This window comes from Panonychus citri, unplaced genomic scaffold (assembly GCF_014898815.1).
Source record: "Panonychus citri isolate SS breed McGregor unplaced genomic scaffold, ASM1489881v1 Contig00017, whole genome shotgun sequence".
In the NCBI taxonomy this organism is placed as follows: domain Eukaryota; kingdom Metazoa; phylum Arthropoda; class Arachnida; order Trombidiformes; family Tetranychidae; genus Panonychus; species Panonychus citri.
Window position 1 is genome coordinate 1 of NW_026515422.1, and position 72089 is coordinate 72089.

Here is a 72089-nt window from a genome sequence, read left to right on the forward strand (position 1 = left end):
CCTGACAATAATACTTAAATCAAAAATTGAAATAAGTGACCAAAATTTCAAGACGATTTGACTTTTTGATTCGCATTGAGTGTTAATTGATTTATAATTTTTTCTTTACAACTGGAAATATTAATTCAATACCAAAATATTAATAGATTATTTTGAATCTCTTCAATTGAACAAATTAATTAACATGATAAAATTTTTATTTTCAATGTCAACAGTTAATTGTCTTTAATTTCCTTTTAATTGGTACATTTTCCACGTATGGAATGTCTCAAATCTTATAAATAAATAAATAAAATTGACAAATAACTTATTCTCAGAGGTTCTTTTAAGATTTCACTTGATCAGGCTTTAGTGAAATAAGAACGAGAAGTAAGTTGACTAGAGGAAAGCGCTGTGGTATCCAATTCCAACGTGTGGCCGTTGATGGAATGTAACTTTAGGCTTAGAGAAAAGTGCACAAATATTTTCTTGATAAATCGCCAAAATAACAGCGATAATAACGGCAAAAACCATTAAAACCACAGCGAAAAGCGATTCATTGCAATGGATTGCATTGAATGCGACGGAAATAAAGCTGGAAAGCAGATCTTTTTTCTTAGCAGGAATCAAATTCTCAACTTCAATAGGCTTTGGAATAATTTCTATCTTACTCCATGGCTTTATCTCACCAACCACTTCTTTGATTTTTTCTTTCTCCAGGCCAAACTTTTCAGCAAATTGACTTAAATCATCTCTCTCGGTGTCGTAGATAAACGGCTCTTCTTGTCCATCCCAAGTGAGATAAACAATGTACTTTCGCAATGTCCGTTCCATGTTTGATGCACATTCTCGAAGCTCCTTATGATATTCCAAAATTAAATGATTTATTTCGGGATATTTGCCGATGTTCACAGAGTTTAAGGTAAATCTATAAATATCATTCCTAATGAAAAAGAAATAAAAAATAAATAAATAAGTAAGTGAGGTTCAATCAATAAATTACGAAGATAATTACTACGCACTCTAATGGGTTTTCATTGGCGAATTTGAAGAAATCGTTTATATTATAATCCATGTTGTCTAACACAATCACAAAATCTTAACAAAATAATAATAATAAGTCACAAAACAAAACGACAAAATTTGATACGGTGACTTGCACGATTCAATCAAAACTGATGAGAAAAATTCCAATGACTAATATTATAGAAAGAGAAAAACGACTGTGGCGACACTCGTGAGAATTATCCGCAACCAGATCTTTTTGCTGTTCGATCTCTTCCTGACTTCGTCTTTGGTATTTTCTGATGCTTTGAATAAAAACGCCGAACTCAGTCAATTGAGCCTTACCCAATATTCCTACTCGATTTCATCATACTTACTCAAGGTCATGTACTTTGTTACAGTTAACAATTAGATGTTCTCATCCGGAGAAAATCATTTTCTAGGAAAAAAAAAGAAAAAAAATCAGGATCAATTACCTGAGCTCCAAATCTTTATTAAGGTAATAATCAGCTGATGGCGATTCCCCCAAACTAATTTAAATTACACTTTGATAAACAAGATTGTTGGGTTCACATAGAAAATAATTACAATTGTTGATAAATATTCTCATGCTCATTTAATTGAATTGTTGTCATAAATCCAGTTGAATTAACCTTTTCTACTCAATGTTTTAGTCGGTTTCATATCGATGGACAGGTCAGTGGGGTTGATGCTCAATCTTGACAATAATAATATTAGTTTTCTAACCGATAATTTCTGTTAATCTGATTACATGTTTAGCTCTGATTAATGATCAGATTGTTGTAAAAAAGAAAGCTATTAAGCTATTAAGCTAATAGTTTTGAATGGTTGATATAAAAATCAGATAATGAAAATTCAATTTGGTAAAATTGTTTTTCCACAATTAATCATATTCATTAGTGTTTAGATTCACCAATCTAACTAATTGTGAACCTTTTTGAACACATTCACCCGCTTTCAACATGATCTTTTCCACTTTCGATTTAGCCTTTGCTTTAATTATATATTCCATTTTCATGGCCACCATAACAACCAACGAGGTTCCAGGTTCAACTGTATCGCCTTCGGAGACCAAAATTTTCTCGATAACACCAGGCATTGGAGCGACAATACCATCAGCTCCATTGGAGGATTCCATTGATCCGGTTGACCGATAATAAGGTTTAGTTCCAAACTCGAAATTGTAACCATCTTTATCCGAAGTGAACAAAGTAGCTTTAGTTAATCCATCTTGATTGACTCCTAATGAGTTGGTCAATGAACTGTAATCAGCCTCAAGTGTAGCAAAAGGTGACCCATTAAGTGAATCTGAGTATTCATCTGGTTCATGTTGCTTGACCCCAGTAGAGTATTTTTCATAACTGTATGGAAGAGTTAATGTTTTTTGTGAGGTCATCGTTTGGTGTAACCTTTGAGAATCGGGCACTAGTGGACTGATAATTGGACAAAGATGAAATCGACAATGATTCAGCTGATGAGGCAAATACACCGATGGCAGAGGTAAGAGACAAAAGGACGAAAAGAAGCAGAAAAAAGTCAAAAAGAGCCAAAGTTAACCGCCCGTTTCAAAGTCACAAAAAGTTTTATTCTCAATTTTTGGCGAAATATTCACAATAATAACACTTAAATCAAAACAATTCATAATAATCACCAAGATAATTTAATTTTTTCATTTTTGATGCGCGAATTTTGAATGGCAATTTTCAGATAATTTTTTTGTCAATTTCAACTGAAACTCCATTTTTTCATCGATATACTGACCTGAACATTTAGAATCGTAAACATTGGATGTAAGTGAAAAGAATGAAATTTTGAACGTGATTTTTGCCCTCCAGTTTACCTTTTTCCCATCAATCACAGTCTCCGATAGAGATGATCTTAATCAACTTTAAAAATAATTCAGTTTTAGTAAATAAAGTTGACTTCTGTTCATTGATCATGACATCGGTGTCAACTTGACCAGAAGCAAGCAAATTCTAGGTGCTAAACAATCAAGGAAATTTTCATTTGCTTTCGAACCGATAAATTGAATTCGCTTAACGATGCCCAACGAAGTTCAATTAAAGCTCAACTTCGACCTGAAACTCAAACAACCACAAGTTTTGCGATCATTGGATCATAATGAACGGGAATTTCATCACCACTTCGAACTTCCATTTCGAACCCTACATTCTAACAATGTTCAGGTAACTTAATTTGTCCACGTTTACCATAAATTTCCAATGATTTCATCAATTAATTAATTAAATTACCAGATTCTTGATTCCAAAAGAAATAGCGCCAAGCTCAAATCACCACTAATTCTTCAAATTTTTACTTTTTTCTGTTGTTATCCTAAAAAGAATTCACTTCATCAATAGACTAAAATTTTCTTATTCATATTCATTGAAAGAAATTATCGTAAATGTGCTAATCGAAACACTTATAGTTCCCTTTCGGCTTTAGGTCTGAGGACAAAAACGCCAAAAGGAAAAAGTTGTTTTTCCAAAACGTTGATTCCTTAGCAACACCTTTGGATCTTCAGTTGTTATGAATTCTGTTTACATCAACTTGTTGCTTTGGTTTTCTTTTTATTTCTTATCAAATCTTAGATTTAGATTATGATTTAGATACGAAAGTTAATCTGATGATCAGATCTGAATTCACCTTGTTCCAAAATGTATTTAAATCATTTGTTCCTCTTCAACAATTTACGGAATAATTTACTAACCCAAGGGAAAAGTGTAATCAGAATAATCAACAAATCTAAACCTTTGGTAATTTCCAAACAATCAAATGTTTCTTGTGCCTTTTCCTCATTTAATCATCATCGGGTTTCACCATTGGCGATAAAATTTCCAATTCAATCAAGATTAATTCACACTAATTCAGGTAAGTCATTTAAACAATTTAATTGGTTCTATTGTGTTTCATTGTTTTCTTTTTTTCACTCAATAGGTTTATGGTCTGGGAAATTGGTTTCTTTCAATTTATCTGATATCGGTGAGGGTATTTCCGAGGTTGTGGTCAAGGAATGGTTTATAAAAACTGGTGATGAAGTTAATCAGTTTGATTCAATTTGTGAAGTTCAATCAGATAAAGCAAGTGTTACAATTACAAGTCGCTATGATGGAGTAATTGAAAAAATATATTACGAGATTGATGAGATCGCAAAGGTTGGAAAGCCGCTTGTTGATATTAGGCTTAAAGAAGATGGTAAAGAAGGATTAGTTCAATCAAATCAAGTTGATCAAGTTGCTGATTTAGAGGCTAATCAAATATGTGACTCTCAGCCTACCAGTGTATTGGATTGGAAAGGTGACAAAGTGTTGACCACACCAGCGGTCAGAAGAATCGCCTCTGAGAACAATATTAAATTGAGTGATGTTAAAGGCTCGGGAAGAGATGGTCGGATACTCAAAGAGGATCTTCTCAAATTCATTGAGACATCGAAAAATGTAACATCTATTAAGGTGGAAAGTGAAACATTCGTAAAGCCTCAGCCTCAGTCTCAGTCTTTTGAAAAAGTCCCGACAAAATTTGTAACAACGGAGACAATTAAGTCTCCGTTAGTGGACAAAAGTGTTCCCTTCACTGCCATTCAACGAGCTATGTTTAAATCGATGACACAATCATTGGCGATTCCACATTTTGGTCTAAGTGATGAGGTTAATTTAACTAATCTGTTGAACATTTTACCTAAACTTCGGGAACAAGCATTAGCAAAAGAAATCAAATTAACTTTCATGCCCATTTTCATCAAAGCTTTATCGATAGCTCTCAGTGATTTTCCACTAATCAATTCATCAATTGATGAGAAAAATGAGAAAATAATTTTAAAATCTTCTCACAATATTGGATTTGCTATGGACACTAAGGATGGTTTAATTGTTCCGAATATAAAACATGTCGAAAATTTATCAATCATTGAAATCGCTCAAGAAATGAAGAGACTTCAAATCGATGGTGCCAACAATAAATTACGAAGAGAGGATTTAACTGATGGAACGATAACTTTATCAAACATTGGATCAGTAAGTTGTTAATCATCAGCTGATTGTAGATGAAAATTAACTAAAGATAATTAATTTATTTTCTTAATTCTTTTTTCTTTTCCCTCAAAACCAATAGATCGGTGGTCTTTTTGGTATCCCAGTAATTCCTCCTTCACAAGTCGTTATTGGTGCCATTGGACAGATGAAAAGTGTTCCTATTTTCAACGAAAAAGATGAAATTATCAAAGGAAATTTTGTTAATATTCTATGGTCAGCTGATCATCGAACCATCGACGGGGCCACTTTATGTAGATTCTCATCAGTTTGGAAATCGCTTCTTCAAGATCCAATTAAGATGCTCACCCAACTAAAATAATGTGACAATGGAGACAAAAACAAACGATTACTGTTACAGAGACATTGCCAAATTTATTGACTATTTTGACATTATTTGTTTACTATGAAACTTGATTAACTTTCCACTGAATGTTGAATAATTAAAATTAATTCTAATTGTTAATTTTATCAATCAAAATTCTCAAAGTACAATAGTGAAAACAGAGATGGCGATAGAAGAACGAATCATGTGACTAATCATGTGTTTTTCTTTGATGAATTGAAACGTTTTGTTTTCGTTTTAATTTTGTTAATTTTCTAAAATTTTCTACTAATTGTGTTTGTCTAATTAATCGATCAACTGTCTAACAATGGGTATTTTAGAAAGAATTTCTGAAATCGAAAAGGAAATCGCTCGAACACAAAAGAATAAAGGTTCGTATTTTGATTGACAATCAATTGGACAATTTGATTACTCTTTGTAACCTTAATGTTAATCTATTCTTTTATTTTAATTTAGCTACTGAATATCATTTGGGTCTTCTCAAAGCTAAATTAGCCAAGTATCGATCTCAACTATTGGAGCCAACAGGTAAAGGTGCAGCTAAAGGTGATGGATTTGATGTTATGAAATCAGGAGATGCTCGTGTAGCATTAATTGGGTTCCCGTCAGTTGGAAAGGTAATGAACATTTTTCATTCGTTTTTTTTTCTAACATAAGTGAACTTGTCTACAAGCAATTGGATTAATTTACTGTTTTAATCTCTTATTTAGTCAACATTGTTAAACACTGTAACTGAAACTAAAAGTGAATGTGCTGCTTATGAGTTTACAACTCTAACATGTATTCCCGGTGTAATTCAATACAATGGTGCTAATATTCAACTTCTAGATTTACCTGGAATCATTGAAGGAGCTGCTCAAGGTTTGTATTACTCTTTCTCCCTCTCACTCTCTCTCTCTCTCTTTAATCTCTAAATAATGACAATAATTTTAAATAAATTGTTACAATTACAGGAAAGGGAAGAGGTAGACAAGTTATCGCTGTCGCTAGAACTGCTGATTTGGTTATCATTATGTTGGATGCTACAAAGAGTGAAATCCAACGACAATTACTTGAGAAAGAATTGGAATCAGTTGGAATTAGGCTTAACAGGAGACGACCAAATATTTACTTTAAGGTAATTTGATAAATTGTTGATTAAAATGTCTCTTCAAATATTCAAACAATTGATTTGATTTCTTTTTAAATAGGAAAAAAAATCTGGTGGAATTTCATTCAACGCAACATGTAATCTGACGAAACTTGACGAAAAATTGGTTTACGGAATTTTACATGAATACAGTAAGTTGCTAATTCAATTGAAGAATTAAACTTTGTATTCCTGAACGAAATCTATTCTCATTCATATTCTCATTATTTAGAAATGTTCCATGCTGAAGTTCTGCTTCGTGAAGACTCCTCAACGGACGATCTAATCGATGTTATCAGTAAAAATAGAGTTTATCTTCCATGTTTATATGTGTACAACAAAATCGATCAAATTTCCATTGAAGAAGTGGACAAATTGGCCCATCGACCCTTCAGTGTAGTTGTTAGTTGCAATATGAAACTTAATTTAGATTATTTCCTCGAAAGGCTTTGGCTTCATCTCGCCCTGATTCGAGTTTACACCAAAAAACCTGGAAGTAAGACAATTTGCAATTACAAAGCACAATCAATTTTAATTTCTATTCTAATCATGTTCTCCCCTTGTAATCTTTCAGATGCACCCGATTTTAATGATGCACTAATCTTAAGAAGAGGAGCTTCAATTGAGCACGTTTGTCATGCTATTCATCGTTCGATAGCCGAAAGTTTCAGATATGCTCTTGTATGGGTAAGTAAATAACCAAGAATTTCATAGTTCGACATAACTAATTTTCTTTTCGATTTTTCATCTTATATTTTGCTTTAGGGAACAAGCACAAAATACAGTCCGCAAAGAGTTGGTCTCTCCCATATTGTTCACCATGAAGATGTTGTTCAAGTTATTAAGAAAGTTTGAAAGTTTTCCCATTAAATTGACATCTAAAAACTTTTGGAATACTGTCAAATAATTTATTAAATCATTTTGAATATTATTTAAATGCCATCTAATTACTGATTTATCTGTCATGAAAAACCGATGGACAAAAATGGATCATATTGAATTTCCATCAATATAAAACAAATAAGCAGAGAATTGTAAATGATTAATTTTCTTTATTCAGTTCAGTACTTTGATTAGATTCATCATCTTGAGAATCATCATCTTCATCATCATCATGTAAACTTAAGCCTAATTCCTTCAGCAAATTTGGATTTATGGCCATACTGTATCGTTGTTTAAGGACTTCGATCTGTTCTCGCTTTTTCCTTTTGAAAAATCCAACCTAAATATAAGAATATGGTTTGTTAATTGTTGATCATTAAACATCGTTCTAATGGTGTCTTTGATTACCTTGATTAAAGCTATAATGATCAATAGTAGAAACAGTAAACCTGTAAATGAACATGAAATGATAATCCAAAGAGCAACAGCTTCTTTGTAGGGTAATTGTTTCAGTTGAATATCTGAATTAGTTAATTTTGACCATTGATTATTTCCTTTGACCATTTGATCAAAAAATGCGGTTTTTGCTTCAACTGAATAATTGAAAACTTTAACATTCGATCCAAATGATTTCTCCAATTTCTCCAAATTAACTGCAACAATCATCTTAATTGTTAGTCCCTTCTCTCCGGTTCCAATGTTGCCAAGTTTACACTCGATTTCCTTACACTTTGTCGTTGAACAATCCTACGATTAACGATCGAAATTAGATAATTTGATCAAATTATTCAAGTATTTAGAACTCACCAAATTGATCTGTGAATCTAGAATTTTATTTTCATTTCTTAAATTGTCTCGTTTTTGTCTTGCTAACGAAATTTGATCACTTGACTTGAGAGCTTCGGATGTTGCACTACTTTCGGATGGTGGATACTCATTCTCATCATTTGGACTGTGTTCTAATCCCAGAGGTTTACAAGATATCGGCGTTAAATCATGAACCTGGTGTAAACAATACGATTAACATGTGAAGCAAATATTAGCGATTATACTGATTATTACCTCAAATTTAGGCTCGTAGATGAAATCGGAACCGGATGAAGAAACCGGTAGACTGAAAGTAACTCTTGGACTGCGGATGGAACTGTAATTACTTTTTCGAATTAAGAACAATAGAGCGAATTTCTTGTGCTTTACTGATCGAGTTTCTGGATGTTCGAAGAATATTGGATCACTTATTATTCTAGAAAAGAGAACAAAAAGAGAAATGAATAAAATTAAGATAATTTAAATTCGTAACTGTGACTTACCCATCAATAGTTAACGAAGCGACTCTTTCAATTGGAATAGATAACGATTGTTTAATTGATCCATTGACAGTTGATCTTAAATCACTTCGAGTTGTAAAGATACAAGTGAAGTTAATTCGTTGTTGATCATAAATTATTGAAGATTTCAAGTTAAATGGGATTAAAAACTCATTCGAGCCTGGACCAAGCGGATTACCAACATCTCGATTGATTATTAAAGTTGTATCGTTGAAAATATCATAAGAATTGATCTGAGTTTTCAAAGGAGGTTCAACAATTAACTCTAATTTTGACGAATGAGCGTTTTCCCCATAATTGTAAAGAGAAACAATCAATTTAACTGAATCATGAAAACCTTCAATTACTGATTGTAATGAGCCTAATTCATCAACTAATTTAATAGACAATGAAACATCAGAAGTACATATACCATCAGGACCACAACCAGTTTCGAAAGTAATTTGATCTTTTATTTGTGACCCAATCAAATGTGGACAAGTTGAACAAAAGTCAATCGATTCGTCGTACAGTGAATAGTTCAAAGTGACCTCCATTGGCGTTAATTTATCACGAACATCTTTCTGCAATAAGAATAAGAAAATAATTAATGATGAATAATAACAATTCCAATAATTCATATCAAATCTCACATTGATCATTAATTGAATAGGATTTTCACAAAACTCTCTATGAGAGCTAATTGTTATCCGTTTAGAAAATGATCTAAATTTTGAATTGTTCTGAATGAAATATGCCCTCGGTGTTTCATCGGGTCGTAATAACGTGTCAATATCCAATATCAAGTTAATTGTGTGATAACCATTGAGATAATTTCCTCTCAAAATCATACAATAAGTCAAATTGAAACAAGGAACCAAATCCTTTGAGTTGATATTTTTACAATTTTTTCTGTTCACATCAATTGAAATGACATCAAATTTGAGATCTACTTTCAGAGATCCAATTGGTTTTGATCTGAATTTCATGAAAAAATAAGAAAATCTAATGAAAATCTAATTGTTATTGGAAAATCCTTCTAATTGTCAAACCTCAGGACAACGGCCGAATCAGATAATGGAGATCCAATCAGTAAATCGGGATAATTGTTTCCATCCATGTCGAAAGCTTTTGAAAGACTGAAGCCAAATCCTTTTAATGGTTTAGATGATTTAAGTTTATTATTAGGATCACAAGCTGAGATTTTCTGCAATTTAAATAGTTAGAAAATTGAATTATTGACAATTTATTAATTCTTAGATTACCTGAGAATATTTCTCTGTTAATCCAGATCTACTTCCATGATAGATATAAATGGCTCCACACTCATCTTCAAATGGAGCTCCGATAACAACATCTAATCATTAAGGTAATCGAAATTAAATCTTTTACTAAGCAATTAGATTGTGTTCACCTTTATATCCATCGAAATTAATGTCACCAAGTTGTGCCATCGATGAACCAAATCGGGATTTGGGATTACTATCTCCATATTTGAAAACTGGATTAGCAAAAGTCTGTTTATCATAATTTAACAATTAAGATTGACGATGAGTTTGAGTAATAAAATTGAAAGATTATTATTATTATCATGATAAAGTTACCTCGCCATTGCTCAGGTAAATGTAACATCTTCCAATGTCACCTCGACGATGATTGTTGGGAGAGTAAAGAGGAGCTCCAACAATTAGATCATCAAATGAATCACCATTAATATCGACAATTAATACTGAATATCCAAAATATTCCCCGGTATCTATTCCTCTTAATCGTTGAACTCCAGGAATCGATGATGATGATTTACTTGATCCAAATTGTAGATTGTCAAACTTGAAATAGCAAACCTAATTGTATCCAAATGAAATACAGAGGATAGTTTAATTTACTTAATTATCAGAAAACCGATGATAATTTACCAATCCAGTGTGTCCATCTCTTGGTGCTCCACTCGCAACGTACAACTTTTTATCCCTGAAAAAGTGACCAGTGGCCAAAGAATAACCAAAATATGAATCTGATGGTGAATCGATATGATTTATCCGAATTGATGATGAATCTTCAAGCTTATTGTATACTACAATGGCTCCTCGCCACCCTGAAAATCCAGGAGCTCCAATAATCCATCGATTATAATCCTAACAAGAATTGAATATTATCGATCAAGCAAATTGATTCTCATTTGAATAATTTACCTCAATGAAAAGAGTTGAGAATCCAAACATCCCATGAGAAAAGTAATAAAAGTTTCCAGAAATTTGAGCCACTGAGCCAAATAGTAACAATTAATTTCCTCACAACTAATTACATTCAACTTTATATACTTACGATTCTCAAATGGTATCATGATTTTATCATATTTTGCTTCTGATTGTTCAGCTAATTTGATTGTATAACAAGCACCATTTGGATAATCAGAATTAGTTTGAACGCTTTTAGTTTTAAGGTGAGAACAAGCAATTGCTGATGATGATTTAGATTTACTTGCGAGTGAAGACCCAAGATGCATATTGGCAATTGAATCTAACAGTTAAATGAACGAGTAACAATTAGCTGATTATCAATCATTGATTTAGTTTAAGTTCTTACCTGTTGGCTCATCGATTTGGGTACATTGAGCTTTCGAGTTGTTAACAATTAACTGACAATCAAAAACAGCTCCGATTCGTTTTGATGGTGATCTAATTGAATTTGCTTTTGGTGCTCCGATTAAAATTCTGAAGAAAACAATTAGTTAATTTACTTGCATTTGATTGGTTTAATCAACTTACCTTGAATACTTATTTTGATGAATTACAACTGAAGCACCAAAATCAATGTTAATTGTTTCACTTTTTAATTGTGGTTGCAAAATGATTGGATAGTCTGTATCAATATTAAATGATTCACTTAAATCCAGCACAATTAAGACTACAAGAGAACTAATTAATTTTCCAAATAATTGTAGCATTTTTTTATTGTTCATTTAGATTTAATTATAATGATTCTCATCATAGTTTCTAAATAATTAAAAATCTTATATTTCGAGTTGATATTTTCATCTATCCAGAGGAAGTTAACAGGAAACAGGAAACTCGCAATCAGAATATTAACCTGAATAGTTTTATCTATCACTAAATTAAACTGCAAAGTTAACCAATCAATCGCTAATCAACTTATCTATTGATCAATTTTTCACATTCGAGTGATATTTTAATTATATCTTTCCAATTAACTCCAATATAAGTTAGTCAACAGAAAGAAGAAGATGAAAAAAAAGAGAATCCGATCAGTTCGAAACAAGTGAATTAAATCAAATTCCATAAATTAATTATCATCTTAATCAATCGAAATCAAGAAGAAAAAAAAAGAAAAGAAATTAAATCAACAATTAAAAAGAATCGATTTTTTTCTGGTTTTCTGGTTGGAAATCGATCCATCGATGGTCATATGATTTTCTGTTGATTGATAAACATTTTCAACTCAACTTGTTTTGAATTTAAATCTTTTTGTTTTCCATCAATTCTTTTGAAATTAATTAACAATTTACTGATCAGTGGAATCTCCTGACGTTAATTAACTACAAATGGTAAGTTTGAGACAAGTTTCTTTTCGTAAAATGGTTTTTAATTGTTCTAATTTATTTATTCTTAGGCTGTTCCATGTTTATCAATGTTTTATAGACAAAGCTTGATGCCAGGTCTCAATGCGTTAATGTCTTTACAATCTCGTAACATTTACTATGATAGGAATACATGTCGACCTCATTCACATCCTGAGGTGCTTAAGAGATACTTTCGACTTCGATGGGGTGGATGGATTCGTGCTAGACCGGGTTTTAAGCGGCACTTGTGGAAGAAACCGTTTTGGCTTCGATCATGGGCCATTCAACATGTTTTCGTTAAGGACAAGGAAAGGGAAATGCTGGAGAAAATGATCTCTGCAGATTATAAGAGAAGTCGATATTTTATCGATGATATTTATGAACCTTACCATCGACGAACCGATATCGATATTTGTCCACCCGGTCAAAGAAAAGTTTGTAAAAGTTACATAAGATCAATTGAATCTCTCAATTGAATTGGATATTAGAAATGTATATATTATATATACTTAGTGTTTAATGGAGTTAAAAATTACAAACAAAATTTACTTTGCATTTGTATAATTGTTAATTGGTTGGTAAAATCTTCAAAAATAGAATAATAATTAATGTTATTTAGGTTATCCCACGAAATTGTGTTATCAACGAATCGGCGATTAACTTTCCATCTCTGTCCTTTATTCTTAAACGTCCAGTTGGAAATCGAGTCTCTTCTGTCCCATCCGAATGAATTGTCTTTACGGTTCCATCTAGATATTCTCTTCTTTTAAATTCTTTTGTTCGAATTTCTCTTTCACCGTTTGAAAGTTCAATTATTTCAGTTCCATCAACTGAAATTCTGATAATTGTTCCATCGGGTGTTATCGTCTCCTCTGATCCATCAGCTCTAATCACTCGTTGAGTACCATTGGGATAGAATATTGTTTTAGTGCCATTAGTGGAGACTCGTTCAATTTGACCACTAAAAAGAAAAGAAAAACATAGCAAAGATTAAATCAAATTGATTAGACCAAATTGTAACAATAATCAAAGGGAATTGGCGAATAAAATTATTACCTGGGAAATTCAACAACTCGTGTTCCATCAGAATGAGTGATCTGTCTGACTCCAGAGGCGTAATTGTAAATCTATTTGGAAGAATTTGAAAATTTTCGATTAGTAATCATCTTGATTGTAATTTCGACAGTTTCGATTACTCTTACAATTGTATCATCACTTGTCTTCATAATTTGATCGCCATTATCAAGTGTCAGGTGAGTTCCCGTTTGAAGTTGTTGAATCTGAGAGTATAATGAGGTTTCTGGTGATGTGATCACTTTTGCACTTGATGAAGGTAAATTTAATTTGATTCCTTGGTTTGAATTTTCTTTAGTCAATAATTTGGTTTCAATTGTTTCTAATTTGTTGGTCAATGAAAAGAGATGTTTCTTAATCTCACTCATTTCTGAGAATATCTTTTCCGGTGAAAACTTTTCAACGCTCGGTGATTCTCGAGATTTATAATCAGCGATATTCTGTTGACATTTGACAGTTAACTCTTTGAGACGATCTTCGAGTGTTTCAATCTTCTGTTTAAGAGATAATGTATAACTGCTAATTCGAGGAGTAGATAGAAGATCAATCTCAGCTTCTTCTTTATTGGAACTCGATTTACCCAATGTAAAGGTTCCGGTTCTTGTTATCTTTTTATTCAGCAAAGGTTTCGATAGAATTTTATTTCTAATTGGCTGTTTTCTCAGTAATTCTGTTTCCTCGTAATCATCTTCCCAACTTTCTTCGTCTGATTGCTCCTCAGAAACACGTTGTTGAAGTTCTTGTTGTTTCACTTGAATGTTTTTCAATAATCGCTCCAGGGCTTCGACTCGAGGCTCGTCGTTTTCAAAGTTCACTCGTTTCTCCTTAAGGTTCATACTACTCAATTTCTTACAATTCTTATCCTGTTGACAAGAAGAAAATTTATATAAAAGTTAACAATTAATAGTTGAAAGAGAAGATAAAAGTTCGATACATACTTTTGAAAGGAATTCATGAGATATAATATGATTTGATTGTTCCCGTTGAATTGGTTCGATCTCATTGGAATATCGAGAGATGATTGGATTTGATTGTCTTTTCCTGAAGTTGGTCTGCTATTTATGATTCCATTTGTCTGAATTTTCTTTGGTTGAATTGAAACTCCATTCAATTCTGAAACATATCGTTTACTATTATTATTAACCTGAGGTGCTGGTTTAATAGTCACTTTTTTCCGATTATTGTCATTGCGAATATTATTATTGCTCTTGGTTTGATCACTTTTCTTTGAACAATGTCTCTCATTGAGACAGTTCACTTTTTCTGCTTCGTCCATAAATTGTTGTTCCAATTTTTTTCGGCAACAATGTCGACGCTCTCGTTTCGGTGTATCTGGTTTAGGAGCAAATCTAACCAGTCCAGAACCTTTTCTAAGAAAAGGTTTCTTTGGTTTCTCTGTATCTTCCATACCTAAATTAGCTGGACTATCATCTCGCTGAAGAGCATATTCCACAAGCTCGTCAAATGTTTTCACTTTTTTACCATCAATAGCTGGTAGAATTGGAGTGTCATCCAAAGAAATACTCCAAAAATGAGTTCCATCCAATGAACTGATCGAATCTTGGCTTTGACTTCACACAGATAGAAAGAGAAAGAGAGAAACAATTAATCAAATCATCGAAAATTGTATTCAACTAAAACATTAACAGAAAAAAAAGAGAATCAAAAAACTCATACTTACTCATATGCAACAGAAGCAGAATTATTATAAGAAGATTCCTCTGGAATTGATTGTAATAGATGATTCGCAATTCGATCAGTCATCACAACAAGGGAACAATCAACTAATTGTCAATGACAGTGAGATAACATATGAGATACAATAGAAGTGGAAATGTTTAATTAAACTGAGCAACCAAAGAGTAACCAAAACAAAAGTAGTTAATGTTTGGCTCCAAAATTGAAAACAAAACCGACCAATCAGAGAAGAGAAAATTATGGCGGCAAAAATTAAAAGAATAAAATTCGACCGTTTAATTTTTGTTTTCTCAATACATTTAATTTAATTGATTTCTTTTTCTTTTTTATACAAAATTTATGAATTTCAGATTGTTTACATTCTATCTTGGTTTATATAAACAGGGTTTCAATGTGATATCAGGTAAATTGGAGATTTCTTGTTTGAGTAAATTTTTCTTTTTCACTGCATTGATGAAAACGAAAAAATTATTTGGTGGTAAATATTCACGTTCAATTATCTGGAATCCAAAAGATTTCAGTTTCCCTTCAAATTTTTCAATCTTCAAATCTTCAAATCTCGATGAAACCTCAGCAATCATCAGCATTCCATGTTTTTTTAACAATCTATTCGCTTCTACCATCAAATCTTTTATATTGGTTGCCATTAATGATAAACTGTAAACAGCAATGTCAACGGATGAATTATCTAAAGGTACGTTGACCATATTAGCAGCGATAATATCTTTATGGTGAGAAATTATATCAAAGGAATGAACTTTAGCCTTTTTGTTAAGTTTCACCTTAATTGTTGGATATTGTCCACAGCCAAGATCAGCAATGATCCATTTTTTATCCCAATCTGGACCAGCAAATGATTCAATCTTTTGGATTATATGATCAACCGGTTTAACAGGCCACTTACAGGCAATCTCATCGTAGGCCTCATGGTATTGCTTGAATTTTGTAACATCATTCATGAAATCAAAACCTTTGTCACTCGGTTTTGAGTAAATGAATTCATTCATTTTTCGGAATCTTGAATATTCCATTTGTTTTTTACATCTTTCAGCTAACAATTTACTACGTGTAACTTTCTCCTTCTTTTTAAACATAATAATTATATAACCGAAAACTAATCACAATTTAATTAATAACAAAACCAACAAACAGATAACACAAATGTAAACAAAACTGTTGTTCAAAATTATTTACATGTGAAAATTTTTTGTCAACAATTTGGGAAAACAAGAGTTGAAGCGCCAAATACAAAAAAGATTTTCCAGATTGAACTTCAATCATTGAAGGATAAAGATGAAGATGATGAAAATATTTAGATTTAACAAAAATTGTTTTTAGTTTTGCAGGGGGATCTAAACAAAGAGTAATAGCTTATCACTAATTTGTTAAGTTGTCAGATCATTTGCGACATGTGGAACTTGCGGTCAATTTATTTAAATGCAACGCAATTATGGAACAATGAATTGTCTTTACGGTTCCGTCTATTGTCTTCTTTTAAATTTTTTGTTCGAATTTCTCTTTCACCGTTTGAAAGTTCAACTATTTCAGTTCCATCCACTGAAATTCTGATAATTGTTCCATCGGGTGTTATCGTCTCCTCTGATCCATCAGCTCTAATTAAAGAGAAAAGAGATGTTTCTTAATCTCACTCATTTCTGAGAATATCTTTTCCGTTGAAAACTTGAGATGTCGGTGCTGAAATGAAAATTTAACGATTTGAAAGACTTATCTTTGCTGGGAAAAAGTGACCTGAAGTTTCAACTTCGAACTCGATTTTCTTAAAGACTACTTATTAGATCAGAAAATAATATATTTGGACTTGATATTTGTGGCCTTACAAATACTCAAAGTCTCAACTCTCAACTAAAAACACTAATTGTTTGCAAATTGTCCTTTGTCAGAAATATTCTAATCATTACTCTTCTCTTATTAAATGAGTTCTCTAACTTATTTTTATTCTTTTTTTGACCAAAAAGTTTTCGAAAAGTATATCGAATACTTGAAAATAAATGTCCCCAAACTTGACGAATCATCAGTTGTTCAAAAAAGTTTCAATCATTTTAATTTTAATCAAATTGGAAAGATAATTACAATTACTTTATCATTGGGTAACTTATAATACAATTAATGGATTGAAATATTTTTCAGAATAAATTACTAATTCTAATTTAGTGATCAACACTCGTTCTATCATCAGAATATTTTGTCATCTTTTGATTAGCGAAAATCGCTCTTGATCCATGTCTATTGATTGATGAACTATGAGCTTCGGCGTTAATCGATGAATCTTCAAGATGCTTACGATTATTATTTTGATTACTATTATTCTGATTAGTTGAACATGAGCAGCATAATTTTTCTAGAGTAGTTAATAAATTACGATTAAAGAACAGGTAAATCCAAGGATTAACGCAACTATTAAGGTTCGGAAGTAGCATCGCAATTGTAATTAATGGACCTGAAAAGAAAAACAAAAAATTAGTTCAATATATCAAAACAATTGTTACAAATTCAACAGTTAATCGAATACAATTAAAGAATCGTCCAATTTCACCTTCTAATAATATGAAAATCTATGTTAATGAGATCATTAATTATTCACAGTTAGTTAATTGTTGTTGTGTATCGTTAATGGAATCACTTGAAATTCATCATTAGACATGCGTTTGTTACTCTTAAATTGTTTACAATTTAGCTCCACTAATATACAGTAAATCAATTGAGAAATAAGAAAAATAATAAGTACAAGAAAACAACAACAATCAGTTGATTGTTAAGAAATGAAATAAAAATAAATAGTCAAGTTAACAATAAAATCAAAACAATGATAAGTTGATTGTTAAGATTTTTCAACTAAACTGAACATAAGAAGCTTGAAAATTTATCGGAATACCCTCTGAATACACCCAGAATTAAGTTCAACAATCATTTTATTTGACCAGGATTAAAATCATGTAACTAAATTGTTGAAAAATTTTAACAATCAATCAACAGAAAACAAAACTTTCCATCATTATAATTGCAAAGAAAACCATTAAATTGCTGTGAATGAATCACTGATACTAACAAATCGTTATCCTGATTAATATGTATACAGAATCAAATTAATTTTAAATTGCGAAATGATTAAATTCAGTAACAATAATAAGCTACAAATCACAATTTGAAATCACATCATTAGAACAGATTATTATGTATATATATTAATTGCTTCACATGTTTATCACCATCAGTAACAATTAAATTGAATTTCATACATCCATCTAATTGTTATAACAATGTTTTCCTCTTAATTGTCATGATATAAACATTATCTAGTTATTAATTGTGTTGCTAAGTTAAATGAGTCGTAAGAGTTGATCACTTGATGACATTAAATTAACTAGTGTCTATCATGATTAAGTTGAAATCAATAATAACAATTGTGCCCATTAATAAAACTAGATTATCTCATCTAGACAATCAAGTGTAACCAGTTAATTCACAATTTGATTAACCATTATCATCATCAGTATAACAATTATTATCATTTGATTTATTCCATGCATACAAATACAAGTTGACCTAATAAACTAATCTCAGATTGATTGTCAAACTAATACTTAATTATAATAACAATCAATGAGTTAACTGAATCAATTGAAAAACTACACAACTCAGCAATTATTTTTTCGTGATTTTCTCAACATTAATAGTACGAGTTTGAACAATACTCGATCGTCGTATTGAAAGATCAAGGTCACTTAGGTCGTCGAAAGGACAAAGAACGCATTTCAAGGTCATTATATTACTTTACATATTTTCCCATCGTTCAACCTCATATCTTTCATATCTTTCAAGTCTTGAATTCATAGGACTTATAGTTACCATGAAAATGCCATGAAAGAAATAGCTGAATGTTATTCACAAGATATTAACTTTCATCTTATCAAATGAATGAAGCTTTTTTTGTTGTTGATTAATTGTAAAATTAAATAGCTTGTTAAAAGTGCTATTTAATCATCAATTCAACTGTATTTGATGAAACAAACAACTAACAATTAAAACTAATTGCTCATTTAACATCCAACAGTAGACAATAATAATAAGATAATAATACCTGGAGCTTTTTTTGACAAGGGAGAAATTGATTAACTTTAAAAGTAGAAAGTTAATCAAATTTAAATTAAATCTCCAACTTATCCAAGGGATAATGATTATGTTTAAAGTTCATTAGAAAGTTTCGAGAACTCGAAAAAGTAATAAAGAAAAAAAAGTTCTATTCTGAATAAAAAAAAAATCGATTCGGTGATTTGTAAATATTTATCATGATATTACAAAGAAGGGCCATTTACATACACCCACAGAATTAGCCGATGGATTTCATGGATCGAATTGAACTATTCAAGATTTACCATGAATAATAATATTCGTACTTACTAAGTATCAATAACCTTTCTTTTCGTGCTCAATGAAACTTCAATTTACAATATAAAGTTAACGATAATCATAAGAATATCAAATTAGCTCAATTGTTTATCGTTTTCTACTGGGATATCATAAGTTCATATTCATTTTTCCCAAGTTGAAAACTTTTTACTTTTACATTTTATAGAAATTATCGATTATTCAAGATTCGATTCAAATTAATATCTTTTGATTAACATGTCATATAACCTTGAAAAAGGAAATGACAGAGAACTTAATTTGTATATATCATAGATTAATCAAAATTCCAAATGTAATTCTGATGTTTCTCTCTCTCTCTCTCTCTCTCTCTCTCTCTCTCTCTCTCTCTCTCTCTCTCTATTTATCAGACAGTTTCAGTTACATTCGATATGAACAGTTCTAGATAACAACAATGTGATCATATAAGATGAAAGTATGAAAGGTATCGCATTGTTCATGGACAAAGAGACAGGGAGAGAGAAAGAGAAAGAGAAAGAAAGAGAGAAATAAAAACGATTTGAAACGGTAAAAATTTCGAAGAAAAAAAAACTTATTATTATAATAATAAGCATTCAAAACCAATTTGAAACTGATTTAACTGATATAACGAATGAAAGAATGGTGAAGAAAAGATTTTCCCTGCATCACCAAGGAAGACATTCAGGATTATTCAGCATATATAGAGAATTGAGAGATAGACCGAAGATTCTGGGAAAAAGAACAGAATTTGAAAAAGAAATAGAAGAAGGAAAAAAAAAGAAATACCAACCCACGAGGTAGGGATGAGAAAACTAAAGCAAGAAAAGAGATATTCAAAAATGAATAGTTGCTTGTTTTATGTATATACTTTTTTGTTACTTCTTCGCAAGGATCAATCTGTTGTATGGAATCTGAATCGAAATAGAAAATAAAAATGATATAGAGAATCATGATAATCTTAATAGTGATGGTTACGAAGTTAAAAGACGACGATGGTAGAGATGAAGATGATCATTCAGCTCGAAAGAAACAATGAATTTAAGTTTTTCCACTCTGAGAGCAATCATGTTTTCGTTATTCTCTTTTTCTCCATCTTCTTCTTTTCTTTATTATCATTATCATGATTCCCAGAATCGAACATAATAATAATAGAATAATTCTTTGAATCAATTTGTTAAAGTAGAAAGTTGATTGTCCAAACTTTCCTTGTTTCCGAAAACTTTTCAACCCAATAACCTTTAATGATATTTGACCCTTCAATTGATACTTTGTTAGTTATTTGGTAGTAATTGTATTCCAATTCAATTGTTGTTAAAATCAACAGATTCAATGACAATTCATTATTGTTGATCGATTCAAATTCAACTATTAAATGAATTACTATTAAACAATTACTCTATCATGTAAATGATCACTTTAATTTCAGTTAATTTGATGATTTTTTTTTTCATCTCATTGAAACTTGAATATTTTTCCTCTGATTTCATTGAAATTGGAATATAATGAAAACCTTGATATTTACCCTGCGGCAACTATTACAAGACTGGGATTTAGAATGTAATTGATAAATTGAGAAATATGAATTGTTGGGAGATGGAAAAAAAAATCTATCGATTTGAATATCAAGTTAATTGAGAAGCCATTAGATTAATGATAAACTTGTCAATTCGTCAAATAATGTAACATGATGATGACAAGTTTTTACCAGTTTATTAGCACATTAATAAGCTGATAGGAGAAAATGTTTGTCATTGACTTTTCATTCATGATCAAAGAATCAAATTAATGAACTCTCATCAGGAATCTCATCAATTCAATTGATTCATTTGCTCCCGATGATTTTCAACCATCAGTTAATTAACATGATTCATATTATCCCTTTATCTTTATCCATCAATCTAGAAACTTTTTCTTTCTTCATTGTTGATATTATTTTCCTATTCAATCAATAATAAAGAGAAAATATCAAAGTTTTATCAATTCCATCAACTAACAATCAGATATTTTCAAATTGCATGAGATATTTTTTTCTCAGGTGATAATTCATATTGATTATCATGGTAAAAGCTAAGTGGTTATAACTGTAAATGTAATAAGTCACGAAGATGAATGAGATAAATGGAGTAAGATAAATGATTCTGATTCCAAGGTATTAATGAAGGGGAAAATATTTAATTCTCTTGTTCAATTAGTTAATTGTTTACTTTGGTATAAATGAGTAAATTATAATGAAGGTAATGTTTGTGTCTCGCCCTCTTGTTGATTACTTTTAATGGGATATTAAAATGTTAACCATTTTATCAATTATTAATGTTAATTTTTTGCTATTCAGTTGAATTGATTTCCATAATTTTAATTTGATTGAAATTGATTGTATTTCAATATTATATATAAACTATTTCATTCATTTATTTTGTTTACACTCTCTGAACAAAATACTCACAAATCCATCACATACACATGAATATAAGACAATCTACTTTGGAAAATGTCACTTAAACTATTCATTTAGAATAACAATTCAAAGAAAATATCATGATTTTCTCATGGTGAATATAAAAAAAAATCTGAATAAATTATTAGGGAAAAAGTTGCCTTGCATAATTTTCATGAGAATGGAAAAAATTTTCTGATAATATTGAACAATTTTCTATCTCAATGATTCATGAATAACAGGGGGAGAAATGGGAATGATAAACTTAATTAAAATGTTGATAACTTTTCTGTTATACTGATTATAAGTTAATCCTGATCTCTAATTGTTCATAATCCAGATAATATCATTCATGTTGTTTTCCTTTTTTTTTCATGATTCAGTTGACAAAAGAACAGGGGAGAAAATATTGTTCGGTGAAACTATTTCCATTAACCATGTCACTAGATGATTGTTCAATTAAACTCATATATAAACTAATCAATCTAAACTCTTGATTGTTAAACAAATCAAAGTTGATTCAAAGACAACGAGAAAAATATAAATATATATAAATAAATCGATCATGATAATAATATGAGTTTGGAGAAATGAATTGAAATTATGTTTGGTTTTCGGGACATAATTCATAAGAATGAAAATTTTCATAATTCTTTGAATTCAGCCATGAGACTATGGAGATAATCATGATTAGTATATAATATAAACATGGTTAAGTTCAGATTACAATGGAGATTGGAAACTGATTATTAAGTTGAATACAAATCAAAACTGAGGCGAGATAATATTTTTTTCATGGAAATACAAAATAATGAATATAAATGGTGGAAATTTATTGTTATTGAATTGATATCATCTGAATTATAAGCGATATTATTATTCTGAATGATTCAAACGATGACAGATTCAAGATGATCAAGATTTAAAGTTCCGTCATGTATTATTCAAATATCTTGAAATCTGTGATCATTTTCATCTGAATAACAATTCAATTCCCATCGTAATAATGATAATAAATTTAATCATTTTCACCAAATGTAACAATCAACAAATGCAGATAATTTAATAATAATTATCAGATAAAATTATCGTAAATGATAATAATCACTCTGGACAAATACAGTTAACAACATTGTCTATTGCTGTTAACATTGAGCCTCACTGATTTCATGTAAATTTATTGAACGTGATTCTTCAAATCATAATCAATTTAGCAACAATCAAATGTGATTAATAAATTAGCTATTAATCGGATTACGATTTCAAACCAATTCCTCAATCCAAGTTACTTTTTTTTTGCTCTTTACTTTTTCCTGATTTTCACAAAATCAATTTACATGATAGGAAATCTAAGGTGTAGAGATTTAGGAAACTGAGATTAATTTTTTCCTTGCTCGTTCTAACGATTAACTGATTAAGAAAATGATCGTTATCTCTCAACTGAATCAAATTAAATCGTAATGCAATTTCTTAATCTAAATTGATTAAATTTATATTTACCATTGATAGAGAATGATACTGATTTTTATTAACTTTCTATGATATTAATCAATATTATTCTAACTAATATCATGAGTCAACTTGAAACTTTTTCGAGTGTCTTTATATCAAGATAATCTTTCATCGTTATCATCATTTCCGTAGTCATTTTTATCAGAAAATGAACTATTTTTATATATTATATTCTGGTTAATATCAAATTTACCTGTCATATTATTAAATATCGACAATATCATAATATCACCTAATCAATTATTAATATAACCAAATTAGATCTCAGGGATAAACTTTATTTGAAGATAATATTTTTCTGAGTAAATTGAAAACAAATGTTATTCATAATATTATGTACACATTTATATATGAATTGTGAACCATGAGATTAGCTGATTTTCAGGTTAAAGTTCAAAATTCTTGTTTTATTTTCAGTTGTTCAATGGATAGGAACATGTTTCCTTTCAGATCGAATGGAGATAATTCTGGTTGACATAGAATTGGAATCATTATCATCATGGTTAAATTTTCTCTTACACCAGCATTCATTCAATAGAATTATGCAAATTTATCTTTCTCTTTTTTCCCCTTAAGAGACAAAAATGTAAAGTTTTTCCTCTCTCTTCACTTCTATCAAACTGAATTTCATCATCATTATTATTTACATGATATCGAATAATTTTCTTCAGAACTTTATTTATTGTTATTGAATTGACACCGGAAAAGAAATTGTAAAATAAAAGACTCGAAAAGAATGAGAAATTCTGATAAAAACAACGATTCTAGATGAACTTTAGTCTTTGATCCTTCATTTTTCATCCCATCAACCTCAGCATCTTCATCAGATCAACCTAAAGATCTGAATTGACAGTGAAACAGAAACTTCCTCATGATCTTTTCATCTCTCTCTCTTCTCATATTATTGTTATTCTCGGTCTTTGTACAATTATTCTAAGATGTTCTATCATGGGAATGATAATAAAAAGTAGAGAAAGAGAGAGAAAAAACTTCAAGTATAAACACTAGAAGACGAACTTACCCTGAAAACCTACATTTATTATCTAACCAAGAGAAACCAGAATAATATTAGAAATCAAGGTTTTCATTGTTAAAGGTGAATTGACAGGAGACACACCTTCACATGAGAAACATGATTGAAAAAAAGATAACATTTTTTTTCACATGAAATATGATCAATTCTAAATGAGAAAATCTAATGAAATACTTATCAAGACATTGCTGATAATTGACTGAACAAAGATATTATCAGAATGGAAATAAAGTTCTGACAAAGAAATGAGATATCTATGAATCTTGAACAATTCAGTATATTAGGTGGACTTGATATGTTTCACCAATTCTAGAAGTAGTAATCATTTGTCAGATAATATCAGATAAATGAGTAATTTAATTGATTATCTTCAAGTGATGATTGTGAAAATAACGGAACTTTTTTATTCACGATAATTGAATTAATAGTTTTTTTTCTGTTATCATAATAAAATTGAAGCTAAAATAAACATTTCGTATACAAAGTAACATGATTAATATGAATGCTTGATAATATGCCTTAAATAATGGAGACAATTCAAAATTGATAAAATAATTTCCAACTGATGAGACTTCATGATAATCAACATAATTGTCTTGAAAATGATGAGCATGATAAATACATTAAAATAAGATGATAATTTGATTAACATGATGAAAATAAACATGTCCAATTGTTGAATTAATAGATGACGTAGTTAATTGTAATACTATTAGTTGAACGTTAATTTCAACAATTATGTTAATATAATAAAAGTTTATGAATAATGAAAATCATGAGCAAAATTTAAAATGAAACAATTCATCGTTTTTTTTTCATGATAATTCAATGAGACATAACTGAAAGTTGATCGAGATTATCAAATTTCATCAATTAATATAAATGAACTTGAATGAAATTTATTGATACGATTCTAGATTATTTTTATGGTTCAGTTTCAACTCTTCTTGATTTACATGTATGAATTTCTTTCATGAGTTCATGAGGCTTATCGTTAAGAATTAACTCTGATATTATTAATATTCACTTTCTTTGTAGTTAGAACTTTACTTTTCTATCATTAAAGTTTTAGAATTTTATTTTCGAAGCAAAAAGATAAAAGGAAAGCTCGAAAGTGAATATTTAGGAGAGAGAGAGAGAGAGAGAGAGAGAGAGAGAGAGTTATTAGCTGAGAAAAAAGTTCTGACAGAAAAAAGTTCGATGTCTTTAGAATGACAATTTTTTGCTTACCTCATTCATGAACTTTTCTCATTGTCAACACTGATTAGAGAGTAACATACAAAATTCATGAGAGAGGTTAATTTGATTCACCTACAACTGAAAAAGTGGAAATATAATTCAGCAAAAATCTACGAGTTTGAGCAATTAAGAAGCAATTTGATTGTGGTGGGTTTTTAAATTGTTTTACTGTCAATTATTTGTTTCAATAACAATCAAATTTTCATTGTTACTTTTTTTTCTGACGAAATTGTTTCCGGCAAATTGTGATGATTAAAACTATGTGTAAATTGTTTCAATTAACAGTTATAAAATTAGAAAACAATTTACAACCTGATTCTAGTAATAGTTTGATAACAATTTAGCTTTTGTATGATTTAACGATAAGATTATGGATAAGAATCTAAAAGTTTATCAACTCACCTACTATCACAACAATTAAATCTTATTCAATTTATGTGCTAATTTGTAATCACAATTAACAAACAAACAATTCAATTGTAAGTACTATCAATATAGCGGATATTGGAAACTATTTAATTTAATTGTTTATTGATGAGAAAAAAATTGTTCTAACCAATTCGATGATCCAAAACCTAAGAAACTAATCAAGTACATGTACCGAACTGTTCAATGAATAGTAAATCATTTCAAGAATTTTGGGAATTAAAAATAAACAAGAGAAAATTTTGACAATTGAATGAACTGGAACACAAACGTTTCATGTAAATTTCCATGAAATCTGATGATTGATTTATCGTTGATATTCAAAAGGAATGAAAGAATTTTTTTATTCTCTCGAAAAGAAAAATCTAATTGAATTAATCTTCTCTTCGAGTCAAATTCGTTCTCAACTATTCATGTTTCGTTTCCCTGTTTTTGTCAGAATTTTATTTATCATTATCATAATTAGTGAAGATCATGAGAAATAATCAGGTAATTGTTTTATCTTTACCTGTTTGGTATATTCAAGAGTTAAAAGTAATCAATCAACAATTCAAAACATAACCTCAAATGAACTAATTTTATTATTAATCGCTCAACATGAACACCATTATCACCACCATGTAGAGGCCATTTTATTGCTCAAATTAATCATTTCAATGAGTAATAAACTAGAACAATGTAATTACCATTAAATGTTTGATTGACAGTTCAAGAGGGAACATGTAATTCATCATGATTATCATATTAATTAACTAATAACCACCTTTTCATTTCAAACTTTATTTCAAATTATATAGAAATAGCATTAACTGTTTAGCTTTATCATTGATCATTATCAATGAATTGTTCATTTTTAATCATGACACGAAAATCTGACTCTGTCATTTTGCTACTTAATCGTAATCATTAAACTGATTGTTCTGGTTATCCATTCATAATGTTTGATAAAGGAGACAAGAATTTCTGTTTTCTTATTCATTTTCATTATCGTCATTTTTTATAACGTAAAGAAATTGATAATCATGGTTATCATCAGATAGGAGATGATGAAGAAAAGAAAATATTGATTTTCTTTTTGCTGTTATGTAATATTAAATTCATGATAAATTAGATAACATTAGTCTGTGTAGTTTATATTAATTACATTTGAGAAAATTGGTCAACAAAAATGGGATTATAATGAAAAAAGAGTTTTTAATATTCGGGATTCTGTCAATAACAGAAACTATTATTTATCATGTTCTCATCCATGTTTCCTTGGCTTCATCCTACTTATTATATTTGTTATCCTTTGAGATTAACCTCATCTAAGCCTTTAATTGGCTTTAATAACCCAATTGATTATTTCGCCATCACTGAGTTTGATTACAGGAATAAATCATGATAAAGATAATCATTTTTATAGATTATTGAAATTTTCTGGAAAAAAAATGACCACAAGTTTCAAAAAGTTTCATTCATTGACCAGAAAAAAAAGTTCAATTGCAAAATATTAAAAATCTTACATGAGAAAGATTAATTATCCTGTCAGAAAAATGGACAGAACTTAAAAATTAAAGTTCCCAGTTTTTAATTAACTTTTCATCTTCAACGAAAATCCTTGATGAGAATCATTGTAATTAATTGACACTAATTGAGGTGATATTCGTGATTCAAAGTTACTTTTGATTGTGATATTTTGTCTTCATTGTTTTGTCAAGTTTATCATGAGAATTGTTTATCCTGGTAAACAATATCATGAACTTCAGATGAAATTTTTGATATTAACTAATAGTTCACACATTAATGTGAAATCATCTAAATTTTATCATGAAAAAAAACCAAATCGACCAAAATGACAAATTATTTCAACGTAAGGACTCACAGAATTTTCCATTTTATCCCGATGGAATATCCTGGAAAAAGGATTACTCTGGTGTCTTGTTGTTCTCATGATAAAGGATAGTATTGACGTAGATCGAGATTTCTGAATAAGTGTCACAGAGAATCATCTTTTTTTCTATCTCTTTAGGATTCGACGATAATCTCAAATGAATTAACGTGAAAGTTTATCTCATTTTCCTTGAACAATGATGTCATTAATCAAATCGAAAGCGAAAAGTTTATATTATATAGAATTCAAACTAAGAATATCGCAAGTTTTCAATTATCATGTAACATTTCATTTCTCAATAATTGACCCTTTTCACGAGTTCACGAAATGGAAAGACAAATGATGAGCTACACGTAAGAATTGAAAACCTCAAATGGGAATTATGATGAACTTTCAACTAAATTCTGTGAACAATGTAAAGAACTTATAATAGAGAAAGTGCCAATGAATCTCATGTTCAATGTCAATTTCAATCAGGATCAATGAAGAAAAATATCGAGAGAGAAAGAAGGTTAAATGGAGTCACGTGACTTCATATTCAGGGTTATAACTCGAAAGTGAAAAGCATGAAAGTTCAGGTTTGACAGTGAAAATCCAAGAGTTTGATTGGTGAATTATCACCTAATCAGTATTATATTTGTGATCAAATTCATATTAATAAGAACTTTACCCCAGGATTATCTCCATCAATTCTAATGTTTGTTTCTTTTTTTTCTGTAGAATTTCGAGACAATCATGAGTCAGACTGTGGAAAAAGAAATTCTCAAAAAAAAGAACTGAAATCTTACGAAATTTTCGAACCAATCGATGAATTATTGTTATCAATATTTGGATTCTCAATAAGAAAGTACATGTATTAGATTAAAAAATATGAAATAAACTGCAGCATTTTGCCTTCTAAACAAAACTCTGGTAACTTGATACTAATATTTACACTCGATACTCATCCATTGAGTTTACTGAATTTCATCATTTGGTAAATAGTTTTGATAATATTTGTTTGTCATAACTTTTGTTGACCTTCAAGAATCAAGAATCTATTAATATGAAAGTTTATTGGAATCACTGAGAAAATCTTGATAAGAATGGTTCATGATTAACTCTTACCTTATAGCAGAATCATTATTATTAATAGATATAGAATTACATGAAGACCCTGTATGGTTAAAATGAGAAGATTAATTAAAACCAAGAGCATAAATACATAAGTCAAACTGAATTAATGTTCCAATAATAATAGAAATTGATACAATAGTATCAACGATATTAGTTTGTATTCATCTTCTCTGAGTTTTCTGATTAAATGGTCATGTTTTAATCATAACAAATCAGGAAAAACTACAAAGGTAAGACAAAAGGTTAACCAAATAAATATCATATTCTTACCCTGGAGGTTTTTTTTTATTTGTTCACAGTTTCAATGAATCATTTATATGAACCTGATGAACTTTCTTAAGGGATTTTGGACATTGTTCAATTGTGAGCACAATCGTATTAATATTATTCTTATTATTATTATGAGTGTTATTCAAGTGTGATATTTTCACTTCTATTTATTAGTAACAAACACTTAGCATTGTCATGAAAAACTTTGCCCTCAGGGTAACATGAAAGTTTACCTTTTAAATTATTCATTAAGTTTCCATATCACTTAACGATCAGTTTTACTGAATGACAACTTTCTTATCATATAACGAGTTTATATTATTACAATTTAACGATTTTAATTAAAGTTCATTCAATCTAATATTTACTTTCATCTTCCTTCTGAAAGTTCATTTGACATTTTATTAGATGAAATTCCATCCAAGCCAATCTTCAGGGTGACTGAATAAACCAATGATTAGTTTAATAACTGGTTGATTTATGAATGAACCTAAAATTCAATGAATTTCAAGGTTCAATATATTTAATTGTGAATTTACTCGATAATTAATTTCCAACCTGAGCTTAAAGTTTATATCATCTGAAGTGTTTAGATAACAACAAACTATTAGTAGTTCATATTATTGTTCAAGAATAGAAACTGAATTTCATCATGAATCTAAATTCTAAGTCGTTTATTTGTTAGAATTCAACTCTCGTTCTCTTTTCATGGTCAGTAGTCTTGTTAATGATAAAGAGTAACTAATAATCGAAGCAATTTTTTTTTCGGTCATTGCATTAAACTTAATTAATGCGAAAACTTAATCATCCAAAAATTGGATCGAAAAACGGATTCGAACCTCTTCAAGTGTACAAACTTTAATGATGAAAAATTCTGGCGCAAATTTGGCAACAGTTTAAGTTCATTCTAGTGTAACCTCATCTTATTATCATTTCTTAATAGTTTAACATCTTAGTTCTGTGGGTAAATATTCATAGTAACAATCTAGACTTTATATTATCTAATAAAATTTATCATTCCCTGTGGAAATCTTTATTTTTTCCGATCTTATTTACTTAAACTGACCAGTGTCCAATCAATTTTATATTCGAGTTGAGGTAAAGTAGTCAATTCAGCAATAGGTTTCGTATTTACTCAAGACGATTCATTAGTATTACACAAATTTAGATGAATATGATTAGTTTATCGAAAAGTTCTGATGGACATTTATTCATAAATTTATCATTCAATTATTCAGTTGATTGATAACAAAAGTTACAATTGCTGTTTAGAATAGTGAAAAGTTCAATTGAGATGCAATTCTATTAATAGTTATTGGTAATTATATAATTAGAATTAGATTTTATTACATGTTTAATGTTTAATAACATGAAATTTTCCTCTTATTGTCTTTTATTATCTTCATAAAATTCATAACCATGAAGCTCAAAGTTGTTGTATCATCTAGATAATTGAATATGATGTAAATGAACAAATGAAATCAGATTGAGATACGATAAAGTCTAAAGATTATACATTTGATTGGATTATAAGTATTTCCTCAATTATGATAATCGTATTCATAATTCTGTTGATACAAAGTAAACAATAAGTCAGGTATTAATTCATCAGGTTAATCAGCTTTTCAATGGTTGAAATAATTTGAAAGAGATAACATGAAATTATGATCAACAATGTTATCATTATGTTGATGACGATGGATATTGATGAATATTTCAGTTGAATAAACCGGAAAACATTGTCAATGTGACAGTTTTTGATCAAATTGATTTGATTAGAAGTGAAAACTTGATAGTATCGATCGTTTCTATTATCGTCTGACGTTCCGAGAGCATAATGACATTTAATCTATGATAATTGCATGCTAGGAATTTCTTTTAGTGAAACTTTCTTAATAATAAAATTAATAAGGGATTACAGTCATCGACTGTCTACTTTCCCCTCTTTATTCATCAAATCAGATGAGAACATCATCATTGACTATCTCTATTGCCCTCAATCAATCACAATTAAACCCATTGGTCAAGAGTGTAACCTTGTAGAGATTTGAAGGACATACAATGAAGTATAAAAGCTAATGAGTGTAAAGATTAGTCAGTTCTTATTTTTCTTAGCTCTTAAGTTACCATAAGACTCGTGGCTTGTTTTTCTATACATTGTGTGTACCTCAAACTCTCCTAAAACCTCAATCACATTTTCTATTGTTTTCTATCAACCTTTTCATTAAGTTTCCCGTTTATTGTTTTTACCTTTATTCTTTCCCAATTTAAAGTTCATTGTGAGTTTCATTAAGAGTTCATTTATATTGAAGTTTCCAGTGTTCAATTAATGAGACAGTTCGCCGGTTTCTGCAGTCAGTAACTGCATAGTGATAGGCCTGAGATTTTACCCTTATTATTACTTTTCTTATTTTCTTATTGATCTTGGTTTTTGTTACCATATAACCTAACAAATGGTGGAGATGCTCGAGTCTCTGTGTCTCTAAGTGAATAATAGTGTTAAGAGCTTACAACAAATAAAAAGCTAAAGTGAAAAACACATATTCTTCATCTGAAATCGCCGATTTCAACTCAACAACAACCTCCGAATCATCATCATTCTACTCATTTTCATCTGACATCATGATGGCCGATAAACCAGAAGTAACCATTGAACAATTTGGTAAAGACGATGAAAACAAACAACATTTTCTTTCCGCTGTTGGCATACCCAAAGATCTTCAAGGACACGTTCTCACCAGGAGATATCACGAAGTGATCATCACAATGAAAACTCTATACGATGAACCGCTCAGCCTTCCACTAGATCGTAAGCTAACATTCAACCACAAATGGTACGATTGTCCAGAACAGATGAAAAAACTACGAGGAATTGGAATGACCGAAGCTAGTTTACAAGAGCTTATCCGTCTCAACTACTTCGACGATGATATTACCATGAAGTCTTTGACTTCAGAAGATTTAAGAGGTCACCTCAAGGACGGACAGATAAAACTATTCCACAATTTCAACATAGAAAACAACAAAGCCACTGGTGAATCAACGGGAAGAACTAATTCATCACCCATCATCTCACCAACTCCGATAGATACAAAAACATATCACACACCACGTATCTTCGCCCATCATCAACGTACTCCAACCAAAATGGAACGACCAACAGAGTATCAACACTCAAACGTGTCAAACAAAATGGCACAAAGCACCAACGCTCAACCTCAGATCTTCCCGATCAACACAATTCAACAGCTTTACCTACCAGCCGATCCGACAAAATTTCTACGCCCTTACAAAGAAGGAGATAACCTGCACCTATGGTTACAATCATTTGAATCAAAAATCGAGGTTTACGAATACAATGATCTCAACGCATTCAAACTATTGGCCCTTTCGCTACCAATCTTCATGTACGATGAAGTCAAACGACTTCACATGGAACAACCAAACATCACCTTCAAAGAAATTTGTAATAAACTAAGGCAGAAACACATTGGCAGACACGAACAGGTAATAGCTCTTCAGACTTTACTCCTTTGTAAATTCAAACAAGGCGATAATGTCTCATCTCATGTCGAGAAAATCAAAGCTGCCGCTGAACTTGATATCCCAGGTATTCAAGAAAAAGGTATCGTCATCATGGTAATGCATACGCTCCCAGATAATCTCAAAATCTCTGTTTCGCGCAACATGGAGTATATGACATTGGACAACCTTAAAACCGCAATGGGTAATTACAACAGCAGAAAGCTAAGCAGTCAATCAACTGCTCCTCAAGCAACCAACTCTAAACCAAGAAACGATAAAAACAGCCAAAAGAGATCAAACCCTAAAGATCGAAAGCCTTATGACGCTTCAGTAAGCTGCACATATTGTAACAGAGTTGGACATACAGTCGAAGACTGTAGAACACGAAAAAGAGATGAAGATACTCAAGACCCCAAGAAAGAAGAGATAACGATCAAAGCTTTCACAATCCCATCACAACGCTCAACCAATGACCAAGCACGTGAACAAGTCTATCAATCGAGTACTCTTTTATCAACACAACAAACATCAAATACTGAAAATACAGTATCACCGATAAACTTATCGCCACAAACATCTACTAAAACTCAAGTAGCTGCAATCAGTGATTGCATTAAAGTTCGCTCAGTTAATAGTGAAAATAATACAGATCCAACTATAGTAGTGTATCCAACCGACAGTGAAGAAGTGAAAGCAATTACAGCATTAGTCGATTCTGGTGCTGGTACTTCACTAATGTCACTATCAATGGCAAAGAAACTAAAGTTGTGGATCTACCGTACGTCTCATTTAAAGTTCCGAGGATTCAGTGAAAAGCCAGAAGTGTCAATCGGTATTTCTCAAATTTTCATCAAGGTTTATCCTCGTTATAGAGAAACGGGATTACGAATTTTCATATTCAACGACCTGAGTTACGACCTTCTCCTAGGCCAGAACTTCATCCATAGTGCTTCAGCCTCAATCATTGGCAACGAAGAAACCAGAAAATTCACGATCACACGACATGGTCAACCATTACAAACAAAAATTCGAAGCCCCGACATCAGATGCTGGGCATACCTATTCAACAACTATTTTCCTAGTGTTTACGGACCTCAAATCAACGAGCCTGAACCACCAATACAACTAAATCTCGATCAATTGAAGTTACCAACTTCAGATCAATCATCGAATATCCAGCAATCGCTCGATCAAAACTCAACAAAAGAGATATCAAAAAGAAAGATTAAGAAAGCTAATCGTAGAAATCGAATCCAAAGTTTCGTAAACGAGATTAAACGACTCAACACAACAATCAACTATGTTCAACAAGATTATCGAGTCGCAGTTCAACAGAGAAAATTAAATCAACGGAGAGATGAATTTCCAGAATCAAATAAAGAAGTGATCTCAGTGTTAATGAAAACAATCTCACCCACCCTCAACGAACAAGAAAAATCAATGATGTTAAATTTCATCAACAAATATTTAGAAGTGTTCTCAACTCATAAATACGATCTCGGAAAGATCACAAGTGATGTAGTGCCAATCAAAATCGACATTGGACTCAACCCTATTCCACAGTGCAACCCTTATCGTCTTGGACCTAAAATGCGTGAAGTTATGGACGAAAAGATCAAAGAACTAATGAAATACGATATTATCGAAAGATCAAAATCTCGTGGATGTTCACCCGCTTTTCTCGTTCCAAAACCGAATGGCAGTCATCGACTGGTCACAAGTTTTGTGGAGCTAAATGCAATATGTAGAACTCGAAAGTTTCCAATGCCTAATGTTGATGACCACATTCAAGCGTTAGCAGGTTACAATTTCTTCATATCAATCGATTTCTCAAGGATTTCATCAAATTGAACTCGCCCCTTCAGAACGTGAAAAAGTAGCATTCGTGACAGAAAGTGGTAAATATCAATATAAAAGATTACCAATGGGACTAGCCGACAGTCCAGCCTACTTCCAAGAATTCGTGAATCGCATCTTCGGTGATTTACTTTATCACACTTGCCTTGCCTACATAGACGATGTGGTAATCTTGGGAAGAGATTTCAACAATTTACTCGAAAATGCAACAAAAGTTTTCGATCGTATCAAACAACATGGCCTAAAGGTACAACCAGACAAATGTAAGTTCGGTTACAACGAAATAAAATTTTTAGGACACATTATAAGTGGTTCCAAAGTAAAACCCGATCCAGAAAAAGTCGCTCGACTTAAAGCATTTGAACCCCCTCGTGAAGTCAAAGGACTTCAATCACAATTGGGATTGTTCAACTATTTGGCCAAATTCATTCCTAACTATTCAACATTAGCATCTGAACTGTTTGAATTATGTGCTAAAAAGAATAACTGGAGATGGACCAAAATTCATCAAGCCTGTTGGCAGAAAATCAAAGATTCATTAATCGAAAATTGTGAATTAGCACAATACAATCCAGATAAAGAGCATAAACTCATGGTCGATGCCAGTTCTATCGCCGTTGGTGGCATGTTACTTCAACTCGAAAACGACGAATGGAGACCAGTTAGTTACTTCGGTTCAAAACTCGCGAAGCATCAGCTCTCGTATACAATAACGGAAAAAGAATGCCTTGCCGTCGTTGTCGGTATAAAGAAATATACTCATTATCTCATCGGAAAAAAGTTCATTGTCGTCAGTGATCATCATGCTCTTTGCAGTCTCAGAAAAACAGAGTTTAAATGTGCGCGACTGCATCGTTGGGCAAACCTATTAGCTCAATTTCATTATACAATTGAATACGCCAGAGGAGAAACTCACCCCGCCGATTGTTTCTCACGTTCAGCTGAATGGAAGAATAAAAAAGCTGGAACACTTCAAGAAGAAGATTTCTACAAGTATCTCAACTACGTTTCTGAAGTCAATTCGACTTCAACAGAACACAATGAGAAGTCATCGACTTCTACAAATCATTCAGAAGAAGAAGATCTGAGTGAAACTGAACAACAAGGAAAAAGTGATAGAAAGATGAAAATTGCTTATGTTCGACAAATGATAAACGAAATCAACAACAAATTAGAACAACCAGATATCATCGATAAACACACTATCACCAAATTCATCTATCAAGTTCAAATCGATACTGATCCAAATTTACGAGACAACGAACCTTCAATCAAAATTGAACAACAAAAGATACAGCAATTAAACGCTTAATTAAGCAAACCAATGATGGCGAATTGAAACAAAAATTTTGTATCAAACAAGAGGTTTTATACAGAAAGTGTAAAAACGGTAAACTCGCAATTGTTTTACCACACAACATGATCAACAAAGTGTTTCAAAGTTTTCATGACAACGCTATTGGAGGACATTATGGCCTAAAACCAACTCTAAAGAAAATCAAATCAACCTTCTGGTTCCCTAACATGGAAGAAATCATTAGAAATAAGATTTCAAAGTGTATCAAGTGCATCAAGTATAAGCCTAAAACGGTCAATCACGAAATACGAAGACCAATGCCGATTCCATCGAAACCCTTTGAAAGAGTTCAGATCGATATTCAAGGGCCTTATGCTTCATCAAAGAAACGGAACAAATATTTGATAGTTTCTGTTGACGTATTAACCAAGTTCGCTTACGCCAAAGCTTATCCAAATCAACGAAGCAAGGAAGTCATTGACTTCATTAACAATCTAACAACATTCATCGGAATACCCACAGTAATTCAAACCGATAATGGACCAGCTTTCATCTCACTTGAAGTCTCAGACTTCATGAAAGAAAACGGTATAAAACACCAAAGGTCATCACCATATCGCCCTCAATCACAAGGATTAGTCGAACGTGTTAATGGTATTATTGGTACTCGAATAAAAATGTATTCTGAAAGAAAACTAGATTGGGACGAAAAGATTCGTGAAATCATCATCTCTTACAACTCAACACCAACCGAAAGTCTTGGACTTTCTCCTCACAAAATGTTATTCAACGTCGAACCAAAAAACCCGTTACTAAATCAATTCAATATTCATGAGAATGAAGATACCGATGACATCGATAAGGTTCGTGAATTAACAAGAGAAAGACTAACAACAATCCAAGAAAAACGACTATCGGAACAACAAGTTAAGAAAATTCCATTTTCAATTGGTGACATTGTAACAAAGAAAGTCCATTTTCCATTTAAAGGAAAACTAACAGAAAAATTTGAAGGAAAATACGTTATACTTGAAGTATATGATTCCGCAGTTAAAATGATGAATTTCAGAAATCACAAAACTGAAAAATCTAATTTCGTGAACATCAAACTCATGGAAAAAAGTTCAGAGATTGATCAAGATGAAGTTAGTAACTTCAATGAACATCAATCTGATCACCAGGAAAGTTGACAACTAACACAATCATCCAAACATCATCATCTCATCAAAATTTTAAAACGAAATTTTAACCAGAAAAGTGCAAAACAATTAACTAAAGATCAAATATCAATTGACAATCAAACAAAGAAAACAAAGTCAAACAAAGATGAAGTTAATAACTTCAATTATCAATTAATCGCCTTAAGACAACAATCGATGATTAACCTAATTGGTCATATGAGTCAAAAAGCAACTAGATCTTCTTTGTTTAAGCCTTTTCAAGCTAAAACTGTCATCATTTCCGCTTTAATTGATTTTCAATTAGCTTTTGAAATCAATCTCATCGCTTTTAAAAGCAGTTTAACCTTCAACAGTCAAAGAGTATTTAAATCAATCACCCAAAGTGAACATCACCAGTTACATCTTGTTCACCGATCACCTTCACATCAATTCAAGTTCAATTTATTTGTGTTTAATTACATTTTATTTGTGCTCTTAATTATTTTTATTGTTCTCCAACAACAAACTCATTCAAGTTCTGATATTTTATTCAATTTGTTTCCAACATTTCCTGTGACAACAAGAACAATTGAAGTCATTGACTTCAACCAACATTTACTCTTCAACATGAGTGACCAATATCCATCGAAACAACTTGAACAATTGTTGACACCACAAACTCAACAAAACATGGAGAAAAGATCAGTTAGTATCTCTAGCAGATTTGAATTCAATGAATTCATAAAGGAAAAAGTCACTGCAAGGGCAACCTACGATGAAGAAACTCTGAAAACAGCAATCGATATTGTTCAACCAGAACCAGGATTTACTCTTCATCAAACACCAACAGAGATTCGACCAATTGATATCTGTGGATTGTGCTCTCAATTAGTGCGAGAACCTTTAGCTTGTTCAACATGTACAGTACGTTACTGTATAAAATGTGCTCATTTCATGGTAGTGATTTACAAGCTACAACGCAGAAAATCAACCAAGGAAGTGAAAGTAATGGACTTAGAAGGACAATTATTCCGATGTTTAACTCTATCCTGTCCATTGAACAATTTACTCATCAATTTACCACAAACAGATCTCAACAAATACGACGTTCGATGTGTTTATTCAAATTGTTTATTTGCTGGTAAATATGAAGTCGCCTTATCACATTCGGCCAAGTTCTGCAAAATGAAGTCAATTGACTTCAAGTTTGACTCAGAATATCTTGGGGAAATATTCAAACCCAATCGATCCTATTAACCACGATTATAACATCAATCAAATCACCAAAACTCTATCAACTGATGGTATAACTGGCGATCAAATAAGCTTATTCTGGAAAGAGAGCTTTGAACAAAGACCCAGAATCGAAGTTGAACCTGTTCCAAATGTTTCAACAAAACGAAAAGCCGATCAACACCCAGAAGAACCTCATCAAAAGAGAAAAGTGAAATTGATCTTATCATGGAATGAATTTTTCCGCAACCATGACCTGCAATCACCGATTGCATCAACGTCAACTCAATCATCTCTTGTTGAAAAAGAAATAGAACCTGAACCTATTGAACAGGATTCAGAATCAACTCTTCAAATTACAATTTCTAATGATGATATTGATCAACCAACACCTTCAACTTCCAACTATGAACCAAACCCGATCGCGTCAACAAGCGAACCAGAACCAATGGTCAGTGATAGTGAAGATGAAGACGAATGGAACAATATTAACGAAGAGTATCAAAGTGCCAAAACTAAAGAGCTTGAAAAATCTATGGAAACAAATTATCGTTATCGAACTGTAGCAGATAAACGAAGAGAAGCTCGACATAGAAAGAAGGAAAGAGAACAAGGAATTCGACCAAGATTGTTCAACGAAACTCCAGAACCAGTTAACGAACAATTGAAGTCACAGACTTCATTGTACTCACTCAAACCTTCAACATCAACCGCAAGTTCAAGTTATGAATTTAGTGAACCAATAGCTTACGTGCCTGATTCAAAAGGACCAACTCCTAAAGTAACAGAAATGAGAACCGATTTCAAATCATTCAATGCTGAACAATCATTTCATTACAAAAAGAACAATCCTGAAAATGGAATCAAAAAGAAAGAGTCAGAAAGGCAAAGCTTCATAACGCTAAACTCAACGAAATTGTGAAGTCATCGACTTCAGCAATGGCTCCACCTCAAGCTTATGCTAAGCAAATATCAGAAAACGCAGTAAAAGCCAAAAATATGGGACTTAAAATTTGTGCGATTGACTTGGAAAACTGCAAATTGAAGATGAAAAATGGAGAAGCATATTCAGCACCTCTCTGGGTATCAATCATAGACGCTTCAGGTCGAATAGCTTATCATGATATCATTCGTCATCCATCTTCAGCAATGGTCGATTTCGGTACAAAGTTTCATCATCTTAAACCCGCCGACGCTGCTAAAGGTCGCTGCTTCAAGAAAGCTCGTGTCACCATCATCAACATCTTACGCCAATACGATCGTATTATTGTCTCAGGACAAACAGGAGATTTTGTGAACATTTTCCTCTCTATCAACGATCATCTTTTCCTCCTACCTCGAATCATTTGTGTAGCATCATATTTCAACACTCGCGTTGAACGAAAAGCATCATTAGGACTTAAATATGTTGCGTTTCTTTTATTCAATCGAGAACTTCAAAATGTTTTCCATTCACCACTCGTCGATGCTTCATACACACTCTATGCTTATCTATTGGATTTCGAGAGAATCGAAGCAGTCAAACGACTGCTACCTGCACCTATGCCAATAGCAATGGGATTTCATGGTTTCCAATGGCCTCAGAATAATCATATGTCTAGACTTCTATACGAAACGATGAAAATTATCGGAGACTGGCCAAATGAAATGAAAGTAGGACCATACGATTTCGGATACGCCCGAAGAATTAAGCTCATGAAACAACTCTATCAACCAAACTTACATGTAGAACCTACTCCAGTTTTTGAAACCCCTGATCCATACAAATTAACAGTTGAACGTAGACAAGCTCTGACTACCTATTTACAACGAACCCAAAAAAGAGTCCGGTTGTAAATCAAAGTGCGGGGATCTGTAAGGGATTACAGTCATCGACTGTCTACTTTCCCCTCTTTATTCATCAAATCAGATAAGAACATCATCATTGACTATCTCTATTGTCCTTAATCAATCACCAATTAAACCCATTGGTCAAGAGTGTAACCTTGTAGAGATTTGAAGGACATACAATGAAGTATAAAAAGCTAATGAGTGTAAAGATTAGTCAGTTCTTAATTTTCTTAGTCCTTAAGTTACAAAAGACTCGTGGCTTGTTTTTCTATACATTGTGTGTATCTCAAACTCTCCTAAACCTCAACTCCATTTTCTATTGTTTTTCTACTATAACCTTTTCACTTAAGTTTCCCGTTTATTGTTTATTACCTTTACCTTTATTCTTTCCCAATTTAAAGTTCATTGTGAGTTTCATTAAAGTTCATTTATATTGAAATTTCTAGTGTTCAATTAATAGACAGTTCATTGGTTTCAGTCAGTAACTGCATAGTGATAGCCTGATTTTACCCTTATTACTTTTCTTATTTTCTTATTGATCTTGGTTTTGTTACCATATAACCCTAACAAAGTCATTATAATTAATTGTTTCCAATTGAAGAAAAAGTTTCTGATTAAAATCAGTTTAAATTAATTTATCATGATTAAAACTTTGATGATTTAATTTGATTTCTATTATTATTATTGTTTTATTTTAATTGTGGAGCAACAATTTAAATCTGATTGAAAAGGTCAATCAGATTTTTTTTGTTTATGATTAATTGTCAAGTTAATTGTCAGCGATGAAAATATTTACAATTATGATAATTTAAGTTTCGTATTGATTTAATCAACTATCACGATTATGGTTATTGTAAAATGATTAACAATTAATTAATTCAATGATCTTGACATGCAAATGATTGGTTAACAATTTAATCTTGACCTTTTCTTATTTAGATTATGATTGAAATTATTAATTGTTTGTTAAACCTTAACAATTTAAATTGGCAAGTTAATTAACAAACATACGTTTAATTTATATTCAATTTGATTTCTATCGACAATTTGATTATTATTTTAATTTAACTAATCAAATTTAATTTAGTTTGGTGTGTTATCTCAACCATTTCAATTGATTTTGATATTTTTAGACTTTTTCAATTTACAGTTAATTAGTTGATTTAGATTATGGTGATGATTAAATTTAATTTCCTACATTTTCCCAATTAATTATTTACCGTTACAATTGTAATCAGATTCCGACCTTAATTACATTTAGATAATCAAATCAACCTATGAATTATAATTTCCTACTTATAGTTTTAAATTAATTGTCTGGGCTCATTAAACCAAACAATTAAATTGACCAGTTCTTTTAATTACTTTTAATTTGATTGATAGAATTGATAAAACGTAATCTCAATTGTAATCAATTTACTAGCTGATTGTAAATAATTAATAATGAATCATCAATAAGGGTGATTAATCCAATTATGATTAAGAAAATTTATCACCCAACAATCAATATACACTTTGAGTTAATTATCGTAACAAATAATTAACGGTTGATTAACTAATGAAATGGTAATCAAAGTAAGAAGCAAAAAAAAATTAAGTCAAAATTTCAACAATATAAGAAAAAACTAATCAAATCAAGCAAAGAATTAGTTAATCAACCAAATTAGTTAACTAACAGTCAAACTAATCAAGAATCAGCATCAACAACAAAAGCAAAAAAGAATCAGGAAAAACAGAAACTCGAAAAAAAATCAAAGTTAATTACAATCAAATCTGAAACGATGCAACAATCAAAGCGAAGCATTTAAAATATTTACCCAAACAATTTAGCAACAATCAAGAAACACAATTAATAGTCCAAGTGTTAAAAGTAAAGTTAATTCATCAACATGATCCAATCTCCATCCCTGGTCAGGTTAATACACTGATTAAGTAAATATTGATTGTGATATGATGATGATGATGATGAAATGATGATAAATCTCCCCCCAAGGTCACCAGGCCATTCATCTTACACGATATCGGTCATCAAACGGACGACACACAATTGACATAATTATCGTTTTGCATGGTTAATATTTCACCCTGATAGTTAATTATCAACGTTGATAATCACGATGATAATATTCATATCTCACTTTCTGTTGAATGATAATTTTATTACCTGTCAACAAAAATCCCTTGGAAACTCATATACTCAGTGTGTAACCGGAAATAATTGTCATTAACTTTTGATGAATATAATTAAATTGTTGATTGTATTAATAACATTTATTCAAATCATGTTTTGATTCCTATTGTGTTTTTTTTCATCAAATATTACAAATCCCACTGAATCAACAATGATCACAAAATTAATATTTACTAGATGAGAAAATTTTAATCATCATGATTAACAAATTTTCATATATAATTAATATTTACGTTTAATCACAACTCATGATTTACTTTGTTGGGTGTTAACAATTAACTTAATTCATTTTCAATTCAATTGTTTAAAAAAGTTACCTTTGTGTTTACCTTTTAGTTTTATCAATGTTATCAGTTTTAACCTTTAGTTAGTTAATTGCTCTCCACCTCTTGTCTTAATGGTTAATGATTAATCATTTTTAATTGTGTCCATTGGATTTCAATGTCCTCACAATGATTAGGCAACAATTAAAGTCAACGAACAATTAATGACCATAATCAAAAGGGTCTCATTGTTTTTCCTAATTAACTTTCTGTTAACTATCAAAATTAAGGTGACACCGAATAATAAAAAACAAGATGATTTATTAACTATAACTGAATTAAATCTAATTGCTATATGTATATAATAGATTGATCTTATTTAAGGGTTGATAATTTATCATTGTATTTAATTGTAACAATTAGCATTGATTAACCTTATTTTTTATTTCTCTTTGTAACCTTAATCATCCTTGGTCTGCACCTTAATTGTAACAATTAACGACAGCAACGATGATAATATTGTTGATTAAATCAATAGCCAATACATTGAATTATTTATTAAAGTTAATTGTTAATCATTGAAAGATTAATTAACTGAGCAACTGATTAACTGTTAATCTGGTTTTTCATGTTCATATTAATAATTGAATCCTATCAGCCAACAAAAATGATCATCAAATTGATTGCTAACAATTAAGTAAAAACTTTCACTTGAGATTAACATGTTTCAGAATTAATATATTTTAATCATCAAAAATTAACTAATAACAATTAACGATTTTTATATATTTATTAATATACAATTTATCAGGTAAATTTTTCCTTTCTAATCAAATTGATTAACATTCAAGTTGATGATTAAACGTTTGATTAACATGATTCAGTTTAATCAATTGAATATCAAAAACTTTTTTACCTTCAACTTATACAATTAAAACTTTTGTTAGTTGATTGTTACACCAACAATTTAACAAATTACCATTAAGGTTTACCAATAGTTTTCGGGTACAAATCAACATCAAACCAACAATCAAAAAGTTAAATTGTTAAATCATTTTAAGGTGTGTTGTTGATAAGTGTTGTTAGTTAATCAAATCATTATTAATGATAATGTTATATGTTTATTTTAATCAACATATCTCAACAATTAACCCGATTTTTAAATTCATTTGTTATTATTAAATTGTATTTTTAATTTCTTGGTGGTCTTGCTTATGATATAATTATGATTAGCATTATAATAGTAGGATAATCTTGGACATGATGATTATCATTATGATTAAGATTTACTGATTCACAATTAAGATAATGGTTAAAGATTATACTTTATTTATTATATTATATCAACGTTATTTTGAATAATTAACTTTAATCATCACTTTTGATCATTAAAACAATATGATAATTAAGATTTTGTTGATTGTTATTAAAAATAATCACTAAATATAAAAGTGATTAAGAAAAATCAAAAACGTTGATTAGTTGATAGCAAATCGATGAGTATAAACAATTAACATATGATCCAATCAAACTAAGATTAACATTGATGTTAATTGTTGACTATTAATTAACTATGTGCTTGGCTATACACTTACAAAGGTAATTTTATCAATCATGATAATACAATTTAATTTAATTGTTCAATATCTGTATCAATGTTGAATAGCATCCGCTTTTTTATCATCTCACGTTGATGATGGCGATCATCATCATCATCATCATAATCATCATCATTATCTTCATCATCCATGCTATTCAATTCAACTCTTAATTATGATGATATCACAATCAACAGTAAAAATAATCCGGAAACAATTTACTTAATCACAACAACAACAACAATCACGCTTTAATTTAGTGGCCTTGTTTTTATTCAAAAATGATGCAGATGAAAAAAGATGATGAAGGATGATAAGGATGATAAAAGAGATTAGCTAATCATGACCAGTAAGATGAAGATGATCCTTATCCTTAATCCTCATCTTGATCACTTTTCATTACATTATCTCATTAATACTTTTACCCTTTTTTTACACCATAACCTAATTAATTTTCATCCTTTTAATCATCAACATCACTCATCATCATCATGATAACTTTTAAATCTCATCATGATCAATATCTCAATTCTGAATGTGATCCATGAAATTCATCATCTGCTCTTCATGATGAAATCCATTTCATCCTTGGTTTCACTTTCCATTGAAGAAATAGTATAAAAAAATAAGCTCCAAATTTCAATGAGTTTATAATGTAAAAGGAAATGAATTGAATACATGTATATTTATTCAGATACATGAAAAATTTCACCATGATTATCATGTATATCATGTGTATATCTCATGAATACATGTATGTACATATAGATTATCTGGAAGAGTGAAAATTCTGGGTCAGAATTTTGTTTTTTTCTTCTTCTTCTATTATCCATTACTCAATCTCCATTTTCTATTCACATGTAATCCATTTTATTCCATTGATTTCCTTCCGTTTCCTTTATTTAAAATCATCTCATGGTTTCCCACCCATGAATCGTATCATGTTGGTTGTTTATCATCATTTACAAATCACTGAATTTGTTGAATTGTTGTGTTTTCATTAATACAATCAAACTGATCATCCTGACAACACACCACTGATCTTGATTTTTTTTTCGTGTTTACATTTTTCAAGGTTAAATTATAACCAAATTGTTAACAATTAGTCCAATTTTTCATCTTAATCATCTTCTTCCAATCTTTCTGATTGTAATATATTTTCATAATCAACTAATTGTGATCAAATCAATGAACTTCCCCCCTCTCTCTCTATCATTTAACTGAATGATGTTTGTTGAATATTAATCATTAAACAATTAAAGGAGTTAATTGTAACCCTAACCCTAAATTGTAATAAGATAATTGTTAAAATTTAAACTTTACCCTTGACAAACCTGTTAATACAAAAAACAAACAATTAAACAATTATCTTAATCATCACCAGGTAATAATAATAAATTGTGATTGTTATGATAATTAAACTTAAGTCACAACAATATAATCATTTGTCCCTTTGAAAACAAAGATTCTGCTCCCTCTCGGTGAAATGATTAACATGGTGATATAATTGTTAACTTAATTGTAACGATAATGATTTTGAAACTAAATGATGATCAACACCAACAACTACCAGGAATGTTAATTGTTACACTGAAATCAACAACAACAATAAACCATATCAAGTGAATTGTTTTCTGATTGCTGGTAACTGTTTTATCATCATCATCTTCATCATCTATTGTAATTCATAGTACGAGAGATGATGAAGACAAGTGATTTTTACCTTGAAGCAATGATGATGACGATGATGATGATGAGAGAGGAAGTACTCACCCGTGCGTGGATTGTCAGTCTGATGGAGGTTATTATAATCATCATTATGATTATAATGATATTAGTTTAGCTCATTAAGGACCCAACGGGTTCATGATGGAATATCCATCAGGCCAATGGCTTCTCACAAGAATTTAAATTGTTACTGTTAATTGTTGTTACCCTTAAATATCAACAATCAACTATCAATCGGCATTTGTATTGTTTATTGTAATTTTCCTTCATCATCAAGATTATCATCTTAATCTTGATTAACTACCAACGAATCTATGATTTAAATCAATTTATCTAATAATTTATTTTCCTTGATTGTTCAAACTGTCCAAAAATAATTTTCTAACAATTTTAATTGTCTCCATTTGATTGTAATGATGATAGGATTTACTTTCAATCCTCTTAATCTCTCAAAATGATTAACGAATCATAAATCATTGTGTTGATTAATTGCTGTAATCTTTCAATTGTTTATGTCTAATTTTGCCTAAGGAGGTAAAAACGTTTACGATTTAAATTGATTGTGATTGTATTTATAATTCCCATCGGTTACTATTAATATCATCATTTTGATTGTTAATGATTATCATGTTATTTATGATCAATTAGTTTATTTATTTTCTCTGATTTAACAAATCATCTTGATTAACTTTCTTGTTTCTGGTTTTTTTTTGCTGCTTTTGTGTGCCTGTTAATATTATTTGATATTCTGTTATCATGGGAAAATGATAATCTATTAATAATTAACTCTAATTTTAGTTGATTGTTAATTGTTTCGAGAAAAAAAAACAAACTGTTAACAGTTTCAATTTAGTTAATTCAATTCAATTACCCTCATAGTTGATTGTTCATTTACCTGGATATTGATGTTTATTTGTAAGAATCACAATCCTATTCATTGTTGTTTTGATTGATTTTTTTTTCTATCACAATTTATGATTAACTTTTAATTTTCTCATGATGATGATTTATAATCAATTGATTTTTTTAGAAATGCTTTTAATTTTAACAATTAAAAAAAGTTTTTCTCCTGTTTAATATAAAAATTAAGGTTCAAGGGATTTTACAATTAGTTGATTGTTTGGATAATTTAATGATGATTAAAATTGATGATTATCAACAGTTAGTTAATTTGTTTGATGAAACTTTTTCAGGTAAAACTTTTGCAATCATGTTAATTGTTACAACAATTGCAACATTTAATTGTTGTGATTTAACATTAGTTTACAATGAGAGATGATGAGGATGAAGATGATGAGGAAGATGAATTAATCATCTTAAGGCTTGTTAATTATAATTAATAATCAGCAGAAGCAATTGAATTAAATCAACAGGAGCAGCTGAAAGTTTTTACGTTTGAATAATTTGTTTTGATTTCAATGGTTGATTTTGATTATTATTAAGAGGATTAACTAATTGATTTATCCTGATTATCATAATTAAGGTAAAGGTAATAAAAATATTAATCACAAAGAGTGAGTGAGAGAGAGAGTATAATGATGATAATGATGATAAGAGTGAGCAAATAAGAGAAAGCAAAGTGAGAGTGATTAAGTTTAGAGGTTAAGAGAAGAGATTATAAAAAAAAGGTAACTTAAGAAGATGAAGAAAGAGGAAGATTTAATTAAGAAGAAAGAGATTGGATTTCTCTTTCTTTCTAAAATAGAAAGAGAAAGATGATGAGGGGGAAAGAGAAATAAAGAGATGGATGATAGGGGAAAAGTTCTAGAGGGAGTAAAGTGAATGTTCCATGTTACTGGTTGAGTGAAGGTAACCAAGAAAATGACATAACATATCCCTGACTCCCTCATTCTCACCCTATCATCATCATGTATGAAAAGAAAGACTCTCTCTCTCTCTTATCATCTTTCCTTTCATTATCATCTTCTCTCCTCTCTTGTTTCTCACTCTAAAGTTGCTCACTCACTTCAGTTGTTATCCAGACTCAAGAGTCTTAACTTCATCTCTTCAGCTAACCTTTTTTGCTTCAACTTGAATACAACTAATAACATAACAAATTGTTGTTGTTAATTTAAATTGTTCAACTTAATTGTAGCCAAAATGTGATCACAATTTAATCCAAGTTTTTTTTTCTTCCTTAATTTATTCTTAATCATCTTTTTCATCTAATCACATGTAAAATTAAAAATCTTTATCAAGTTGATGACATTTAAGTTGCCTTTTCATTCATCAGTCATTCACATTTATCCTCATCATCTCTTCCTTATCCCAATCATCATCATCTTACAATCTTCTTCATCTTCCTAATCCACCCCCATTTCCTAATCATCTTCACTTTGCCAAGAAAATATCATCATTATGATTATTGTAAAGCTCATCAAAATTAATCGGTAACAATTAACAGCAACAATTTAAGTTACGAACCCAAAAAAAATTCAGTGATCCCTTAGTCGTTTAAGTTTGTTGATCCAATCGGAATATGTTTTTAATTACAATTAGTTAACTGTGATCATAATTATCAGTGTGTCCACATAATCTTCCTCTAGTGTCATCCAACAATCAACAATTAATATAAATTGTTGTGTATTAGTCTCTCTCTCTCTGATTGTTGATTTTGTTTGTATCTTTTTCTTAATTTTTTGCTTTTCGGCCAAATTTCAATCAACAATCACCTAAATCATTTATACTTAATTGTCACCTCAAAATTGTGCTTCATTAATTGTTACTAATACAGTTAATCAGGAGGAGAAAAAAACTCCATCCACTGAATGGAATCAACAATCTCAACCAAGAATCAACAGCAATTAAAACCATCAGCAAGCAAGAAACAATTAATATCAAAATCATCACCAGTTAATTTATTAAATTGTGTCTTTAAATTAACCAATGAAGCCAACATGTTTGCCAAACTATTGTCACCTAAATCATCAAAACTATCAAGGTAAATGAATGAAAATTGAGTAAAAAAAAAATGAACAACTCCAACAATCAACTGTTAATTGTTATTAAATCAACTATTGTTTAAAAGTTTTTAAACAAAATTATAAATCATTATCATGTTGATCGTTTAATTGTTTGAAACACACAATCAAAATGATTGTTGTTATATTAAGATACTCATACAAACACAAACACACAAAAGGCAATATCGTGAACATGATTTTACAATACAACAACATCCTATGTCTATTAAATCAACTGATTATCTTCATCTTTTCACTAATTGTAATCAGACAATAAGGTTAAACACTCACACAACAAAGATGTTGATGAGTCTTAATAATAACCTACCTAAAAATTTACCTGTTCAATTACAATTTACCTTTTACAGTCGCTTGCAAACCTTAGGAGCGTGATTATGTTTTCTTTAATATTTTCATTCTGTTGCATCATTATGTTTACCTAGGGAACCTGTTTAAGATGATGATGATGATTTTTTCTCAAAAGCATCATCATCATCATCCTCTTGATATAATTGAGAGGGAAAACTATGATTACCTGTGACTTTTATATAATAGCCCCACTATTTACCTTTGAACCTAACCCATAGTTTAGGTTGTTGTTGTTGTTGATCATCATTAACCAGAACTTGAAAAGTGAATCTCCCATTTTCATCATCATCATCATCATTTTCTGACAAAAAGAGAGCAAAAAGGAAACCCTTCATCATCACCTTGATCATTATCATCATTAACACCCACAAAAAACATCATCTTCATGTCCACAAAACGATCAAGATGAAGATGAAGATGAAATGTTTCCTTAGAACTTTTTTTCTCTCTCATCTCATCATTGTATTGGCTTTTTAAGGTCAGAGTTTTTTTAAACTTCTAATTAGTGTTTTCTATTTAATATCTTCACCTTTTTTCAATCACAATTTCTTACCTTTCGTTTCTTAATTCAAAAGGGATCACCATCATCAATATTATCTTCATCTTCATCCTCATCATCAGCGAAATCTTCTCATCTTTTTGCTTCTTTTTTTTCCTCTTCTTCCATATTAAGCATTTTCTCTAAGCTTTTTCCTCTCTTACATCTTATATTTTTTTTCTTTCTTTTTTTTATTAGTATTTCATCTTCTCTTCTTAATGGGTTGTACATCTTACTTTCTTTTCTTTTTTTTCATCATCATCATCATCGTCATCTGAATGAGTTTTTTCTTTCTTATTTTGAAACAAGAAGGAAGAAAAAAGTTCTAATGATTCTCCTGGAATTAAATTACCATGAGAAGAATTAGAAAGTTGGAATGATTCTGAGTCCAGAATCTTTTCTCATGTTCAACCGAACCTTCATCTCTACCTTATCCTCCTCCTCCTCTCTTAGTCCTCTCATCTTTGTCTTCCTTGTCTTCATTTCATTCTCCTCCTTACAAATTACATCTCTCTCTCTCTCTCTCTCTCTCTTGCTCACTAAATAGTTCAATTAATTACTTTTGCAGTGATATCTTAATTCATTCATTAATTTGATTCGATTACTTTAAATTGCTTGATATTCCAACTCATAGAATCCATTGTTCATCATTCATCTTAATCATAATGATAATCAAATCTTAATTATCTTCCAACTTGTTGAGTTAATCTTGAAAACTATAATCTCTTAATTGTATTCCATTAATTTTAATCATGTATATTAAATTTCCTGAGACATGATGAGACTGATTCATTTTCTCACCTCATCATATTACTCCTTATCACCAAGATTAAGCTTATTAATCGTTAATTAATACTTGAACAATTAAAGTATTCAACAAGAAAACCTTAACAATTAAAATGATCAACTTTTCACTTGATATAATATCAATTTTGTTTCACTTTCACAACCAATCCAATCAACTGAATCAATTGTTGATTAATTGCTCATTTATATTTGATGTGTCTCCTGTTTTTTTATTTGATTGTGATTAACATTGATCGGTTATTTATTGATATTGTATAACAATCAATTTAATCAATTTAATTGTTACAATGATTAGGAAGAGAAAAAAAAAGTTTCTATTTGTTCAATTTAATTTTCAAATTTGATGAATGAAAGATTAACCCGGAATTAATTGTAAACCATCAACACAATCAACAATTTAACAATAATCAGTGAGCTTCAATATTTACCTTGCAATTAAATTAGATGATGAGGATGATGAAAAAAAAGGGCAAACATTTATCATCTTCATCATCAAGTCGATCATTTTTTCCTACCTGAAAATTTCATTTTGATTGATAATTATCATGATGATGATGTTTAAATTGTATCTAAATCAGTTACTGATTGTAAGTTACCTTTCAACGTCCATCATAATCATCATGTCTCGATCATGATAATGATTCAATTATTCATTGAACTTTTTTTCTTCCTTTTCTTCAACCAATGAATATATTATTTCCTTGATATTTACTAATAGAAACAAACCTAAAAGCTTATCACTTTCACCTAATCATTTTCAATCTTATTCCTGATCATGTTGATGCTTCTGTGTAAAAGATGATCAACTATCATGATGATTAAATTAACTATTAATCATTAAAATGATGATAATAGTGATTGAAATTAAAGTAACAGCAACTTGATCATCACTGCGAAAGTTTAAAATTCAATTTGATTTTCAATTTACCTCATCCTTTGATCATCATCATCATCATCATCTCTCTCTCTAAATATTATTATCATCACCTACTCTCATATTCACATGAAGTTCACTTCCTTTTCATCATCATAATCATCATATCAATTGATTTGAGCTTGAAAATTTCAATTACCATTGAAAATACATGTTAGGTAAATTACTTTGATGCAACAGGAATAATAATAATAATGATTGAAACTAATTATAAATTGTTTACAATTGAATTGATGCCAAAATTGATTATAAGTAGCGAAATATTTTCTCATGAACAATATTATCATCTAGTGGATGTTTACAATTAAACTGTTGCATTGTAATTGTCATGATAATATTTTTTGTCATCAACAATTGAACAAAAGTCCAAAATTATATATATAAGGTGACACCTTAAGTCAATACAAATATTCAACCTGAATTAATATTAATCATTTTAATATTCAACTCTCATTGTTAACTTGATTGTCCATCTCATTTCTTTTAGAGGTCAGGTCATGATGATTATTATTAATTTTATCATGTCCTTGATTATCATCATTATATTTATATATAATACATGAAAACATGAATCTATTACACCTGGAATGTTGTGATTAATCAAATTTAAGATTCAAATGAATCAGGGGAATGAATATTTCTCATCATGATGGAAAAGATTATCAATGATGAGATAATCACAACAATCTTATCACCTAATCTATCCCTTTCCCTTTGACCGTGAGACTTTTCCCTGAGGTCATCTGTGTATATCATCTTGTAAACCTTGACGATATGGTCATTTGACTTTTGGTCAGTCACTTTAAAACAAAGATGAAGATGAGAAAATCGTTTTTTTTATTGTTACAATTGAAATTTGAGTCAAGTAGTTTCTCTCTCACTCACTCCCTCTCCCTCCCTCCTCTCTCTCTCTCTCTCTCTCTCTCTCTCTCTCTCTCTCGCCTTGCACGTTATGCTTTTACTACGACGTGTTTGCATTTATCATCTTCATCATTCTCTTTCTTTTTCGCCATCATCATCTTACATCCTTTCGGTGCTTTCTTGATGCTTTTCCCTCTCTCTCTCTCTCTATTAGAATCTTTTTGCTCTCTTTTTGTTTATCATCCACTTCCTACTATCTTTAAAGTCTCTTTCTCTCCTCCCTCTTTCTTCTTCTTCTTCCTTATCATCATGATTATCTTCTTCCTTTCGCCTCTTTTTTTTCTGTCTACATACAAGCTCGTTTCTTGATCTTCTTTCAATGACTCTATTGGCATGCTTCCGATTTCATGGTTTTCCAAGTCATTTTCATCAAGAAGAAGATGATGATAATGATGATGACGATGATGATTAAGACACAAGCCAACGATCTCTCATCTTACCTTGTTTCCGTTCTCATCATGTTTATCTTTCAATTTCATTATTCACAATCTTCCGATTTTCAAGTTTCTCAATCTCTCTGACCATTTCCTTACCAATGAATTTTATTATTATCAAAACGATCACGATTATTATTACAATCATTATCCAACTGATTGTAATCAATTTAATCATTTCCCACAATATATATTACACTCTTATGATAACCTTATTTAGGTTAATTGTTGATGAGAATTGATTGTTAGTAACAATGTTACCAATACTAAATACCTTTTCCGATTGTCTATCAATACCATGATTGTAATAATAATTTGTAAATTGTTATCAAAAAAAAAAGTTTAATGATTATCGTTATCGTTGAATATGTGATTTGATTGCTGGTAGACTAACGCTTGAAACAATTGATTGTTAACTGTTAATCACTTCAAGGCTCTTATTTTGCTACATATTAATCAACCTTACTCTCTCTATCTCTCATCTTAATTGTTTACAATCAGTGTTAATTATCATTAGTTTTGTTGATTGTTTTTCCAATTCAAGTTATAATCCAAAAGAGGAAGAAAAAAGTTACCCCACTTTTATTATTTCTCTTTCTTTTTCTCTTTCTTTTTTTCCCACCCTCGCCGGTTCACCTTCCACCTCCTCCCAGTCAATTACTTCCTGTATTATTATTATTCAATCAACTAATTTAGTTAATTGTTTTACAACCTACAAGGTTAAAAGGAAAAACCTAATCAAAGTTTTAAAAAAATTGGCAAAGTTGATTAACACACAACTGAATCAATGTCACAAATTAAGTTCAGTGTTAATTATTCACCATTGATAACAATTAAACTTGATTGTTGATGATCCTCATTATAAATCTACTTATTATAATCAATTAACTAATTGTGTCAAGTGTAAACAAATGTAAGTTTTTACTTTTATGATTAAGGAAATTTGCTAGATCTGATTAAGATTAATTTTCTTCCACTGGTTTAATTGTTGTTGTTAATATAATATTTTGATTGTTAATGATGATTGAATCCTAATAATAAAACATGATGATAATCAACTGAATGTGTAGGTGGATTAAGATAAATCTTATTAGTTAAATAATGAACACTAATGAGGATTTCCTTTGTATTTAATTGTAAACAATCAACATGACTGACAATCCAACATTGAATTGTGATCAACAATTTTAGTACATAATAATTATGATTGAATGTTGTGGTCATCATTATAATCACCATCATCTTAATCATTAAAGATGCTGATGATGTTGGCTAATTGATAATAATGAGCAATCCCAATAATGAAACTAATTGTTGTTGATTTGATTCACATTGCTAATTGATTATTTTTGCTTCTTCGTCTTCAACTTTAATTGGACTCAAAGTAATTGTAATAATAATTGTAGCTCTTGATTGTTGATGATATTTAATCATTAAGGATTGGTAGTTATTATTATCATTATTATTATTGTTAAATGTTGATCAGTTTCATGTTGATTATATTTAATATCTTTATCTTGTATAATCTACATGATGATCATGATCAACGATGATTATGATTGTAATTGTTTTTGATTGATGTTTATCATGAACTAAATCACCATCAGGCTTTGTAATGATGGTCAAGACCAAAATGATCATATTTATGTCAATCAAATACAATCTAATCATGATAATAAGCCACTTGCAATTATAACGGTTAACCAGTCAGCTGAATGAAAAAATATATTTTTCAACAAAATGAAAACAAGATTAAGATTTACAGTTTTAATTACAATCTAATTAATCAAATTACTGTTTGCTGACCCAATTTACATGATACATTTTTCATTTTGAACTTGGAATCTTAATCATGATAATCATCATGATCATCTTCATTTGATTAATGATGATCAACCAGTAACAACAACAACAATTTAATCATATGTAACTGGATCCAAGATTATCCAATTGTTTTTATCAACCATGATCATCAATTTGATTAACTAATTGTTGAAATTAACGACGTTGATGACAATTTGAAAAGCCACAATGAAAATACTTGATACCCTCCCAATATATTATACACAATCAATTAATCATCCTTGGCTTAATTGTCTCGTGTTGATAACCAACAATCAACATTCAAATATTAATAATTATTTTCAGGTTCATTGATAATATTATACAAATTGAACTGATTTTCATGATAACTTAATTGTTAATGTTTCTTTCCTTATGTTCAACTTTAAATTAACCCTTAATTGTTGCTTTCCTTTTCTTGATGAAAATCATTTGATTCTAATTGTAATAATTGGAATGATGATAATTATCATGTATCATTCATGAGACCATTGAATTGATGAGCATGAAAAGTTCAGTTGTGAACTTTTCATGATTGAAACTTTTTTCTCGTGGACAAATTTTCAGGGTTAACAATTTACAGAAATTAATTCATATTTAAGTTAAGCTTTTCAATCAAAAATTAAATTTAACATGCAATTGATTAGATTAACAATTTGATGATTTCTTGTCAATCAATTTGAATCATAATTATTATTATCGTAACAATTATGGCTACTGTTATATTATCATGTTAGATTTGCTTCTTAAATTTCAAACAGCAATTTAATTTAATCATGATTAAGCCAATGAACTTAATACAATTAATGATTACGATGATTATTGTTGTTTTTATTTACCAGGAAAACAATTGAAATAATTAAAACTAATTTATGAGGTAATGTTTTAATTAACCTAATCATTATCAGACAACAACCTTTTACTATTATAATCTGTCAATTAAATTACTATCAACTTGGAGTTTGATTAACAATTTAATTGTGTATCATAATTGCTAGACAATTAATAAATACACTTAATTAGAGATAATTAATTTTTAATCAGTCTATTGTTATAATATGCAGTTAATCAATCAATCAATCAATCAAAAGTTAATAGTCAATATTAGTGATCAGTTTCATTATCAAATGTTTGTCACCACAATGATTAACTAATACTTGAAAAAAAAGATATAACAACAATTAAGAAATGATTATCATTGAAATTATCGGAAAGTAGTCAGGAAATAATTAATTGTCGTTAAAAGCAAAAGATTGAGATTAAATTGTTGTCCTTTGAAAGGATTGATTATCATGAGGTAATTTAGTTAAACACTTTTACCTTTAAATTGTTAATTCAGTTAAGCCTCTAGTCTTGATTTTTATCATCATCTTGATCATCATTTCAACCCTGCCCTTGATCTGGTCTGATTTATTAATCATCATCATCAATTTGCCGTAGGGTTAATTGTTATTAACCTGGGAACCTGAATAAGTATATATAAAAAAATGAAAAGTTATCATTCTGAAAACCAGATTAGCTTGATTGTTGATTGATTTTACTTTTTAATTACCACGTAGATGATGATTATCATAGTATATTAATTATTACCTTTAGCCTGACGCTTGTGAGTTAAATTGTCAAGTTGATCAAGAGCAAAGAGATAAACAAAAAAATAAACAAAAACCCAAATTCTGATCAATATAAACTAATCATAATTGTAAAAATTAATACTACGAGACCTGAATTAGTTAAATAACCTCGATAATTAACCAACAATTTAAAATTTAATCGAAATATTCAATTGCCTGTGATAAACTTTAAAGGAACCGGAAAGTTAATCAGCTTGAAAGTTTTCAATTTAGAGTATGTTTAATTTAGATTATGATCAACAATTAAGAATCAAGGTTACCCTGATTAAATCATTTACCTGTAATAATTTCCGCTTTTTAATACAATTTACCTCCTACTTCTTGATCAATTTTCATGGTCACTTTAATCATTGGTAAATCACGTTGCCCATTCACTTGATTAACTTTTCATTGTTTATGAATATTTAATATTTTCAAAGTATTAACAACAACATCCGTTACTTTTACCATGATAATGATGATCATCTTTCCCTTTTCTTCATCAATCCATTATAATCTTGCTCTTAACATGAAGATGATTATATAACTTTGTCATTTGGTGATTTACTTATCATAATCATGTTAATCTCATTAATCTCTCAATCCTCAGATAATTCATTGAAACTTTGATAGTTCTTGAATATCATATTCATTGTTTTCTTCATGGGGAAAACTATTTTTTTTCAATTGACCATCTTAATGGTTATGATAATCATTTTTATGATCATGATCGTGATGATTTAGATGATGATATTGTCCATTGTAAGTGGACATTTAAGGTTTACTGACCACCTCTCATGATGAAAATGATGATGATCTCTATTGAATCTGAGGCTTTTTCATGGTAATGAAATTTACATGAGCATTTTTGGGAAACAATTTATAAATTACATTGTATTTCTAACTTGACATTGCCTTTAAATCAAAACCAATAAACTGTATCATCTTTTATCATCATCGCCATTATCTTGATCTTCATTTCTCTCTCTCTCTCCTCCCTCAACCATTATTATTATTTAGTATTATCACTTTATCTTCATCTTTTTTTTCATCTCAAAGACTAAATAACTTAGAGTAGGTGGAGAAGATGAAGAGAAGAGAAGAAAAAATGTTCTAAGAATCGAATTTTTCTTCATCTTCTCTTATTCTTTTTTCCTGTTTCCTCCTCCCTTTCTTTTCACTTTCATCTCAGGTACAAATACTTTCATTCTCTCTCTCTCTCTCTCTCTCTCTCTCTCTTTCGTTTTCATCCTTATCATCATCATCATCCAACAAAAAAGGAGGAAAATCTTATATATTTACTTTGTATAAGGACTTTTAGCTTTTCCTCCTTTGGTAATATTTCATTTTCTTTGAGATAATTTCTAACCAATTTCACACTTTATCAGATTGATAATAACAATAATAATTCACATGGTGGAGATAATCATGATGATGATAATCTCTGTAATCAATATCCGCAAAGAATTTCATTCCAAATATATACTCCAAAGAAAAGTATGATGATAGAGATGGAAAAAGTTTGATAATCTTCAGCATGGAAATAGCAAAACTCATTGTTATCCGTATTTGCGGTTATCAATGAAAAATGATTTCTTTTTGTTATCCATCATTTAATTTTTCTAACAATCAACTCACAATTTCGTGATTAATATTACAAACTGACCACCACCCACTTAATTAGTTACGATTTATTTATTTCCTCCTCGGTCAAGTAGATTAACTTATGCAAATGATTGTGTTTTTGTGTGTTGTTAACTTTTCATCCTGTTGTTTACTTTAATCAACAATATCTCAAGGATTCTAACGGTTTCCTCTTTTCTTGCTTTGTTTATCTTTCCATTTACAGAAGTGGCCTCACCCGACGCAATAATAGTAATAAGCGAAAAGAGGATGAAAATGACCTCGAAAATGTCACCCAATGTCGTCCAAATGAAATCGATGTTGGTTTCAACACAACGGAAACAGTTTCGGTCAAGCTGACAAATGAATCAAGTCCACAAGAAACTGTTAAAAACAATAATAACAATTTGATCAATATAAACAATCAACGTAATCAACATCATCTTCATGCTGATTTATCATCATTGTCATCATCATCTTGCCCATCACCTCAATCATCTTGTACTGATAAAAGGAGGAGACGAGGAGTAGTAGGAGGAGGAAATGATAATCAAAGTCAACCTGATCAACTAATTACTGGTGATAATTTGCTGTTACCTTCAACTCATCATGATAATAATGCAAATCAATCAACTAATTGTGCTCAAGTTAATGAGCATCAACAGAAACCAATTGACGATCAACATGATAACCTTAATTCAAATACAATGACGATTGATTCAGATAATCACTTATCAACATCATCACTAGTCAATGAGGTAAGTTAAATGATAACAATTGAACAAGAAAAGAAGTGCAAGAAAAAAAAATCAATTTAATTTCTAACAATCATGATATTATTAAAGTTAATTGTCCTTAATCATTTCCGAAAGTAATAATGATAATAATGATTTAAATTGGTTTACCAAATGATAACATTGAATCGTTTCCATCATCATCATGAGCTTACATTTCATAGTAACTTCCGATTCTGTTTCGCCATCATCATGATATCAATTGAGATTAACAAGGTTGCTTATGATGATGATGATGATGATGATGAGACTTAGTAAATGATAAAGGGTCATTTAGATGATAAAAGATGATAAATGGATGATGATGATTTAGTTTGTTTTTGTTTTTAAGGTTCTGCGGATGAATGGAAATCGAGTTCAAATGTTACTCTCTTATGTTTATTGTTTATTGAAAGGTTCAGTTGATTTTGAGATGATGATGAAAATGAGGATGAGGATGAGGATGATGAAGACAGACAATAACATCTGATTTAGACAGTCAGAGGATGAGGATGATGATGAGACGGAAAAAGGATGAGGATGAAGATGAAGATGAAGATGAGGAATTGAAAAACAACCACAGACTCGATGATCAGAAAAGTTGTTGATTGTTTATCTTGATTGTCTCTGAAAATAATTGTGACAATCAATTTTAATTGTTTGTTGTCAACGTTAATTAACTGAGGTTTAAATGATGAATTTTTATTAATTTATTATTACAAGGCAAAGTTTAATTATTGATACGATCTTTTCTGTAATTAGTTAACTGCTCATTTTGTTAAGTTTGTCATTAGTTTGATGGTTTTTAATTGTTGATCTTAATTATTTTGTTTCTTGGTCGTTGATTATTTAAATTATAGTTGTTAAATTAACTACTTAAATTGTTTCGCTTTTTTGATTTAATTGTTGCTTTTTTATTTCCTCTTAAAAGTTTATCATATTATTATAATGCCGTTAGCATTTCCTGTGTGTTAATCATTTCTTAATTGTTACTCTTGATCAGATTTAAATTTTCAAACGAAAACACTTAAGGTGTTTTCATTTGATGATGATGATGATGATTAAAGTATTTAATTTAATTGTGATTAATTATAATCTTTTTTTGCCCATTTACGCCTTAATTTTATTTTACACATCGATTGATTGTTACAATTAAGTTTCTCCTCGATTGATTAATCAATAACTGTCATGAGTAGATAACAAAATATAATGAAAATTTATTCTTATGAAAGTTTATCAACTAATTTAGTCAGTTAATTGTAATCCATTAATTGTAAACTGATTAACTTTTGCTTTTTTGCTTCTTGATTAAGCTTAAATCTTTGTCAATTTGATGATAATCTACTAATTGTAACCAGGACAATTAGGTCAACATTATCACTTTTTTTGGATTATTTAATTTTTTTTTCGGCGGCCAAAAGTTAATCAAATTTAAAGCTTAACTTTTTGAAAGCGATCCAAAAGTAACTAGAATAAAAAATGATCACAACAATTTAAATTAACAATCAACAATTTAGTGAAGGCGTTTAAATGATAAATTACAATTTGAAACTGTTACTTTTTAATTGTAAACAATTAACCAGTTTTTTTAATTGGTATGGTCAAGGTTAACCAATAGTTTATAATTGGTGTTTGTTGAAACAACAAACTGCTTGACCATAAACAGAATTAGATTTAAATTGATTACAATTTATTTTAAAAAAAATCATTTTTCCTCATCAACCATCAATTATTGATTAATCTTAACCACAATTAACAAATGATAATAAGACCAACAATTAATCAAAAACAATTTAAACCAAAAATTAATAATAAACAACAAAAATTTATAAGAAAAAGTTTCTTTTGGTTAATATCTACCTACACTTTTGTTATCCTATCCCGTTAATACCTTAATTGTAAAAGTTAATTGTTACCATAATTACTGTTGATTTATGTATTTATAAACTCACAATAGAATTAATTATTATTCTTAATTGTTACAGGCTTATCGAAATGAATGTATTCAATTGCGTCAACGAGTTCGAGAATTGGAGCAACAGAATCGATTGTTAACTCTTCTTTTAGCGGAACAATTAGTAAATTCATCAACTAATTCAGTTGATAATCGAAGTAAATTGGACAAATTAATGGCAATAAATAGCTTGACAAATAATTTACCACAATTAATCAGGTAAATACAATCAATAAGCATAAGAAAACAAAACAGAATCACCAATAACAATTGAATACAAAGGAATCACAATTAACGTAAAAAAAATTCAACGATCAATTATTTGATTGTAGCAATTTAAAAGTTTCAATGGGTTTTTCAACTTAACCATGATTTTGACCTTTTTTTGATAGTTAGTAAATTGGAAAAAAATAGTAAGATTGGTTGAGGTTAATTAGTTAATTGAACTTAACCATTTAGATTGTTGGAATCAATTGTTAATTTCCTTTACCATTCAGTTACAATAATAATAGTTAAATGATTTTATTGATTTCTGGTTAATTTTATATTATGTTACCTTAAGTGTTTATTGTTACAATTAGAAGGTCTCTTTTGTGTGATCACAATTTACTAATCATTTATAACAATTTTACAATTTTTCAGTGAATATGAATCAACCTTATTGGATAATAATAGTAATCATGATGAAGTATCAATCATGAATTCATCTCCACCAGGTCAAGGTCATTTAATGAATGAATCTAAAGGAATCACATTAACTTGTGAGTCGGATTATTGTGGATCAATGGGAAATAATCATCCTGATCATCATTATCATCATCATATATTCAATAACAACAACAATCACCATGATGATGGTGATGAAACTGAACGTTCAGATAGATTGGTGAGCATGAGTAAAGATAACTCAATGCTTGGTTTTAACCTTACCCATGTAAATATTGATCGATGGAGGAAGATAGAAGAAGATAAATCGAAAACAAAAACAACAACAACAACACAATTAACATCACAACCTAATTTACCAATAACCAACCAGTTAACCAGTCATTCAATTTTACCTTTAACACCAATAAGTGAAACAATTAACACAATTAATTTAGAACCGTTATCGTCGAGTTCACTTTCCTCTGTTTCTTACCTTGATCATCAGAAAAAGTCATCGTACATCAACAACCTGATTGAAAACAATTCAACACTTTTCACCTCCACCTTATCCTCCTCTCCCACCACCTCCACCTTGACTACCACCACCACCATAACCTCATTGCCCTCTTCATCTGACCCCTTTACCACCACCACCATAACCCCCACCTTAACATGTACACCAGGTAGCACAGTCTCAACTTCAACACTTACAGCCTTGAACTCAACTCTGATTGGGTCACCTTCATCATCTCTATCATTATCACCACCACAATCACCTAAGAAATTAATTACATCGTCAATCCTTGATCCAAATTCTAGTCTATTTCAATCAAGTAACACTGTTAATTGTTCACCATCATTATCATCTTCAAATCAATTAGAGAAACGGATTCTTTTTATATTATCCTCGAATAATAATAATAATCATAACCATAAATATTTCAATTCCACCTTATCCTCCTCATTATCATCATCTTCATCTTCATCATCATCCTCATCAACTTCTTCTTCAGTTTCAACTGATAAGATTAACTGTGATAATCGTTTAATCAACAAACCAGGTAATTTAGCCCTTAGGACATTATCGGGTTCATCAAGTAAATCAATTGTTTCCCTTGAGAAAGATAGTCCAGCTTCAAGTGCAACCTCATTTGACTCAAATGGTGAACTTACCTCAAAAGATGAAGGCTATTCAACAATGTCCAGTGATGTCCAGTCTGATATTGGAAACAATAACAATGGTTCAATTGTTACAATCAATACTACAGCCAACTCTCAATCAACAACGATACCAAGCAAAAATGAATCAACAATCAATTCAATTTTGGACGATAAAGAATCAGTAACATCATCAACAACAACAACAACCAATGAGGATAATAAAACTAACCGATCATTTCTAATACTGACCTCATCACCACCACCATCACATTTAACACCCTCACGAACCATTAAACCTCCTCCTCCACCACCATCAGGTTCAGCAGCGGGTTCATCATTGTCAACTCTTCTTCACCTGAAACAACAACAACAATTAAAAGTTGAAACAATTGAGATTAAATCGGAACCAAAGAAAATGGGAGTTAACGGATCACCAACAAATTCAATTCCATTAACATTCATGTCAACAGTTAATCCAATTGTTGTTGGTTCAAGTCGATTAACAACTTTTAAATCATCTCATCAAAATGATTGTTTGGTTACATCATCACCATTAACAACAATCAACAATAATCGTAAAAACAATAAGATGGAATTAGTTTGTGAGAAAGATTCTGATTTACTGATTGCAGATACAATTAAACTTAATTGTAACAATAATATAACAACAACGACAGGTATTAAAAATCCTTCCCAATCAACAGTAACAACAATTAAAGGTGATGCTGATGATAAATCATCAAATTGGTTGCATAGTATCAACAATGATAACAAGGAAAGAGAGGAAAATGATTCTCAATCAGTTAATTATTGTAAAAATCAAATTGTTAACTGTGATTTCATTAGAAAGTCAAGAAAAAGTTTTAATGGTAAATTATCAGCTCATCGATACACTTTCCCTCCGGTGGTAACTCGACCTGTAGCCAATACCTTGGACGATATTGAGTGGACACCTTGTCTTATTTATCAGCCATCAAAACCACCAACTGACCATCAGGGTGACAATTTAATTACTGATAAAAATGACCGTTTCTCTAATTGTGAATCAAGTTTAATTACTACAGCTGAGAAATCAACTTCCGCTGATTTTGATGATGATGAATCAAGATGTCTAGTTAATAATCGTGAGGTAATCATTTATCAAGATAAAAGGAAGAGAAGTGGAAAAAATCATCATCATCATCACATGGGAAAAGTTGAAGATGATGTTAATCTTGATGGGAAAACTAATCAACTGAATCAAGTTAAATGCGATTCTGTTGATTGGAGGAGTAAAATTGGAAGACGGAAAAGTGCCATTTCCAAAGGATCAGATTGTGGTTCATTGATGATGAAAACAGTTAAAGATACTACAGCTGATGATGAAGATGAATATGATGATAGTGATGATGGTGATGAGGAAGAAGATGAAGATGAAGGAAAGAGGGAAAAAATGAAAAGAAATCATAAAATTGACCAAAAGAGGAAGATGAAAGTTTATCATAAGTTTCCACCGGCACCAGAGTCAAGTTCATCTTCCCATGGATCTCAATCGTTAAATCGTTGGCATTCCGATTCTCAGTTATATTCTGATTCCATGAAACAAGATAAACCACCGGTGGAAATGAGACAAGTAGATGTTAATTGTCGATCAAATTGTCGCTTTCCCCGTCGTCATCGTGATATAACCAATGTTTCTCATCCTTGTCAATCTTTCGCATCGACTTGTAAACGATCATCTGGTTATATTAGACGTCGCATTAAAAGGGAGGATCGAGCGCGAATTGATGAGTCCCATCGATGGTCAACACTTTCTACTTCTAGTTCTGCTCTATCTGATGGCCTGGAAGCGCCAATCTACTGTGAACGTCGTCGATATCGACCTCGACTTCCAATGACAATAACAACGACTCATATTGATTCAACTGGAACCGAAATTTACTCCCAAAGACGGAAACTGGAACAGGGAATTCAATTCATACAATGAAATACATTTCATCTGATGAAAATCACTCGGCGGATGATGAAGATAGTGCTGAGCGTTTTGTCTCCCGTTGGCTTCATAAAAGCGGAGGTGGACTTCGTTGGGACGATTCTGAGGTTACCTGGAAATTGAATGAATCTCTTGATTGGCCTGAGCCAATTGAATTAGAAAATGATAATTGTCTTTCTTCAACCTCATCACCGCCATCAATATCAACATCAGCAGATAAGCAACAAGAGGGCGATGGTGATGATGATGATGATGACAATCAAATTATCACACATTTAAATAATGATGATACGTTTGAAGAGATACCATTGATTGATGATGATTCAAGTGAATCAGAAAAAATAGAAATCACTTCAACAATTAACATTAATAATCTTAACGATAGAAATAGTTACAGTGTCTTAATCTCACCCTGTGTTGATGAAGTGGGTGAGGTAGATGTGAGTCACGAAGGAGGTGGGGAGGGTTACATATCCTCCGATCAAGCTTCGTCCGTACCCGATGATGGCCTAACACCGGAGACTCATTTCAATGGTGACTTTTACCGACTCTGTTCAGTTGGATCTCGAACAAGTTTACAACAACCTGATGATGAAATTAGTCTTCCACCCTCATCATCTGGAGCCTTATCATCACTTTCATCATCTTCATCACCTCCATTGACAGATGTCAAAGAGCAGGATGAAGATGAGGAAGATAATCAAGATGATGCTGTTAATTATGTTGATAATGAGACTAAAATTGTCTTAAAACAATTAACCAATTCTAATGATGATGAATTGTTGATAATAACAACGACAACCTCAACCAATAATAGTAATAATTACAACCATCAGATACAATCTTCTAAATCATTTGATTATAATCATGATGGAACATCATTAATTAACTCACAATCAACTAGTTCATCGGGTCAATTGTCAACGGTGGTGAAAAATGTTCACTCAGATGAAAATTTAACTTGTACACCCGATGAATTACAATCAACTGATTCTGTAAATGAAATGTCAATTTCTCCAATGATTATGATGATTAATTCATTAAAATCAATCCAGTGTCTTTCATCATCATCTCCTGATAAATCAGTAAAATCTGAACTAATTGATAAAAATACACCAACGTCAACAATTAACACGGGTTTAATTAAAGAAAGTCAATCACCAACTGATTTAAAGGAAATACCTGAAGAGAAACAATTAAATAAAGCAACTATTGAACAATCAGTTTACCTTAATGATGAACATGAAGTAATTAAGGATAATTGTCCAATCTACGAGGAAATCATTGAATCTACAACAATTAAACCTTCAACAACAACAATTAATTGTTATCCTAAACCAATCTTGATTAAATCATCATCAACTAATCAGACAAAATTATCACCAACAAGGATACCATTACCTAAACAAAGTAATTCATTAGATGCAATTAAAATTAACAACAATAAGGATGGATTTAAATTACGTTTTAATTCAACAACAGCAACAACAATTGATTCAATTACCAATAATAATGTTAACAATTTAATAAGCAAATCATTTATCAATCAACATCAAGTTAAAAGGTTAAACAATAATAAGATGATTAACTCTGAAGGATTAAAAGCAACTACATCAAGCTCATCGTCGTTAATCAATAAAAAAGTTGGAACTGAATTAAAAAGTTTCAATAAGATGATGATGGAGATTAAAGCTCGGATGGAAAAGAATAACAATCAAATTAATCATAATCGACTTTTTAATCGTAAATTAAATGAATCAATTCCAAGTATTGAAGAGTTTGAAAGGAGATTATCTGAAGATAAACAAATGGCTGATAAAATCCGCGAATTTTATTCAATTTTTGAACAATCAACATCACAATTAAACAGTAAAACCAATTTAACTACAATTCCATCATCAACAACAATCAATTCAATTACATCGACAATACCAACACCAATTAAAGGAGTTAAAAGTAACCGATCTCGATCAACCATTTCTGGTGATTTAATTAGAGGAAACAACAACAACAAATTAACAAACAACATTGAAGATATTAAATCAAAGTTAAATTATCCTAAATTGTTACGTTCCAAGGGCATCGGAGGAATGGGAAACAATTCAATCGGCTGTGGCGGAAGTGGACCAGGTATTGGCGGTAATAATAATCCCACCGGTGGTAATGATTCAAGTAAAACAATGAAGGAAGGTCATGAAACCTCATGGGTCCATGTAAGCGGATTCAATGTTGGAAAAGTTTCTGAAACTTATCATGAAAAACACCAACAATTACCACCACCACTATCAACATCAACATCTCCCTCGCCATTATCATCTGCTGTAATTACCTCAACAAGCGTTAATTGTAATAATCGTAATTTACTTAATTGTAGTAGTAAATTAAGTTCAGATTCTGGTTCATCTGAGGATGAATTCAACCTTAGTAACATTAAGAGTAACGGTGGTAAGAAAAGATCCTCTTTCCACCAGCGTCTTCTTGCCCTTCACAAATCTCGAAGACAGAAAAAAAGAGGTAAGAAATTAACTAATTGTTGCAAGTAATTTAATTCTAATTGTAAAATTTGTTTTTCTTTTTTCTTTCGTAGCTTCTGATTGTTACATGGGAATGGGATTTCTGCCTAAAATTAGAGCCTCAATTGTTGATAGACTTGATTTTTATCATCGATTTGGGGACAAGGAACAAGAAGCCTTAACATCATTCAATTTTCTCAATGATCTTCCAATATCATCATCATCATCTTCTTCATCTTTATCATCATCAACCACCAACCACTCAATTAATAAATCATCAACTTCCACTTGCTTGATTCTATCAACTGATTGTAATTTTGTCCAAGAACAAAAATTGTTACTTCGCTGTTACCTTAATTCATTTCAACCATTAACTACTTCGTCATCCTCATCATCTGATTTATCATCATCTTACACACAACCACCACCTCCATTGGTATCTCACCCACCACCTTCATCATCTTCATCATCATCATTTAAATTATCACCTTACAAATGGCCTCAATCACCAATTAAATCAACATCATCTTCACCTCGATATCAACAATCAGTTGCAAACAATTATATTCTTAATCATGAATTAACCAAACGACCTGTTGGAGGAGTTAGTTAATTGTTCAACCATGAGAAAGATTAATTATCAAATTATCAATGATCAGTAATTATTTAATTAGAATAATAAAAAACAAAACTAAATCTTTTCAAGAGAAAACAATTAATTTTCAATTTGGTTAATAACTAATTTTCATCGTCATCATCATCTAATTATCACCAATGATTATTACTATTAAATTGATTTATTATCATTATTATTATTACTATTATTATTATTTACTAATTGTACATTTACAATTAAGCAAAGTTAATTGTATAATAATAACAAAATTAAATTATATTAATATTATTACAAATGAAAATCAACAAATTTGTGAACAAAAAAAAATGGTTAAGGTGACAATTTGATGACTAATTTAAATCTATTTATCTGATTGTAATTGTGAACTAAATTGCTACTCTCATTGTAATAGATTAACAGATTGTTAATTAATATTTTGTTAACAAAAAGATGAAACTAAATTGTGTATAATTGTGTCTGTTAATTGTAACAATCAACTTTAGGAGCGAACCCATGAAAGAAGCAGTTTAACCTTAATTATCAAAAGAAATTAAATCAACAATCAACTAATTATAAATATAAATGATGATTAAAACATATATATAAATGTATAAATACAAATGTACAATCAAATTAACTGTAATAATTAACACTCTGATTATTATTATATTACAATTAGACTCGAATCTCAATTTCATTGATTAGCCGTTCATCTAAATAATACAAACAGAATGAACAATTAACTGATTACAAAACAAAATCAATTGATTATCGCGTTAATTATAATTTAAACAGGTTCATTTAAATTGTTAGCTTTTAATTGTTGTATTTATAAATCAAGTACAATATTAAATTAGTCGCAAAGAAAATGATTAAACTTTCAGAGGACTAATTAGATTTAATTTGTTTACTAATCATTAAATTGATCAATTAAAGGGCAAGGATTATAATTTGTTTTTCCCATTGTGTAAAATGTGATTTACTTGATTGAATCAAATTGTCGACTTAATTGTTAACCTTAATTAACTCACAGAGATGAACATAAGAAAATGTTCAACGAGTTGGTTGTTAATTAGTTTCGTTGATTTGTTTTTGCTCCAGTTTTTTTTTTGATTCAGACAATTGTAAATCATTTTTAAAATGTTGAATTAATTGTTGGTGATTAACAATGAGAAAATTTTGGCAGAGAAACAATTAAATGAGAGAAATCAATCATCAAGGTTACAATTTGCTGAGATTTTATCCTTTTGATTGTTTTACAAGATGAAGAGTTTAAAAATATTATATATTACATATGTAAATATATATCGTTTTAGTTTATAATTGTAATTAAATTGTCAATTAGTTGATTAGTTAACTATTTTTCTTATTATTATCAAATTGTGTTAAATCAAAAACAGAATTGAGCATTTCTCTTTGTCCTTAATTATGGGTTTATCTTTTTCCTTTCCTTTCATTGAATTTTAATCCAGTTTCGAGAATTTTTTTTCGACAAAGACAATCAATTGATTGTTCCATCTCCAATCAACTGGATTAGTTTGTCAACAATTGTTATTAATTGTTACTCTTTTGTTCAGTTCACCAGAATTCATTCTGGTTAGAGTTTGGTTGTTTTTCTTCCGCATTCTTTTTCTTTATTTTTTTTCCTTTTCCTTCTGTATTATTATTTAAGGCAAGTCGATGATGATGATGATGATGGAACAGGAAGAGGAAATGATAAAGGTGAAGGTGGGAGAGAAAGGGTTACATTTAAGTCAATACAATGATGAGTTTTGATGATAAGGGAGACTAGCTTTTGTTTTGTTCCATGAGAAAACAATGTTAATATTGGAAGATGATGGTGATAATAATTGATCACAATGTAATCGAGAAACAATTAAGATAATTGTAAATCATCTTATTGTTAATCAAGAATAATCAAGATTATGGATTGAAGTTTATGGATTAATAACATTGTATCTAAATGAATGAATTTGTAACTCCACTTGAATTTTGATCAACAGAAAACTGAATGGTCACTATTGTGGTCATGGTTCGACAACTTGGTGACAATTAGGTAACAATTAAAGTTTCAATTGAATAGTTGGCTTTGTTTTTCGTGTCTCTTTCTTTTGATTTCCAGACATTTACTTTTTCTTCGTCTCGGTTTTGTATTTTTCGGATCGATTATTATGATTTAGGGTAATCGTGAATAAGGTTATTCCAATGATCAATTGCCATTGATCATAATTCACATGACATTTAATGATATCCAGTTTCATGTTGATTCTGAATAAATCTTCAGTTAAATTGCATTCTCATTTTGGTTGAACAATTAACGGATGGATGGATAAGATTTATTCATCTTGTGTGTGTAATTAAAGATGATTGACTTGACAATTTGATAATTTAGTTTCTCTTGTCCACTTTATGGATTAATTGTCTTTCTTTGATCTTCAAAGTCGTGGATTTGTGATGATCACCAGTAAGGGTTAATGTCTTCAGAGATCCATGAGTCTCTCAGAGCTTCCAATGAGGTGAGACGAGCATGTTGATTGACAATCAGTAATTTAGAAATGAAATTTTTAGCCTCACTGGACACAGTTGACCAATATTGATGGAGAAATTCAAATGAACCTTTCAAGATGAGGTCAAAAAGTTCATCGTTATCATTGTTTTTACTAACAAACGGTGGATAACCACAGAGTAAAATATAAGCGATAACACCGACCGCCCAAACGTCCACCTTGAAATCGTAACCCGTTTCAGCTAAAATTTCGGGTGCCACATAAATCGGTGTACCACAGACCTCGTATAACTTTTGACCTGGAAGGATTTTAACGGCAAGTCCAAAGTCCGCTAATTTAATGAACATTTACCATCTTTCTTGGATGAGACAAGTAAGTTTTCAGGCTTAATGTCACGATGACAGATATTCATTGAGTGCAGGTAAGCGAGAGCTTGGAGTAGATTGGTCACCATCCTCAGGCCTCCTTTTCACTGTACCTGTAATTTGATCAACAATTAAAGATAATCATTAGAATCGTGATATTATCAATATTCATTAGGGAGATTAAAAACTCTTCAACGGGTTTTCCTTATTTTTCAGGTTCGATTCAAGAAAAACACAACTAATCGTAAGGAAATTGTTGTTTAATTGTCAAAATCGAAAAGTAATTGACTTTTTTTTGTTTCTCTTCGTAATGTAAGAGGCCTGAAAGAGTCGAGGTTAATGATTGATTGAAAATTGATCATTTAAGAATTTAATTTAATGACAATTTAAAATAATCAATCAAGGTGATGGAGAAATCAACAATTGCGAGAATGATTAAATTGTCATTGGATTATTAGTATTAGATGAAAGAAAGAGACTTGATTATTATTAGAAACAATGAGTTAATCATTTTCAAACTATGAAATCTAATTAAATTGTTATTGTTAATGATTAGAGGAAATGATAATAAATTAATAACCTTGATCATCATGATGATAATGATGATGGTTATTGTTGATATTATAAAAGTAATACTTTTTTTCTTGATTGTATTGGTATGAATATGAAGTTAATTGTTAGGATAGAGAAACGTTGATAATCAATATTAATAGTTTAAGGTTGATTAAAATGGTTAAGCTAAATTAGGAGGTTACGCTCCTACGCTTAATCATGATGATTATTATGATTATTGTGATAATTAAGCAAACCATTGATGATCAAGTTTCTGTTTGATGATTCAATGATTGTAAATTAAGTCAAATTTCAAGTATTTTGTTTTTTCATGGACATCATCATGGTTGTCATTATCAATAGATAAACAATTAAAAAAATTGAAATCATGATAATCAAGTTAATTAGGATGATTATGATTGAGAAGGGAAAATAAATTGGGTCAATTCAGAAGCCTTAATTTGTTGACATTTTGATTGGTTGAAGATGTTAATCAATGATGAGGATAATCAAGATGAAGATGAATTAAAATTATAAATACTGTTAAATGGTAACGATTATAATCATTTTTAAATATCAACTAATAACTAAAGTTAATTATGATTGATTTAGTTACGTAAATTACGTTTCATTAAATTACTGACCAGTTACCTGAATTAAGTTTCATGGTTAAGACTCTAAATTGTTAAGTTTTTTTTATATTTCTTGTTTTGATTGTCAACAATTAACAAGAAAAAAAAGTTTATCAAGTTAATTATTGTGATGAAATGAAGATGATGATAATCATTAGAAAGGTAAATTGATTAAGAAAAAATAAATTAGAACAGATTAATTGATTAATTGAGTAAATTAGAGTGAAAAAAAAGGTAAAGATCATAACAATTAACTATCAAGTATTAGATTTCCTCAATTAACAATGATTAATTTATAACCATGATACAAAGTA

At 30.2% G+C, this 72089-nt stretch overlaps 9 protein-coding genes across 10 annotated transcripts in view; 4 read left to right on the forward strand and 5 right to left on the reverse strand.

Moving 5' to 3' along the window:
• Positions 1–179: 179 nt before the first annotated feature.
• On the reverse strand, positions 180–2659 carry LOC128394067 (methylmalonyl-CoA carboxyltransferase 1.3S subunit-like). Of its 2 annotated transcripts, none has more exons than XM_053354324.1 (2): positions 1002–2659; positions 180–922 (listed from the first exon to the last, which is right to left on the reverse strand). In XM_053354324.1, exon 1 carries the CDS (start codon positions 2399–2401, stop codon positions 1889–1891), a length of 513 nt encoding a protein of 170 aa, XP_053210299.1. In that variant the 5' UTR covers positions 2402–2659; the 3' UTR covers positions 180–922; positions 1002–1888. The 2 variants fall into 2 exon arrangements, with proteins under 2 accessions (XP_053210299.1, XP_053210291.1); XM_053354316.1 differs by having other exon boundaries at positions 1002–1160.
• An 850-nt stretch (positions 2660–3509) lies between these two features.
• Positions 3510–5499, forward strand: LOC128394049 (lipoamide acyltransferase component of branched-chain alpha-keto acid dehydrogenase complex, mitochondrial-like). The gene is made up of 3 exons (XM_053354292.1): positions 3510–3876; positions 3943–5018; positions 5116–5499. Exons 1-3 carry the CDS (start codon positions 3663–3665, stop codon positions 5353–5355), a joined length of 1530 nt encoding a protein of 509 aa, XP_053210267.1. The 5' UTR covers positions 3510–3662; the 3' UTR covers positions 5356–5499.
• Positions 5500–5571: 72 nt separating this feature from the next.
• Positions 5572–7439, forward strand: LOC128394058 (developmentally-regulated GTP-binding protein 2-like). The gene is made up of 8 exons (XM_053354304.1): positions 5572–5750; positions 5836–5996; positions 6090–6240; positions 6333–6496; positions 6570–6660; positions 6741–7004; positions 7083–7195; positions 7274–7439. Exons 1-8 carry the CDS (start codon positions 5687–5689, stop codon positions 7361–7363), a joined length of 1098 nt encoding a protein of 365 aa, XP_053210279.1. The 5' UTR covers positions 5572–5686; the 3' UTR covers positions 7364–7439.
• A 101-nt stretch (positions 7440–7540) lies between these two features.
• Positions 7541–11674, reverse strand: LOC128394042 (integrin alpha-PS2-like). The gene is made up of 15 exons (XM_053354281.1): positions 11466–11674; positions 11284–11411; positions 11023–11217; positions 10890–10960; positions 10614–10832; positions 10302–10541; positions 10112–10214; positions 9963–10054; positions 9750–9904; positions 9351–9675; positions 8701–9281; positions 8453–8633; positions 8198–8392; positions 7799–8137; positions 7541–7730 (listed from the first exon to the last, which is right to left on the reverse strand). Exons 1-15 carry the CDS (start codon positions 11657–11659, stop codon positions 7551–7553), a joined length of 3198 nt encoding a protein of 1065 aa, XP_053210256.1. The 5' UTR covers positions 11660–11674; the 3' UTR covers positions 7541–7550.
• A 430-nt stretch (positions 11675–12104) lies between these two features.
• LOC128394108 (39S ribosomal protein L35, mitochondrial-like) lies at positions 12105–12900 on the forward strand. The gene is made up of 2 exons (XM_053354366.1): positions 12105–12262; positions 12328–12900. Exons 1-2 carry the CDS (start codon positions 12260–12262, stop codon positions 12751–12753), a joined length of 429 nt encoding a protein of 142 aa, XP_053210341.1. The 5' UTR covers positions 12105–12259; the 3' UTR covers positions 12754–12900.
• LOC128394092 (uncharacterized) lies at positions 12755–15208 on the reverse strand. The gene is given in 6 exon segments (XM_053354349.1): positions 12755–13238; positions 13334–13404; positions 13480–14214; positions 14290–14384; positions 14387–14922; positions 15033–15208. Coding segments are annotated over 6 exon segments (1866 nt in total). The 5' UTR covers positions 15116–15208; the 3' UTR covers positions 12755–12892.
• Positions 15209–15301: 93 nt separating this feature from the next.
• LOC128394099 (ribosomal RNA-processing protein 8-like) lies at positions 15302–16252 on the reverse strand. Its single transcript, XM_053354356.1, has one exon. The coding sequence runs from the start codon at positions 16141–16143 to the stop codon at positions 15412–15414; it is 732 nt and encodes a 243-aa protein (XP_053210331.1). The 5' UTR covers positions 16144–16252; the 3' UTR covers positions 15302–15411.
• Positions 16253–48009: 31757 nt separating this feature from the next.
• Positions 48010–64781, forward strand: LOC128394002 (nuclear pore complex protein DDB_G0274915-like). Its single transcript, XM_053354240.1, has 4 exons — positions 48010–48982; positions 58309–58840; positions 60841–61028; positions 61452–64781. The coding sequence occupies exons 1-4, from the start codon at positions 48810–48812 to the stop codon at positions 64582–64584; spliced, it is 4026 nt and encodes a 1341-aa protein (XP_053210215.1). The 5' UTR covers positions 48010–48809; the 3' UTR covers positions 64585–64781.
• Positions 64782–68934: 4153 nt separating this feature from the next.
• Positions 68935–72089, reverse strand: part of LOC128394032 (serine/threonine-protein kinase DCLK1-like) — a 9213-nt gene continuing 6058 nt past the window's right edge. The window contains 3 exon segments of the mRNA XM_053354270.1: positions 68935–70575; positions 70578–70685; positions 70688–70704. Coding sequence (XP_053210245.1) covers positions 70178–70575; positions 70578–70685; positions 70688–70704 — 523 coding nt within the window. The 3' untranslated portion in view covers positions 68935–70177.

Coding starts and splice junctions, on each gene's coding strand:
- LOC128394067 (XM_053354316.1), bottom strand. CDS start 1,054: ATGGATTATAATATAAACGATTTCTTCAAATTCGCCAATGAAAACCCA. Junction 923..1,001: donor GCCAATGAAAACCCATTAGA/GTGCGTAGTAAT, acceptor CTTTTTCATTAG/GAATGATATTTATAGATTTA.
- LOC128394049 (XM_053354292.1), top strand. CDS start 3,663: ATGTATTTAAATCATTTGTTCCTCTTCAACAATTTACGGAATAATTTA. Junction 3,877..3,942: donor ATTAATTCACACTAATTCAG/GTAAGTCATTTA, acceptor TTCACTCAATAG/GTTTATGGTCTGGGAAATTG. Junction 5,019..5,115: donor CTTTATCAAACATTGGATCA/GTAAGTTGTTAA, acceptor CAAAACCAATAG/ATCGGTGGTCTTTTTGGTAT.
- LOC128394058 (XM_053354304.1), top strand. CDS start 5,687: ATGGGTATTTTAGAAAGAATTTCTGAAATCGAAAAGGAAATCGCTCGA. Junction 5,997..6,089: donor GGTTCCCGTCAGTTGGAAAG/GTAATGAACATT, acceptor TCTCTTATTTAG/TCAACATTGTTAAACACTGT. Junction 7,196..7,273: donor TCAGATATGCTCTTGTATGG/GTAAGTAAATAA, acceptor ATTTTGCTTTAG/GGAACAAGCACAAAATACAG.
- LOC128394042 (XM_053354281.1), bottom strand. CDS start 11,659: ATGAACAATAAAAAAATGCTACAATTATTTGGAAAATTAATTAGTTCT. Junction 11,412..11,465: donor CATCAAAATAAGTATTCAAG/GTAAGTTGATTA, acceptor TGTTTTCTTCAG/AATTTTAATCGGAGCACCAA. Junction 8,393..8,452: donor TCTACGAGCCTAAATTTGAG/GTAATAATCAGT, acceptor TGTTTACACCAG/GTTCATGATTTAACGCCGAT.
- LOC128394099 (XM_053354356.1), bottom strand. CDS start 16,143: ATGTTTAAAAAGAAGGAGAAAGTTACACGTAGTAAATTGTTAGCTGAA.
- LOC128394002 (XM_053354240.1), top strand. CDS start 48,810: ATGGAATCAACAATCTCAACCAAGAATCAACAGCAATTAAAACCATCA. Junction 58,841..60,840: donor CATCATCACTAGTCAATGAG/GTAAGTTAAATG, acceptor TAATTGTTACAG/GCTTATCGAAATGAATGTAT. Junction 61,029..61,451: donor AATTTACCACAATTAATCAG/GTAAATACAATC, acceptor ACAATTTTTCAG/TGAATATGAATCAACCTTAT.